General features: G+C 39.3%; 8 protein-coding genes across 20 annotated transcripts in view; 6 read left to right on the plus strand and 2 right to left on the minus strand.

Moving 5' to 3' along the window:
* Positions 1-2,590, plus strand: part of LOC103405928 (uncharacterized) — a 3,602-nt gene extending 1,012 nt beyond the window's left edge. For 2 of the 3 annotated variants that reach the window (XM_070816276.1, XM_070816277.1), the window contains 4 exons: positions 1-154; positions 1,234-1,360; positions 1,479-1,549; positions 1,842-2,590. The exon at positions 1-154 is cut by the window's left edge. In XM_070816276.1, the coding sequence (XP_070672377.1) occupies positions 1-154; positions 1,234-1,360; positions 1,479-1,549; positions 1,842-1,897 (408 nt within the window). In that variant the 3' untranslated portion in view covers positions 1,898-2,590. Of the gene's footprint in view, positions 155-1,233; positions 1,361-1,478 lie in introns of all 3 variants that reach the window. The other variant, XM_029096937.2, reaches the window with a different exon arrangement.
* Positions 2,591-14,256: 11,666 nt separating this feature from the next.
* Positions 14,257-17,106, plus strand: LOC103406036 (probable glycerol-3-phosphate acyltransferase 3). Its single transcript, XM_029097902.2, has 2 exons — positions 14,257-15,052; positions 15,927-17,106. The coding sequence occupies exons 1-2, from the start codon at positions 14,318-14,320 to the stop codon at positions 16,809-16,811; spliced, it is 1,620 nt and encodes a 539-aa protein (XP_028953735.2). The 5' UTR covers positions 14,257-14,317; the 3' UTR covers positions 16,812-17,106.
* Positions 17,107-29,635: 12,529 nt separating this feature from the next.
* On the plus strand, positions 29,636-34,119 carry LOC103405931 (probable pre-mRNA-splicing factor ATP-dependent RNA helicase DEAH2). Of its 5 annotated transcripts, none has more exons than XM_008344960.4 (7): positions 29,636-30,172; positions 31,099-31,301; positions 31,404-32,488; positions 32,898-33,023; positions 33,114-33,352; positions 33,459-33,577; positions 33,696-34,119. In XM_008344960.4, the coding sequence occupies exons 1-7, from the start codon at positions 29,876-29,878 to the stop codon at positions 33,817-33,819; spliced, it is 2,193 nt and encodes a 730-aa protein (XP_008343182.1). In that variant the 5' UTR covers positions 29,636-29,875; the 3' UTR covers positions 33,820-34,119. The 5 variants fall into 5 exon arrangements, 1 of the variants encoding a protein (XP_008343182.1); XR_003770980.2 differs by having other exon boundaries at positions 29,650-30,172; positions 32,792-33,023; XR_003770981.2 differs by having other exon boundaries at positions 29,650-30,172; positions 32,798-33,023.
* On the minus strand, positions 34,064-35,832 carry LOC103405932 (pentatricopeptide repeat-containing protein At2g13600-like). The gene has a single exon (XM_008344961.4). The coding sequence runs from the start codon at positions 35,712-35,714 to the stop codon at positions 34,185-34,187; it is 1,530 nt and encodes a 509-aa protein (XP_008343183.2). The 5' UTR covers positions 35,715-35,832; the 3' UTR covers positions 34,064-34,184.
* A 572-nt stretch (positions 35,833-36,404) lies between these two features.
* Positions 36,405-42,659, minus strand: LOC103405930 (DUF724 domain-containing protein 3-like). 7 transcript variants are annotated; one of them, XM_008344958.4, is made up of 10 exons: positions 41,894-42,622; positions 40,277-40,711; positions 39,783-39,891; positions 39,643-39,687; positions 39,285-39,565; positions 38,785-38,859; positions 38,579-38,675; positions 37,951-38,055; positions 37,373-37,531; positions 36,405-37,300 (listed from the first exon to the last, which is right to left on the minus strand). In XM_008344958.4, exons 1-10 carry the CDS (start codon positions 42,362-42,364, stop codon positions 36,612-36,614), a joined length of 2,466 nt encoding a protein of 821 aa, XP_008343180.2. In that variant the 5' UTR covers positions 42,365-42,622; the 3' UTR covers positions 36,405-36,611. The 7 variants fall into 7 exon arrangements, with proteins under 7 accessions (XP_008343180.2, XP_008343179.2, XP_008343181.2 ...); XM_008344957.4 differs by having other exon boundaries at positions 39,783-39,894; XM_008344959.4 differs by lacking the exon at positions 38,785-38,859 and having other exon boundaries at positions 39,783-39,894; positions 41,894-42,659.
* A 587-nt stretch (positions 42,660-43,246) lies between these two features.
* On the plus strand, positions 43,247-47,542 carry LOC103426232 (protein CHLOROPLAST J-LIKE DOMAIN 1, chloroplastic). Its single transcript, XM_029097748.2, has 10 exons — positions 43,247-43,547; positions 43,751-43,838; positions 43,912-44,016; positions 44,111-44,188; positions 44,936-44,991; positions 45,754-45,811; positions 46,032-46,157; positions 46,265-46,360; positions 46,538-46,609; positions 47,193-47,542. Exons 1-10 carry the CDS (start codon positions 43,252-43,254, stop codon positions 47,253-47,255), a joined length of 1,038 nt encoding a protein of 345 aa, XP_028953581.2. The 5' UTR covers positions 43,247-43,251; the 3' UTR covers positions 47,256-47,542.
* A 6,827-nt stretch (positions 47,543-54,369) lies between these two features.
* LOC103426230 (nifU-like protein 1, chloroplastic) lies at positions 54,370-56,219 on the plus strand. The gene is made up of 3 exons (XM_008364323.4): positions 54,370-54,824; positions 55,060-55,196; positions 55,844-56,219. Exons 1-3 carry the CDS (start codon positions 54,491-54,493, stop codon positions 56,030-56,032), a joined length of 660 nt encoding a protein of 219 aa, XP_008362545.3. The 5' UTR covers positions 54,370-54,490; the 3' UTR covers positions 56,033-56,219.
* An 11,148-nt stretch (positions 56,220-67,367) lies between these two features.
* LOC103405933 (gibberellin 2-beta-dioxygenase 2) overlaps positions 67,368-69,967 on the plus strand; it is a 4,411-nt gene continuing 1,811 nt past the window's right edge. Inside the window, exon 1 of the mRNA XM_008344962.4 lies at positions 67,368-67,870. Coding sequence (XP_008343184.2) covers positions 67,488-67,870 — 383 coding nt within the window. The 5' untranslated portion in view covers positions 67,368-67,487. The remainder of the gene's footprint in view (positions 67,871-69,967) is intronic.

A 69,967-nucleotide genomic window follows, 5' to 3' on the forward strand; every position in this document is an offset into this window, starting at 1 on the left:
AGGGAGATCATCGAGCTCGCCAAGAGGAAGCGAGCGAGAATTGAAAAGATGAAAATAGTAAAGAAGATAAAAGCATCCAAGTCATCCTCGTTACACAGTGGCATATCTGCTATGCTCATCACACTACTCTTCTTCTTTGTCATAATCTTTCAAGGTAAGATTTGCTTTTCAGCATTTAATTGGGCCCTTTTCCTTCCCGTCTTCTTTTTATATGTCATACTATAATGCTACATTTTGACGTCTCATTCGGTTGCTTATAAGACACATCTTATGATTTAACAGAAGTTCCAAAAGGTTGAATGCGGATTAAAAGAAAAATAAAATTGGTTTAAAACCATGCATTGATGCTTTGGTATTATGTGGTATTCTCTTTTAGTATTGAGGGTATCAAGTTTCCTATTTGTGAGTTTAAGCAGGGATCTGAAGCCGCTCTTTTTGTGGTTTCATTGACTTAATCTTTTGTGGGTTCCGGCTCTTTCCTTGATTTCATTGGTGATCTTCGTTTTCATGTCGTTTTTCTCATTCGTTTTGAATGTCCTATTGAACCGTAAATTTCCTAGTATACAATTGAACTTTAGTCTAGTCAGGGTATATTTACCAGTACAACAAGTAGTACTTTATTTGAAGATGGTAAGGAAAAAGTAATTGAAAGGATATTTCAAATATCATACTTATCTGCACTAGTCAGGATCTGAATTCATTGGAATTCTCATGTATGATGCGGTAGGGGTGACCCTTGCTAAGATTGCACTGTATAAATTCTCTTCCACCTCTCCTCGCTGTAAATTTTATATCTCTCTCTTTAGTCTTTGAGATTGTGATCCTTTTCTAAGTTTGTGTTATTTGCATTTCATAACAAAAGCTTTTCCTTTACTAGTGTATTAATGTCTCATGCACACATGGATTCATGGTCGTTACTATGTCCGTTGCTTATGTCCAGGTTCTTTAACTCATTACTTCATCCTCCAGCTCCTCCTATGGGGCTACTTGTTTTTCGAGTAAAGACATTGGGAGCATATACTCTGCCAGAACTGATAGTGAAGTAGATTATTTGCTGAATTTGTACAACTCTGTTCTTACCATCACTCAATTTACCAACGCATTAAGCGTCATGTCCCTAACTGTGTCCTCACTCCATTGAGTTGTTCACCAAAATCATTGTTTCTAAAAATCACTGTCCCTACTCAAGCATATCTGTAAAACATCTAAATGCTTGTTGAACTGTTTGTATAGGAATAAGCTCCAGAAGCATTCCAAATGTGAGTATACATGGGTCTCCTGAGCCAGCGGTCGCAACAACTCAAGGTTTTGTCCCACTTCAATACTACAAAAGCGGCATACGAAGTTCTACCGGTCAAAAGTTTGTATTCCATTTCCCTATGCTTCACGTTCTCCATGATCCATAACTAAAACATTAACAAACTTTAGTACTCTTTCTAATCCATCCTCCCCTCTCGCTTGTTTGTTTGTTAATACAGTTTTGGGGAGGACCCGATTTCCCGTTCAGGTGCGGCTGAGGAGATGAGGAAGTTGATGGACAATATGAAAGGTTGTTGACGATATTAGCACTTCCATTTTGCAGCCTTGGAACTAATACAGATTTGTTTTCTTCCTCCATTCTTTAATGTTGCAGCAGGGTTATCTTTTTTCATTTGTATATATGTACGTACAGCCATAAACTGCAGGAGTTTTTTTTATTCTTGTACAGTGATTTCATTTGGTGAAAAGAATGATTGTGTTGATGAGAAATGCAGTGTTTATTTGTTGGTGAAATAGTATGTCACAAGTTCACTACATGCAATCAAACTTGAAACTCAAGTCTTAATGGCACCTCGTTGCAGAAGTTGGCAAGTGCAGATCGTGTGGCAAAATTCTTGTAAGATGGTGTTTGGGATAAAATCTGAACTTTGGGCCAGAGAGAAAGTCGGCCTAAACCCAAGGCCCAGAGGAAAACTTAGGAGGCAGGAAAGAGGCTTTCGGCTGGGCACAAGTTACAAAGGCCACCTGCTTACCTGCTCAAAGACCACAGGGGGTAGGCTATTCAGTCACTACACAGCCCAATAAAGTACTTTATTGGTGGCATTCATGTAAAAAAGCTAGTGAGTCATCACCAAACCGCATTCGGGCACCGCTATTGCTACAGGAACCCAAGCTGAAGTCGTCTATAAAAGGAGGAAGAGAAGACAAAATTAAGGACACTCAAACAAACAAACAAAAGCCAAAACTCTGCTCAAGCCAGATTTGCCTTCAACGAAGCTGTAGTCAGCACAAGCCTTCATCCCATTCGGGATAAACCTTCCCAAACCCCTGTAATAACTCTGCTACCTTGTTCATGGTGGTATCGATTCATTTTGTATCCTCTTCTCCCCCGTCAACCCCTCTAAAAGCTTTCAGACCTCTGACAGAGCCACAAAGACAGATTTTGTAAGAAGTTCAGCCTTGGCCGATAAGGTTCAAACTTACCCGACTATCGTTGCTCTGTCTTTGTCTTTTCTTTCTTTTAAAAGCACAATAACATGTTATATATTCCCAGTTATATACAAGTTATTTCTAGCAAAGTCATAATGAAAATAAGTCTTCAGCACTTGAATCCGATCTGAATCGCGTCAGAGTTCAAATCAGATCTAAGTCTTAAGCCCGCGGGCATGTAATTTAAAGATCAGTTTAAAAGTCCTTGGCCTCAAGGCATAAAAAAGAACTCTATGTGGACTCAACCCATCCACGACAATCCTTGATAAGCGAGAAGTCCGAAGTTACTTGGGGCGCAAGTAATCAATCTATTTCTCCGTTTTGTTGCTATTATATCTTGATTCGTAGAAAAGGTTTAAGCATGGAGTGAATTCTGATAGAAAGCCTCAAGGCCTACACCTAAGGCCCCACAAAGGCATCTATTTAGCTTCATTTCATGTTGCGGTCTAGTTGGTCCGAGTATAAGGATTAACTCTGATGGGAAGCCTCAAGGCCTATACCTAAGGCCCTACAAAGGCACTCATTTGGGTTCGTCCTACCTCTTGGATTCAGATAATCAAAGGTATAATAGTGATAAGACTCTGGCAACCATAAAAGACCAAATATGATACATCCAAGCGCTGGTTTAGTTTGACAGGAAGCCTCAAGGCGTATACCTAAGGCCTCACAAAGGCACCTGTTATATCTAACTTGGTTTCTCGGGCGTATACATATTCAATCAAAGCTTAAACACCCATTCAACATCTGCCATACTGAAGATGGCAGTGGCACGCCTGAGCACGACAAAGTTAATCTTGATTGTGAGCCTTAAGGCCTACACCTAAGGCCCCACAAAGGCACCCTTTCAAATTAACTCTGCCCTTCTCTTTTCAGAACTGCCCGACGAGCCTTGCCCGAAGTGTGTCTTGCCCGACCAAGATCTGCCCGACAAAGGCTTGCCCGAGCGAGCCCGAGAAGAAAGCAGAAGTACGACAGATACCCTCAATCGACGCCATTCTCCCAGGGGAGCTGTGTGCTCGTCCGCCAGGAGATTCCTGCGACGAACATAGTTTTGGCACGCCCGGTGGGATAAGAAACAGCTACACTTCTAAGATCTTACATGTCCAAAAAGAGAAGCTATAAACTTGCCAAAAAAGGAGCCAAGAAGGATCTTTTCCAGATGACAGAACAATCAGAAAATCCTTTGTCCCCATCCGGACAGGTGGTCTCAGGTAGTTCGACTGCATCTGAGAAATCACAGGGGAAAGGGATTAATGAAGAACTGCAAGCTACAATGATCCAAGTGTTGAAAAGCATGGAAAGAATTTCCTTGGAGACTAAGGGAGAAGTAAGCAGACTCTGCATGCTTACAGGAAATCTACAAAGGAGGCTGGATTTGGAGTTCTCTACTCCAAAGGGTGCTCAAGGAAGTGGAATGAGTCCAGTTGTTATAAGAAGTGAGCCAATCATTCCTTTGTTTCCACTACTAGAAGAAGAAAAGGATAGGGGAAAGAAGAAGGTGATACCTGAAGGAAGTCAAGCAGTGATGGAGTCAGCTTCAGAAAAGGAGTTTCCCAGCTTCCCATTATTATCATTTAATAATAGGAGGCAGAGCGAACAAGAAAGAATGAAGTTTGGACTGCCAGCCACGGCTGGAGAAACTAGCGGGAAAGAAACAACCACTACTACATCAGATAAACCTCTACCTTATAGGCCACCCCCGATGGTCAACAAAGGTGGAGGATCTAACTGGAGAAAATCTGAAACCAGGAGGGAAGCAAACGCGGGCAATGACCGGAGTCCGAAGATTGAGTCAGCTATCCATGGCCAGAATGATAATTTAGCTACTCAGCAACTAAGAGAAGAATTGGCCGAGTTAAGAAGAACGGTGATTCAAAACGCCCAGCCTCGCGTTCGTCCAGTATTCAGGGTTACCTACCAGAAGCCATATCCTGAATATATCGATGAGTTAAATCCATTCCCTCTTAATTTCAAGATGCCCGCATTCCCGACTTTCACAGGGGAAGATAGCAGTGTGTCCTCCAGAGATCATATTTTCAAATTTTCTAATCACTGTGTGGCGTATGAGGACAATCCAAACTACAAATTGAGGTTGTTTGGAAATTCACTAGCAGGATTGGCATCTCAATGGTATTCTCTATTGCCCCCCAATTCCATTGCTAACTGGGGGCAAATGGAGATGGCTTTCCATGAACAGTTCTACAGGATAGAGCAAGAGCTCACCATTAATGATCTGGTAGAAGTGAAACAATATGACCATGAGTCCACCGAAGATTTTATGATGAGGTTCAGGAGGACAAGGATGAGATGTCAGTTCCCTGTCAACCAGGCACAGCTCATATCCATTGCTCAAAGGGCTTTAAAATTACCTTTGAGAAAAAGGTTCTATGATGCACAGTTTAATGAGCTACAAGAGTTGGTGATTGCTGCTACTAAGTATGAGAGGCTGTTACAGGAGGAACAGCAGGTAAAACATACTTCCAAAACTCCTCCGTTCTACAAAAATAAAGCTACTATTCACCATGTAGAGGTAGGGGAAGCCGGACCCGAATGCAAAGATGATCATGAGGAGAAGAGTATAGATGTGTGTGCTGCTGAGATGACTACACCCTTCAAGCCATTGACGATCAAAGGGTTAGTCCAACCAGTCAAGGACCAGAAGATCGTGATGAATGATGGTGGGTTCGTACCCATGAAACCCCCAAAGTATCAAAGTTACTCTTTCGATCTAACCAAGGCGCCAAAAATCTATGAAGAACTTGTGCGGGCAAGAGTCATTTTGCCCGACAGCACCAAAAAGATGCCCAAGCCCGAGGAACTCAGGGGGAAGAAGTATTGTAAGTTGCATTATACCTTCAACCACTCTATAGTCAATTGTGTCCAGTTTAGGGACTGGGTACAGGATCTTATAGTGAAGGGGAAGTTACTACTCGATTCACCTCAGGCTAGTATGATGGTGGATACTAACCCTTTCCCTGAGGCTCCTATTAGCATGATCGACCTCGTTTTCAAGAAGTCGGGGTTATCAACAGAGTAAAATGCCATTGAAAGGACCCGGGGGCAGGGGCTAAGATTGCCAACAATAAAGATGGAGGAGAAAAACAGGTAGGCAAGGGGGCATAGAGTTGCCTGAGGCCTGTCCAAATGGAGCAGAACAGGAGGAATGTTACATATCCATTCTAAAACAAAAAGAAATTACAAAGTAATTCTATTCCAAAAACTTTACATCTTCACACAAGGTGATTATTCTAGAATGGTATGTTCGCATGATGGTAAAAATCCTATTTGGTTCAGCCAAGACAGTATGGCTGTTTACAAGTTCAGACTTGGTTTGCTCTAACTCTGAAGTCGCTTTTTCCACCCTTTCGATCTGTTGCTCAAGGTTATCCAGAAGAGTTGTTTGCTCCGCCTTAAGGATCATCAGTTGTCTCTCCAACTTCTGAATTTCAGAAGAAACAACTTCAATCCGTTCTTTGGTCTGCATACTCTCTTCCATCAGCCGACTAACTTGGGTAGAGGAGCTCGATTCTCTCTCTATGAAGCATTTTGCCCGGTTAGCCAGCCGGTCTGCTCTCTGATGTTGCTCCCTGAGGGCCCTCAAGTTTTCAAAGAAAGAAAGGAAAGAATCATACTGAGGCTTGGATAAGCGATTGTTTTTAAAGAACTCAGTAATGACTCTCTCGAGGTCACAGAGAGCCTTGAGGCTAAATGATGCAATGAATTCTTTCTTTGCCCATGTTTGAAAGATTTGTTATTGCTCCGAAGACATTGATTTTGTTGAAGCCTGCTTTGAAGACTTCAACTGCGTCTCAAGTCGCCCGAGTGCTTCGAAGAGTTTGGGCAACTTGGCAGGATCAGAGGAGGAAGGAGAAGGGTCCGGCATAACAGTTTCTTCTGGTGAGATAATGCCTATGGAAGGGGCAATTTCTGTTTGTTCAATCGGTTCATCTCTAGACAGGGAGGTGTCAACATCTCCAGAGGAAGAAGGAGGTTGAAAGCACCTTGGGTTATTACGGGCCATTGGAGGAGGGGAAGTTTCTTTTGGGGAAGCTCGCTACAAAACTTCAGGATCAGGACAAGATGAACTATACACAAGTCAAAACAAAAGAGGCTTTGGAGAGAAGAAAGTTACCTGACTTAACCCCGGGGTTTCACCAGAGAATGCACTAACTCCTTGTTGAGATGAAGATTTTTCACCACCAGCGACAGATGGGAAAGTTGTGCCTGAACCTGTGCCTACATCCTGGTTGTATCCGAAGAAAGTAGTGATGATCAGCAAAAAGGTCACCAGAGGAAGAAACAAGAAGAAAATATTCCAGCACCTGAGGTTGATCTTGAGAGGAAGAAGGAGGTTCATCGACCGTCTGGCGAGTAAGCGCTTGCGAAATAGTTGTGTCTAAAGCTACAGGGATCTCAGGATCTATGGGTTCTTTATCCAAGGCCACTGACGGGGAAATGGGTTCATATCCCGAAGATGGCTGCAAAGAACATGGATAGGAGTTACTTGGGTAGCAATGTGCAAAGTTGAAATGAAAAGAAAGAGTAACTCACCAAAGTATCATCCTCATCCACAAAATGCAACATGATTCCTGTGGAATGATCAAATTGAGAAGAAGGGGTTGCATCTAGGGCAGGTTGCGGAGAAAGACTTTCTTTCCTTATAGCCTAAGCCAAATTATTCAAAATTCAGAAAGGTTTGAAAATAAGAAGGTATAAAGATAGAAGTCATACCTCTTTAAGCGTAGCAGCCCTTCGTGATTCCTTCTCAGAAGCAAGGGTTGACCTTTTAGAAGCTTGAGGTCCTGTTAAGTGATAAAGGGATAATCAGATAAGGGAGAAAGGTAGCCATTTTGATCCAGAAGAGGAGAGACTCACTAGAAGATTGTTCTGTCTCTTTACCCGTTTCAGAAACAGGAGCAGATGGGGCTGCTGGTTTAGGAGGCACGGTGACTCTTGCCCGCTTACTCTTTCGGGTAAGAATTGGTCGTGTGGTTGCCGAAGGAAGTGCCGGATCAGAGATTGTGGTTTTAGTTATGGCTACCCTCTTTCGTTTAGATGCTGTGGTCGTATCTTTGGCTATTTCTTTAATTGTTTCTTCGGCTCCTGAATCCCCAAGAGATTCTGAGACGTCTGTCCCTTCCCCGGCTTCCCGCCTTTCAGCTTCTGCTGCAGCACCTTGAAGAACTGCGGCATCAGCAGAATCATTCTCTGATTCGATGGCTTCGGATTCAGTATCAACTGAAGCTGCAGAAACAGGTAAGAGTGATGAAAGTAAACAACAAGGAAAGCAAAATCGGATGGGAAGAAGGTCACCTATTAGGAGTAATCGGTTTTTCTCTTGGATCATATCTTTCCAATTTGCAAGCTCGCCCGAGCTAGGATATGATTTAAGAGAAAGCTGGCTGAAAATACGATCGTGGTTCACTTTCAAATCTCATCCGTATTTTCTAGTCCACATTTCCTCCCACCAAGAGGAAAACAGCGAGGTACATTCGAAATTAAGAACAACGGAATGTCGGGCTGCTTGGCTCATCACGTCCAAACTACGGCGGGCAGCTCGAAATATTGCTTCAGAAGGAGTCTGTAACCAAAATGAAGTGCCACAATGGATGGAGTCGAAGAATGGGACAGGTATGGATTGCCTAAATCCTAACTGCCTGCTGCAGAAGTTAGGATGATACACCTCCAAGCCTCGATCATACCGATTTCCCCGGACCCCCCAGGCCAAGTCTCTTGGCTGAATACAGCTGATAAACTTTTCCTTGCAGAAGGGAGCAGCATCCTCACCAGGGGCATCTTGGAAGGCTTGGTCAGAAAACCAAGGATATCTCCTCAAGACCGATGCACCCCATTCCAAGTCTGACCGAGTCCTGCAGACTCGGAAAAAGTAGAAGCATGCAAAGGTGGAATGATCTACAGGAGGAGCTTCAGCCAGGATTCGGGCAGGAGCCACACCCTCTGGAAACTCTAGATTGATAGCCCGAAATTCTGGAAAATACCATTGTAGCCAAATCTGTATCATCCAGATGGGGCCGTTCAAATTGGTCTCAAAGGGCTCATCCCGGGTCCTGTCAAAAAGAAGGTGATAGAGATGGGAGAGAAGGAATGGACCTGTGGCAACGTCATCAAAATTGTGAAGAACCTCTACCAAGGGGATCCATTCTACCCGTACCCCCTTGGATTTGTTGGGGAAGACGTGCTTGTTAAGCCAGTAAAGAAGAAAGTACATATGCTCTTTATCTTTGTCGGCTTGAGGAGAGCCTACCCCGAAGTTCTTCTTGACAAAAGGGATGAATCCTTTAAAGGAGGTCCCATAACTTTTGAAAGTAACTGAGTTATAGCTGAGAGGAAGGAAGTAGGTGGAAGAACTTGAGCCCCCGGTGATAGAGGATGGAATCCAATCTTGAGTAACATCTATCACCCTGCCCAATGGCCTCAACCCGAAGACTTGGGCTATATCAAGAATGGTGGGAGACATGGGACCCATACGGAAATCGAAGGTGTTTGTGCCCGTATTCCAAAAGAGGAGGGCAGAAGCAAGCAATTCGGGCTTAGGGGTAATTGAAACCTTCGAAAGCATAATCAGTTCGTAGATGCCGTTACTCATCCATTTCTGCTTGAAGGAAGGTTCCAATTCGTCAATCCACTGGGCCCAGGCAAGATCATTCATCAAGGGAAAGCCTCGACGATGAAAAGACCACTTAGAAGAAGAAATGCCCGAGTCGGCCAAATAAGGATTTGGGGTAAACCAGTTTCCCCTAGGCATATTACTTTCTACTACTGAGGGAACCCGAGAAATCCAGGCAGGACCCAAAGATTGAACCCCATGCATCTCAAAGAAGAGTTCAGAATGCAGACCTGCTCGCGGACGATGCAGCCCGTTGAGCAGACGGCGTAGAGTAGCAATTCCTTCACCAGACTCGTAGGATGGTAGGGTTTGGCCGGATCCTTAGGCCATTTAATGAAGGCCGTGGGGAAGAAAAACAAGGAGAACGGTAAAGATGCAACCTCGTCGGACAACGAGAAAGAAATGATGGAAGAATTGGGGAAGTTTTGTTGTATCAGAGAAGGTTTTCTTTTTACGAAACACAGAGAACGGAGAAGTTCACTTACAAGGGTTCTAAGAGTTCTAAGGGTTTAAAACAGGGGTCTCTTTCAATTAATATTGGCGCTTGGGATCCCAACCTTAACATCAATTGAAGGGGGCACTGTTTGGGATAAAATCTGAACTTTGGGCCAGAGAGAAAGTCGGCCCAAACCTAAGGCCCAGAGGAAAACTTAGGAGGCAGGAAAGAGGCTTTCGGCTGGGCACAAGTTACAAAGGCCACCTGCTTACCTGCTCAAAGACCACAGGGGGTAGGCTATTCAGTCACTACACAGCCCAATAAAGTACTTTATTGGTGGCATTCATGTAAAAAAGCTAGTGAGTCATCACCAAACCGCATTCGGGCACCGCTATTGCTACAGGAACCCAAGCTGAAGTCGTCTATAAAAGGAGGAAGAGAAGACAAAATTAAGGACACTCAAACAAACAAACAAAAGCCAAAACTCTGCTCAAGCCAGATTTGCCTTCAACGAAGCTGTAGTCAGCACAAGCCTTCATCCCATTCGGGATAAACCTTCCCAAACCCCTGTAATAACTCTGCTACCTTGTTCATGGTGGTATCGATTCATTTTGTATCCTCTTCTCCCCCGTCAACCCCTCTAAAAGCTTTCAGACCTCTGACAGAGCCACAAAGACAGATTTTGTAAGAAGTTCAGCCTTGGCCGATAAGGTTCAAACTTACCCGACTATCGTTGCTCTGTCTTTGTCTTTTCTTTCTTTTAAAAGCACAATAACATGTTATATATTCCCAGTTATATACAAGTTATTTCTAGCAAAGTCATAATGAAAATAAGTCTTCAGCACTTGAATCCGATCTGAATCGCGTCAGAGTTCAAATCAGATCTAAGTCTTAAGCCCGCGGGCATGTAATTTAAAGATCAGTTTAAAAGTCCTTGGCCTCAAGGCATAAAAAAGAACTCTATGTGGACTCAACCCATCCACGACAATCCTTGATAAGCGAGAAGTCCGAAGTTACTTGGGGCGCAAGTAATCAATCTATTTCTCCGTTTTGTTGCTATTATATCTTGATTCGTAGAAAAGGTTTAAGCATGGAGTGAATTCTGATAGAAAGCCTCAAGGCCTACACCTAAGGCCCCACAAAGGCATCTATTTAGCTTCATTTCATGTTGCGGTCTAGTTGGTCCGAGTATAAGGATTAACTCTGATGGGAAGCCTCAAGGCCTATACCTAAGGCCCTACAAAGGCACTCATTTGGGTTCGTCCTACCTCTTGGATTCAGATAATCAAAGGTATAATAGTGATAAGACTCTGGCAACCATAAAAGACCAAATATGATACATCCAAGCGCTGGTTTAGTTTGACAGGAAGCCTCAAGGCGTATACCTAAGGCCTCACAAAGGCACCTGTTATATCTAACTTGGTTTCTCGGGCGTATACATATTCAATCAAAGCTTAAACACCCATTCAACATCTGCCATACTGAAGATGGCAGTGGCACGCCTGAGCACGACAAAGTTAATCTTGATTGTGAGCCTTAAGGCCTACACCTAAGGCCCCACAAAGGCACCCTTTCAAATTAACTCTGCCCTTCTCTTTTCAGAACTGCCCGACGAGCCTTGCCCGAAGTGTGTCTTGCCCGACCAAGATCTGCCCGACAAAGGCTTGCCCGAGCGAGCCCGAGAAGAAAGCAGAAGTACGACAGATACCCTCAACCGACGCCATTCTCCCAGGGGAGCTGTGTGCTCGTCCGCCAGGAGATTCCTGCGACGAACATATGGATTTTACTGGTCCTGGACAATTTTGTATAGGTCGGGGGTCGGCTCAGTAGGGGGAATGGGTATAAACGTGGAATTTACTTACCGCCTTGAACCCTCTCCTTAGTGATCTTGTTGTCAAGTATATCCACTAATATTATATAAAAAAAAGGCTTAAATGTTAAAATGGTCCATGTGTTTTAGTCATTGGGTCAATTTAGTCCATGTGTTTTCAATTTGACCAATTTGGTCCTTATGTTTATCTCCGTTGGTCAATTAAGAACATTTCCATCAAAATGTTGGTAAGATACTCATCACATTTCGTCCTCATTTTATATACATCTAACGGCCTAATTGAAATAGGTAGATTGAGGGTGCAAAATCGGGTCCAACTGGTATTTGTACTTTTTTTAGGGTTAAGTACAAATAACCATCAATGTTTAGAGATGATTCCAAATTGGTCATAATATTTTAAAGCAATCCAAATAACTAGCTAATGTTTTGCAAAATAGACCCTCGTTAGGTGACTGGCGTTAAGTGATGATGTCATTACCATTAATTGATGATGTCATTAATATTAAGGGATGGTATGGACAAATGCTGAATCAAATTCTCACTAACACATTATTGTAGACTTATGAATCCTCAAAAATTGAAGTTAAACGCTAATTCTGTCTAGTTAAAAGGGATTGGTTTGGGGATTTAGAACTTTTTTCTGTGACGTGAGAGTGAAATCTTGCTTCAATACTTATCAAGGTCATCACTTAACGTTGATAACTTAACAGATATCCAATTTTAAACGTTAAGTAGTTAGTTGAAATTTCATAAGCGTTAAGGCCTGTTAGTTTGTAGCGTTCCTTTGTTCTTAATTAGTTACACAAATTAAGCCAAAAATAAAATAAAAGGACAACAAGACCCTTTTGGTTGGTAGTCATGTTCTCTGTTTTTAATTATTAGTGGATATACCTCATTTAAAGAGGTTCTTAGAATGATCACTAATAATAATTCAGTTATTATAATTGTTCATAATGTATGCTTACAGGTTGCAAGCTGATTAGTCTACCATGCCTCAGTCGGTGACCCTATAACCAATACTTCAGCAAAGAAAAATAAATTGTATACGATATTACAATATATTGAAATACATGCATGTTACATAACACCAAGAAGATGTTCTATAGTCGAAACTACAACATCTTTTAATTACATTGTTGGGTAAATTCTATATTTTATGGTCATGATGATGATTGTTTGATAAATACTTCTAGGGAATTATTATTGGCACTCCAAAAATCTCAATTAGCACTCCAAACTTTCCATAATTAGAAAGAAAAATACACTTGTGAGGAGTGTATAATGAGATTTTGGAGTGCTAATAACAATTCCCTACTTCTAAATGTGGAAATTTTTTGAATTTTGTAAGAAATTTGTTGGATAAATTCTATATATTATGGTCGTGGTCATGATTTTGATTGATAGATACTCTAAATGTGGGAAATGTTTGAATTTTGGGAGAAATTGTATATTTTATGGCCATGATCATAATTTTGTATGACCGATATTTCTAAATGTGGAAAATGTTTGAATTTTGTGAGAAATTGTATATTTTATGGTCATGATCATGATTTCGTATGACAGATACTTCTAAATGTGGAAATGTTTGAATTTTGTGAGAAATTGTGGGATACATTCTATATTTTATGGTCATGATCATGATTTTGTTTGATGAATACTTCTAAATGTGGAAAAAGTTTGAATTTTGTGAGTATGCAGAATGACAATTTGATTAAATGAAAAAATCCATACACAATGACAGTTACTAAATTAAAAGATTAAGGTAAGACTATTTTTTTTAATTAAAAACGCGCAATAGAAATTGTTGATGCACAAAATCAGTGAGAACTTTGGTACAAACAGAAAGTGTCAAGTTTGTGACCTTCGCTAGATTGCTCCGGTCACTAGTGTGGATAAGTATATAAATGGATAGAGACAAGGAAGCAAACACAAGATGTACGTGGTTCACCTAGATTGGCTACATCCACGGAGTAGAGGAGTTCTCATTAATTGTGAAGAGTTTACACAAGTACATAGGTTCAAGCTCTCCTTTAGTGAGTACTAGTGAATGATTTAGTACAAATGACATTAGGGATTATTGTGGGAGAATGATCTCCTTTTATAGAAGAGAGTTTCTAGCTTTGTTCTGGTCTTGACACGTGTCATGCTGTGATTGGCCTTTGATGTTGACACGTGTCGCCATGTGATTGGCCTCTTGGTGTTGACACGTGTTGCGCTGTGATTGGCCTCCTGGTTGGAGAGAACTCTTCTGGATCCTTGACGGTATAACGTTGACTAGTGCTTGGTAGTTTCGGGATTTGTCAAGTATGGTACAAACAGAAATGTTGCTCTTTTGTGACCAAATATTACGGGTTCAAGTCGCGAAAACAATCTTTTTGTAAAGTAAGAATAAGATTGTATACAATCGACGTTCCTCCCCTCCCCCAGGGACCCTCGCAAAGCTGAAGATCTTGTTGGTTTGAGGTTGTCTTAAAAAAAAACGATATAACAATGCTAATTTACATTAAGAAAAGTGAGTTGATAAAAAAAAAACAAAGAAAAGTGAGAAGGTATAATTTATAAACCCAAATCGCAATAAGAGAGGTAAGAAATTAACATTAGTCGATATTAATTTCAACGTAAAGAAAGAAAAAAAAAACTAGAGATGATAGATCTTATAAATTATTTGAAATCTTTTGAATTAAAGAGCGAAATCAGAAAAATATTTTATTGCTATATTTTATTGTTTATTTGGACCATGCAAGTAAGTGTGCATGGACAAGATAGCCTTCTTGCCTCGATCTGGCACTCTGCAGCGCCGACCAGATGCTTATTTAATTGTATTTTTGACTTGAGCATTGTCGTAATAAAAGTGAAGCATGAGGGCATGAAATATATCTCCAAATATAAAAAAACAACATAAGTTGTAAGACTTGTAGCATTGGATTGGAGAATACATATTATTCTTCTAAAAATGCCCACGGCCTTTTTCTTGATGCCATTTTTCTTTTCATATCGCATTTTCTTTCGGAAACTCAGAGGTCTCCCCAGAAGTGTAAGCAGCAACAGCGATGCAACCGGCATATCACCAAGCCAGTCTAAAAATCACAACTCGTTCGGTTCTCTTTACTCTCAAAGATCGAACCTCACAAACCAAACTCGGATTGTCTTCGACGTCGAAGGAGCTCTACTGAAATCCTCTTGTTTGTTTAATTACTTCATGCTCGTGGCTTTTGAAGCTGGAAATTTCTTAAGGGCACTTGTTCTTTTCCTTTTATGCCCTATCATATTTTTCGTCGGTGACGAATTAGGGTTGAAAATAATGGTGATGGTCTGCTTCTTTGGGGTTAAGAAAGACAGCTTTAGAATTGGCACAGCTGTTTTGCCGAAGTTCTTCTTGGAAGATGTTGGGTTGGAAGCCTTTGAGGTGCTAAGAGGTGGGAATATTAAAGTTGGTGTTAGTAAGCTACCGCAAGTAATGATCGAATGCTTCTTAAAAGACTACTTGGAGTTTGATATGGTGATCGGGAAGGAGCTAAAGGCGTTTGGTGGATACTTTTTGGGTATCATGGAGGATGAGGAGAGCAATATTGTTTCGCCGCTTTTGGAAGAACAAGAACATGGTGGACATGATAACATGGGCTTTGATACAATTGGTATCTCTGCCTCCAACAAATTTAATGATCATCAACTATTCTCTTATTGCAAGGTACATCCCTTATTCAATTTTCGCTTGGGTTTAAGTAGTTAATTCAGTTTAATTGACAACCATGGGTACTTAATTAGTTTACTTTCCTTTAATTATATATAAAAATAAAGAATTGAAACTTCATAGGCCATAATGCAAAATTTGAAAAACTATAGTCTATATGAATGTCATTTAGCCAAATTATAATAAAAACGAACTTTGACAAAAAAAAAAAAAAAAAAAAACGAACTGATATTTGTTTTATCAGCTTTTAAGCTGTTAAGTGATATGATAAAACGGTATAACTATATTAGGTTATTAAAACTTAAAGAGATTTAGAGCAAACTCATATAAATCGTATAAACAATTTTCATATATATTAAAGAGATTTGGTTTAGTTTTATACATAATTCATATTTTGGTATAAGTTCATGGACATATCATTTTCGAACATAGGTCAATAAAATAATTTTGTTCAACTAAGATCAATAAATAAAAATTTATTCTCTAACTAAGGTTAATATGATCACCTACTAATATTTCTCTTCACTGACCTTTCCTTAAAAACACAAAATGTTGATTGATCCAACCATATTAGTGAATATATTCACCTCTATAAAACATTTGCAACTTAAGATATTGGAGTAGTGCAATAATGTAGACACAAAGTTATCTGTACTTAATACATGGTATAGAGGGTCATCAAGAATTAATGGTACCATTTGTGTGTGTCTAATTGGATTATTGAAAATTTTGAGAGAAATGGGTTTTAGTCCGGTTAGCCTTTTCTTTTTCTTCCTTGATTGTGATTTGGTTAATTTTATGTTCAATTAAATTTAAGTTATGCAATATTTTCCGTCTTGGCCTGAAAAATTGTTGCAATTTGCACGTACAGGAAGTTTATCTAGTGGGAGATTCAGATAAGAGGAGCTGGAAGAACCTGCCAAGGGACAGATACCCAAAGAAGCTCGTTTTCCATGATGGTCGATTGGCTCTCACACCAACCCCACTTGAAACCCTAGCAATATTGATGTGGTTACCACTAGGAATTGCCCTAGCAATCTTCAGAATCATCGTGGGGAAATCACTGCCTTACGATGTGTCGTTCCCTCTACTGGGTTTCAGTGGTCTACGACTGACTGTGGGAGGTCCAAAAGCCCAGAGTGAAAACCTTCCAAAGGACAAGCCTAGAGGTACGCTTTACGTTTGTAACCATAGAACCCTACTAGACCCTCTCTACCTTTGCTTCGCACTGAAGAAAAATCTACACGCTGTAACGTACAGCCTAAGCAAGATGTCTGAGATCCTCTCACCAATCAAGACCGTCCGATTAACAAGAAATCGCCATCGAGACGGAAAGATGATGGAGAAGTTGTTGAATCAAGGGGACGTCGTTGTTTGCCCCGAAGGAACGACATGTCGTGAACCCTACCTCCTTAGGTATAGTCCCTTGTTTACAGAAATTAGTGACGAAATAATTCCTGTTGCAATCAACACCCAGGTCGGCATGTTCCATGGCACAACTGCTGGCGGGCTCAAGTGCTTGGACCCACTTTTCTTCCTGATGAACCCCTCACCGATCTACACCGTTCAGTTGCTGGAGAAGGTATCCGGGCTGTCCACTTGTCGTGATGGGAATAGATCAAGCTTTGATGTGGCTAATTACGTGCAAGGTGAGATTGGCAAGGCATTGGGGTTTGAATGCACCAAGCTTACAAGGAGAGATAAATACTTAATTTTGGCCGGGAACGAAGGCATTGCTTCTGAATGTACAATTTAAATCCCGAGTATAGTAACGCCAGAGCGTCGTATTTTCCGATTACATTTATGTGAACCAGATTGAAGTGAAATCGACTTGTTACATCAAATTGTTATGACGAGTTGGTAATCTAACACAAAATAATTTCTGTGGTTCACAAATGTAATCTAAATATGCGTTTGCCTTAGTTGAATCTCTTACATTGCAATGTAAGGTTAAGTGTGTGAATAATAGCCGTTTATCAATTAGGGTTTCTTAATCAGAGTGGACAAACTGAACGTGTCATTTACTTTGTATCCATTTAAAGTCTTTGCTTTGGTTTCAAGCTAATGTAGTAGGGTTATTTTATGCACACCCCACAATTTTATGAAAGCACCCCACATTAAAAAACTTTCTCAAAAATTCCAGCGTTGTCCCTCATTCTTCTAAAGCCACCCCCCCACATCCCCACTCCAAAAAACAAAAAGCACAGTCGGCAGCCCCAATTTGACAACCAAGTAGATCTGATTACCTCCATAAACATCGGCCGCAAACTCCAATTTCTTTGTTTACAATCCAACACTTCGACTCACCAACCCGGATACTCCTTTACCTTTATCACCTTCGTCGTCAAAGTCGTCGTCCCGCATAGGCCACCCCATCGTGGCCCTCTTTGTCTCTCACTCTCAAAAGAAGAAAAAAAATGGCGAGACATTTCTTCTAGAGTATCAAATGCAAATGCAATAGAGAGAGAGAGAGAGAGAGAGAGAGAGTTGTGCTATCGTGATGAGAAATTACAATTGGTTGGGCTTTTTTGCCTTTGTTTGCATGAGGTGTGCCGCCAGCAAGGAATAGTTAGGTGGCTGGGGTTTTCTCTTTGTCTACTAACTTAAATTAAATAGGGGTAAAGGAGGAATTCCCTTTATCCATGGGGGGTGCCTTCATAAGATCGTAGGGTGTTAATAGAATTACCCATATAGTATTATTGATTAATGATACATTTTATTGTAGACTAGGGATTCCCTTTATCAAGTATATTATTTTCTCTTCTTTCTTATATGAAAAATGTTAGGGAGACCATGTTTTTAGGCCATATATTGTAGACTATAGTTTGTAGAACACATGATGTGGCGGTTGATTGTTTGATTCTTTCTCACCTCTCCAACTACGTCTCCATGAGGTAGGGTTTTTTTGGCCCATGCCCTAATTTGGTGAGGAGAAATTAATCCAATTCGAAGTTGTTGATGTTTATATCGATTGATCATAGAAGAAAAATTCTGATTCATTTCATTCCTATTAAGCTTCCTTCCTATTATAATCTAGTTCCTTGATTTTGGCTATGGCTAAATGGTTGGTGAATCCTTGCCTTGGAATAAATAAAATCAAATAGATTGATATTGGTACGATCCAACCTATTATAGTCGATGGTTGGATTCTTTCTTTAATATTAAAAAAAATCAAATCATTAACCACCACATCATATGATTTACAAAGACATAATTCAAGTAGACACTCTAGCATCACCATTCTTATATTATCTGTGTTTGGATCAAAACTTGAACTTTGGACTCAGGAAATGGGCTGGCCCAAAAGGATGCCTAAAGGAAGAATTGGCCTAAGCCCAGCCAAAGCCCAGAAAGCAGAAAAGGGCTTTTCTGACTTGGTGCAGCTCATGAAGACCACTTGCTCACCTACCCAAAGGCCAAGTGGTATAGACTAACCAGCTATACAGCCCATAAAGTACTTTATAATGGCAGAACAAGTAAAAAAGCTGATGAGTCACTGCCTCTCAAGTTGCATTCGGGCAAGGCTGCTGCTACAAGAGGCCAAACTGAGTTGTCTATAAAAGAAGAAAGAGAAGTCAGGATTAAGGACACTCAAACAAACAAACAAATGCAAGCACAAACTCTGCTCAAAGCCAGATTTGCCTTCAAAACGAAGCTGTAGTCAGCCCAAGCCTTCATCCCTCTCGGGACAAGCCTTCACTCAAACCCTTGTAATAGCTCTGCTACCCTGTTCAACCTTGCTGTAGTATCGATTTCTCTTTGTAAACTCCTCTCCTTACCTCTCCCTAAAAGCTCTCAGACCCTTGATAAGCCACAAAGACAGGAACCTGCAAGACGACCAGGCTTGCCCGACAAGGTTAAACCTTGTCGACCTTCTTTGTCTTTGTCTTTTCATTCATTAGCCTAGCAATATGTGGTATACTTCCAGTTGTATTCAAGTTATTTCTAGTGAGATGACTATTAAAAGAATCTCTTAGTACTTGGATCCGATTTGAATATATCTTCATTGTTCAAACCAGATCTAAGTTCTAAGCCCTCGGACATGTAAATTTGATCAGTTGAAAGTCCTTGACCTCAAGGCATAAAAAAGAACCTTATGTGGACTTAACCCATCCACGATAGTTCTTGATAAACAAGAAGTCCGAAGTTACTTGGGGCGCAAGTAATCGACCTACCCCTTAGTTTTATTTCTATTATATTATGATTATCATAGAACGCTTAAGCATGGAATGGATTCTGATAGGAAGCCTCAAGGCCTACACCTAAGGCCCCACAAAGGCACCTATTTGGATTCATTCCGTTCCGCGGTCTAGAACGTTTGAGTATAAGAACGAATTCTGATGGGAAGCCTCAAGGCCTACACCTAAGGCCCCACAAAGGCACCTATTTGGGTTCGTTCTATCTCTCAGATTCGGGTAATCAGAAGTATAATAGTTGTAAGGCTCCTGCAATCAATCGAATGAATATTATATGTTCGAGCACTGGTTTAGTTATTTATGGGAAGCCTCAAGGCCTACACCTAAGGCCCCACAAAGGCACCTGTTATAACTAACACGGTTTCTCGGGCATATATATATATACAACTAAAGCGCGACATCCATTTTACATCTGCCATGCTAAAGATGGCAGTGGCTCGCCTGAGTACTTAGAAGTTAATCTTGATTGTGAGCCTCAAGGCCTACACCTAAGGCCCCACAAAGGCACCTCTCAAAGTTAACGTTGTCCTTCTCTTCCAGCCTTGCCCGACAAGCCGTGCCTGACGAGTCTTGCCCGATAAGCCTTGCCCGACGAGGCTTGCCCGACAAAGCCCGACAGTGAAGCAGAAGCCCGATAGCAGCCCTCAACCGGCGCCAACCTCCCGGGGAGCTGTGCGCTCGTTGGCCAGGAAACGTCCCCGACGGAAATTCCTGACGCGAACAATCTGTAGATTGTAAGTTCCAACTGTTTCGCTGAAATTTGTAACTAAATATTGGTCATGACTTCTCAGCTCTCTCTTTTTTATACTCAGAAGTGTTAACATGTTTTAATTTTGTGTAGCCATCTTTTTATATACACACAAGCCTCTTCTCAACAAGATCTTGTTTTATTGTAGCAAAAACAAATAAATATAAGATCATCATAGTAATTATGTATTCACCATATATATATATATGAGGCCTGTAAAGGAAGTGATTTCCATTTTTTTTTAAATGAGGATTATTTGTGAGGCTTACACCACATCGAACTTCAATGATCCAAATTGTCTATTTTATAAGTTGCACCTCATATATCATCCTTACAAAAAGCCAAATCGAAAATATTAAGACATCTAATTGAGTTCAAAGAAATTAACGAATACTTTGTTCTATAAGAAATATTGAAATTTCATCGTAATAATTAAATAGGCAAATGGTTTCGGATTGAATTAAATTTTTGGAAGAATGATCTATGAATCAAGACTTACAAAATAGATGATTCAGATCGTTTGAAGTTCGATGTGGAGTGGATCTCCCACAATTAGTCCCCATTTTTATATATGTGGAAATGGCATATGAGAACCTTCCTATGCTCGTGTTTATATTCTTATAACTCTTCCTTTCATCATGTTTATTAGATTCAAATCATTGAAATGCAAGGGCTATCTATTCAAATGTGAAATTTTTATGAGACAAAAAGCATACAATTTACGTTTAGGGCTTTCTCTATTAGCCACTTCTGTGCCTCTACTGTTTGAGCACCTAATTAAGAGTATCTGTCCTTGGGGTGAAATTGTTTTCTCTTTTTTCTTTTATGTACTTTTTGTAATTGCTGCAGAGAAGAACCTTTGCTTATATTTTGTTAAGTGTCGTCTTCTTTCTGTATGTCTATTTTTCTTAAAAACTACCTACGCTAATATGTCCGTTTGAACTTTATTTTCTAAATGTTCTCTATCTTCTGACCCCCAAAAAAAATGCATACAATTTACGTGGTTATGGGTATATCATCAAGTGCTAGGTCGTGCAATGAGGGAAATATACAAAAACCGAAAGAAAAAAAAAAACGTATTTCTTGCCTTGACACTATTTTTTCAAATTACATTGCCTATAGAAAAGACAAATCATCTTTTACAAGATCATGTGATTGCTTCGTCTGTAAATGCAGGCCCTAATAAACAAATATTGATTAGACTGAAGAGAGCTGGAATCGTGCATGGGTCGAAATGAAATGCATGGCTGTTTGTAAATAGGTGGTTGTTCTTGCGTGTGGATAATCTAATATATATATCCAAATCACCAACCAAACTAAACAAAATTAATTTTGTTGGATCAACAAAATACTTCATTGAATGTGTTGCAAAGGCTTTTGGATCCTTCTCCTTCTGTTTTGGGTCCCTTGCTTCTTTCAAACAAAAATTAATTAAGTGTGTAGTCAAAGTGATCAAACTCCATCACCATGTGCTGTTTTTCTTTTTGGGAGGCTTGGGGCTGGGGATCCGACTGAAGGAATCCAAGCACTAATCACCATTTCCATGCCCAACTCGTACCTATGAAGTGGCATATGACTTGTCTCGTTTGCTGATAACATTGTGTGTACCTTGATATTGGTATGTTGTGTTTACTATCTTTGTGGTGGATCTACACCAATAGTGTTTGTGGGTGGTGCGTATACTTGAAATAGTCACTTAGAGAATTATTATGTTTGTATGTGTGAATTATCTTCATATCAATAAATTTGATCACCCAAAAAATATACAACGTGGCAATCTTTATAACTATTCTCGTTTATTAATACAAAATCACTATATTTCTTGCAAAAAAAATCACGTCTAATAATTGATATATTTCTTCTAATAAGGCAAATGATTGTAAATGTGAATGCACCTTTTTGTATACATATATATAAGGTGGAGTACGAGCTTCTCATTCCAAAAACGCGTGTTCCCCTTGTAGACCAGCCATTATACAAGATGTTTAAAAATGAAAAATCACAATTGACTAGAGACAGATGGAAATATATTTTCAAAAGAAAAACTAAAATTTTAAAGAACAGAGACAGATGGAATCATGGAAATCAGGTGGTGGTTGAATGGTATTTGTCTGGGTCCAATATGTTTGAGTAAAATCCAGGTCTCAATAATGTTTTGTGGTCTCAAAATCATTGTACTTACTTGAGGATAAAGTTAGGATTAAGGATTTAATTCGGGATTTACCCATTGCACAAGGAACATGATATTAAAGTTGTTATTCTTGCTAATAGGGTTTCTAATCCTGATTTGTTGAAGAGATATAGACATATTCGGTTGCCTATTAGGTCCAAATGATGGGCTAAGCTTATTAGGTTAACATGGAGTACATATTTATCAATGTTTTTATTCTAATTTTATTTATTATTTTAAGAGAATTTTGATTCTTTGCTTTATATTTCAATTGTGTGACATGTGAATCTATTTACAGCATAAAGTGGTGAAACAAAGGAATTTTGGAGTAATTCTAATTGGAATAGGTTCACGAGTCTTGCAAAATAATTGTGTCACAATTCCAGATTTCCGTCTTTCTAATCGTATACTTACATCTCAAGTGCCAGAATCAGTATTTATGAACTTACAAATATTAGCAACTAATTTGGTTAGTGTGTATTTTAAACTGATTTTCCTTTTTAATCTTAATTGTTTGGGTGCAAAATCATCAATGTATCTCTAGTTAGACTAGCAATCTCTTGTTGTTTAGGTACTCCTTAGAGCAATTCCATTCCTAAGACTTTACGCCAACACCCAACCCATTTATCCACTCAAGTGAACAGTAATAGACCCCAGTGAACTATAGGCCAAATCATCTCCACTCCTAAAAAAATGCGCTGGCACCCAGTCTAAAAATGCGTTGGCACAAACGATCTCCACCCCTACAAAATGAGCTGGCACCCAGCCTATTTAAAATATTATATATATTTTAAAAAAGAATAAATAAATAAATAGTTTTAATTTCGGATAGGATTTTTAACCAATCTTGTCACGCCATGTGTCATTATCCGAACGTACTATTTTGTGAATAGATTTCCGCTAAGATTTTCAACAAATCCCAACAAGCCACGTGTCACTTCTTGTTTACAATAATTTAGCCAACAAGTAAGGGATGAGTTGAGTTTTTTCCAACGACCTTGAAGACCTTGACTAGTTCTTGCGTCTTTTCCATGTACATCGCAAAATGCTTTCGTAATTTTACCCCACATTTCTCGCTTATCCATCTCATTACCCGTAATTGGGTCATGAGTAGTGTGAACCCAACATTCACACAACGTAACATCTTCAATGTGCTTCCACGAAGACATTTTTCTCTCTCTCAAAGTGTAGAAAATATTGAAATGTAGATAGTGTAGAAAGTGTAGAAAATATTGAAATATGGTGTAAGGTGAAAGATGAGGGTTAGGTATTTATAGAATTTTTTTTTTATTTTTCTGTATTTTAAATTTTTTTTTAAATTTTTAATAAATTTTAATGTAGTAAATTAATCTAGATCGTTGGATTTGGAAAATATTCAAATCCAACAGCCAATAAGCTGCCACGTGGCCAACAATCATAATTCTGACCGTTGGGCCCCTTTTTTTTGTTGGGGAAAAAACGTGGACCATTGATCTGTGATCGGACAGTCTAGTTTAAAAGTCAAATTCAATTTTTTTTAAGGTTGGAAATCCAACGGTCTAGAAAAACTAGCCGTTGTAAATCTAACGACACAGAGAGGGCCACGTTGTCGAGCCCGGGTGAATGGTGATTGCGTTTGCCAGCGGGCCCTGTCGCCTGCTTTCTTGTCTCCTACTCGTGCCAATGCGCAAGTGAACGCCACGTGCCAACCAAATAGGGCGGTCCCTTGGTTAGTAAAAAATAAGCTGGTTTGTTGCCTGACTTAGGCTGGGTGCTAGGCAAGTTTGTGGGCTGGAGTGGATTGACTGACCCCAGCCTATTTTGACTGGGTGCTAGCACACTTCCCCTCCGGTGGAAGTGCTCTTAGTTAGTGTGTGGGAAATTTTATTTAAACCCATTTAACCTATTTATACACCCAACTTACTCTTTGCACCCATTTGATTTTTAACTAAATTATTAATATCTCTTTAAACCCAAATTTAATACCTAATATACCCTCATAAACCCAATTCAATATGTAGATTTATTTTTACACCCATTTGAACAGATGTAAGATTGATTTTGAACAATTGAATTTTGAACTGATGTAAGATTGAAATCGAAGAAGAAGACTAAGAAGATGGAGAGAAAATGGGGGTTTGGGTGTGAGTTTTGGAGATTGATTTTGGGTTTAAGCTTGGTTTATGTGGCGATGTGCGGGTTTTATATGATGGTTTTGGGTGCATTGAAACCAATTCTGTCGCCGGAGATGGTGAGAAATGTTGGTGAAAAATCTTGGGTTGTGGATGATATGAATGGCAGCTGAGGTTCTTGCAGAAAGAGATGCATGGTCTTGTTCCTGGGAGCAGTAGCGGAGCCAAGGTTGACTTACCTAAAAATGAATTCCTTTTTACTTTACGCTCTGGATCGAGTTTTTTTTGTCGAACCCGTCGAATGCCATCTGATCGTCTAGGCATTCAGAGGAGCAAAATGCAGTTAGTTATCTGCACCATCAAAATTTCAGGTTGCATGTTAATGCAAGTTTTAAACCCCGTTGTTTTGATGCATCTAACAAATAAGGAAAAGTGTAACATTTCAGCAAGTTGCTAAAAATGCATAATATGCAGGTGTCCATTACTTATCAGTCAAAAACAAATTTCTGTACCAAATTTCTGTACCTAATTATATATACTATTGGCTAGCAACAAATTTTTGTACCTAATTTCTTAAAATAGATTAGACTAAAAACATGGGGATAATATGAATGGCAGGCTGAGGTTCTTGCAGAAAGAGATGCAGGGTCTTGTTCCTGGGAGCAATAGCGGAGCCAAGGTGAGGGCAATGAGATTCCTTGACCCCAATAACCTTGTGCCGACAACCCCAAACAAGAAGAAGAAGAAGGAGCTTGGTAAGTTGTGCGATGCGCGTAAGGTGTTTGAGGAAATGTCTGAACCATGTGTGGTTGCGTGGAATGCGATGATTGATGGGTTTGGGAAGAATGGGGATATGGGTTCTGCTGGTTTGCTATTTGAAAGCATGTTAGAAAGGGACGTGGTTTCATGGACAAGCGTTATAAGCGGGTTTGGGAGAAATAGGTGTGGTTGTTGTGCTGGAATCGAAATGGGGGTTTGAATCCTTGACTCGAAGTGCGAATTTGATCAAGGGAATGAGAGGGGTGGCATTGTGCTTGCTGATGTTTTTCGGGGTTTTTCGTAGGGGTTTTGGGGTTTTGCAGTTAGGTTTCGGCATTGGATTTGAAGGGGGATACTAATGGGTGGAAGAGCTGGGCGCTTGTGGTGGTGCAAATTGTGGTGACTGCAACTTTTCTCGTGCTGTTGATGCTCTACAATGCTGCTGCGAATACGGTGTTGTATATGTATTGCCGGGCTGTGAATGGTGAGCTTGCCATGGACATTGCAGAGGGGTTTGCTAGGGAGTATGCGAGCTTGCCCTTCGACAATGAAAAAGTCCTTCATGTTGTTTTGATTGCACATGCTTGACGAGGAGCTTGAGGTCAGTCAGTCACCTTTGTGATTGCTAGTTCATCAGCGTCGAACTTTATTTGTAAATAGACTTGTAAATACAAATGATGTTGCTTTATTTTCGTGTTTTGATGATTGTGGCCGCAATTAAGCTCTCATCAGATCAGATTAAAAGTTCGAAACCAAACTCTTGAGAAAAATTTCTATACATGGCATGCCATCATTGCCATGCCTGGCTCCTTGCCGGCCTCACAAATGAATTTAAAATTAAAATCACAGTTGATGACGATCAGAGCTTTCTTGTGTTAGCTGGGGCAGAGGAAGATGATTGAATTGTACGAATTTCACATTCACGTTTTAGTAAGTAGAATGAGATTTAATTTCAAACGGAGAATAGAGTTTACCAATAGTCTTTACAAGAAGAAAAACCATGTTTTAATCATCTTCAAGATCCACAACATCATTAGTGGCTCCATTCACTAGCCCTCGAAGTTGCTTGAATTGATCCACACGCCCCTAGTATTTTGAGTACAAGTTTTTCACCCTAATATCATTGTTCATTTGACTCTTTTTGTGCCACATGGTAGAAACTGGTGGCATAGGGTGACCTTCACACAAATGTACCTACAATACACAAAGTCATCAATCAATTTAGAGTTATCAAATATGATAAAATAAATACATATGTAAAAAGAAAAAACATATCTTATACCTGGATAAAATGATGATCTTCAGTTAGATAACCAATGGCAACCTCATGTAGGTTAGTATCACCTGATTGAGATGATGATTATAGAGTATGGAAGAAACGTAATGCATTGTGTCATGCTCAAGTGTATCAAAACCACGTTATAACATGTTGCAATTATATGCCCCATATCTGGCATGGTCAACCAACTATACTCTGGTGCAAAACCATCTTCAAAATAATCAAGTGCTCGCTCAATCTCCGCATACAAACTATACCTCATAAGTTGTAAATTGATCAGTACAATCCACCACACATTCTTGTCCAACCTCGTTGCCTCGATCAGAGGCATCATTGAATTCTTGTTGCTAAAAAATAAATGACAAAATTATGATTACAATAAAAAACCTTCATGTTATGATTAAAAACAAATGGACAAGTAGCTACATTGATGTAACTGGTGTTTGGGGTGTAGTCAGACTACACCAACGGAGAAGAAAAAAAAAACATAAAAACAGAAGAAGCAATCCTTGCAATATTTGCAAGTAAGACGATGCCATGATTTTGGGTTGACTGGGAAGAAAAAATAATAATATAAAAAAGAAGAAGCAACTGATGCCATCATTTTTTGTTGACAGAAGAAAAATATATAATATAAAAAAGAAGAAGCAACTGATGCCATCATTTTGGGTTGACAGAGAAGAAAAAAATATAATATAAAAAAGAAGAAGCAACCGATGCCATGATTTTGGCCTGATAGAGAAGAAAAAAAAAATATCTGCAAGTAAGACTTTTGGGTTGCAGAATTCGTATTTGGACTCTTAGTTTGCGCCAATAGTGATGCCATGATTTTGGGGTGTAGTCAAACTATACCAACAGAGAAGAAAAAAAAATATAAAAACACAGAAGCACCAAACGGAATAAGGTTCTTTGGAGTGCAGATGGACAGGGAAACCGATTGCATCAATTTATTGTTGCAGAAAGATAAACAAACCATCTAGGATTGATTGAAAAAAAATTATAACCAAAATACTCATCTTCTAAATTCTAAAAAATTGATATCGAACGAACAAAAAATTCATAAATTGAGTCATATCTTGATTGGAGGATTCAAAACTTTAAAATCATCATCCATCAATAGAAAAATTTATTTTTCTCTATGAGAGCTATTAGGGTTTTAGCCAAAATGAAAGTAAGATAAACAAATAATGATCGGTTCGTATTGCTGTTTGACGAAGCATATGTCAGACAAGAATGATCAGTTCGTATTGCTATTCGACGTAAGTAAAACCCTTTACAGAAAAAAAAAGGGACAAATTAACCAAAAAAATATAGAGAAAGATGCAATTCAATAAAAAAAGGTGAGCAGGATTTGGTACCTGGGTTCTTCTTCTTTCTCTTCTATCTACTACAAAATGTGCAAGCACTGGGGAAGAGAAGAGACACTTGCTTCACCTTCTTCGGTTTTCTAGGGTTTTAGCTAGTAGGGTTTAATTATAGTGTTTGGGTTTATTGATAAATTTAAGTTTTATTATTAATTTCATTTTGTACTTAATAGTAATTATGCAATAGGGTAAAATAGACAATTAACATTCAAAATTTTAAGTTGGGTGTAAAAAGAGGTTGCATGAGTTTAAATAAAATTTCCCTTACCGTGTGCATAAGGAAATCGAGTTTTGCACACCTTTTTTCTTCGCTGCACCCCCGGTTTATTTTATAGAGAAACCTCTCAGTTCCATCCAACTACATGATCACCTATAATCCAACGGCACTAGTTTGATTGCAGTCTTTGTCCATTAATATTTAGTTCATTAGTGAAGATAGAAGCCTGTTTAGTGAGATTAACTTTATTCATATGAAATATTTTAATGTGGGTGGCAGTCAGGACAATTAGGACCAGCAAAGAACAAACGAATTTTCACTGCACGGTTAAAAACGCATGTAATTCTACGGAGAGGTTGTCGACTTGCAAATGTGCAGAGCAGCTGCCTCCGCTGCAATCTTTGGCTGCGGCACAGGGTCTTGTAGGTCAGGACTGATAGGAAACATATGACACTGCATAATCTTCCATTAGTTGGTCCACGAGCACAAGGGCTATTGCAGCTTCCATCATTGGCAAAACTGCGCCGTTCCACCATGTAAAACATATGTAATCAGGGACGAAAGGTGAAAGTATGAAGTTATGAACACGAAGATGACGGATTTGATTAATGCAAATTTTTCTATTAAATACCATAGAAGACCAATGCACATTCCTCAAGGATCCGTCTCTTCTTTTTAGATGAAATATATCTTATAGCATAAAAGAAAGGAAAATGAATTCGAAATTCACTATGGTTTGGTCAGTTGTAATTTGCAACTGGAAGGACCGCTATGCAGAAAAAAAAGAATGTACATAGAGAATGATGCATGAGAGTTCACATATCATTCACAGATGCACCTCGCGGAACAACACAAGGATCATGACGACCACGGGCTGCTAGTTCTCTCTTTCTTTTGATCGTCACTGTATTCTGCTTCTTCTGCACCGATACAGCAAAATCACCACGACGGATCGGTGAAACGTTTGAAATGTCATACTACAAAACGAGGTACTATGTATGCAGAGCTGCGATACTAGTATATAGAGTATATATATGAAGAAGTGTCTCAGGGATTATTACTTTAACTACAATAACATTCTGAGTTTTAGTCTGCAGTTCACTTTTAAGGGAATGATACAGCTTGGAAATTCAAATGGCTTGCTACATGACATTTTAAATTGATATCCGTTATCGCACCTGATCAAGTGTTAAGAGTGTGATGATCAACCAACTCGTCGGGAAGCATAACCTTCTGAACCAGTGAAACATAATCAAGGACCTGAAAATGTGACAAACATTTAGAAATTGTAAAACAAAAATTTCAATCAGTAAAACCAAGTGTTGCTGATAATTTACAGACAAACTGTTTGCCCTAATGTCACTGAATCTATTGCTAAATCTAATGGAAATGTTAAATGTGCCATTTCCTATGCAAATGACATGTGACTAACATGGTGGAAACAGGTGTTGTGACTTTCAATAATAGATCCGAGTATGAATCAAAGATGATCTGATCCAAATCCGACCTGTTTACAAATCTAGGTGGGGGATGGGTGACTCAACCGCCACTCCTTTTCGTTTTTAGTTGAGGTAGTTTGATATATTGTTAACAGCGGTTTGGGTGTCTAAAGAAATCCAAATTTTGATTAGGCCTCACAGTATTACAAATGCAGTGATTGGGCCTCCGACTTAAGGCCGGCCCAAACTGAAATTGTAAGGTATCCATTTCCTGGCCTGCAACAAGGGAGGGAGGAAGGGACTCAATCGTAATTCTGAAATTTCACCACCTATAATATTGCGCAGCGCCAAAGCCCTAGCACCCCTATCTCTCTCTCCAAAATCCTCAATCTTCTTCCATCTTCTAGGGTTTACGAAATTTAGGGCTAAATCGTAAATCGGAAAGGAAAGCCTCTCTCTTCGGATCCTATCCGACCTTTTTAGGATCCAAGTGATAGGATTTTGGGGCGTTTTTGCCGCCGTTAGGGTTTTTGATTGATGGGTACGGAGAGGAAGAGGAAGGTCAGCTTGTTCGACGTGGTGGACGAGGCTTCCATCACATCGGCGAAGATGAACAAATCGAACGGCAGCGGAGGAGCTGCTGCCAACCAAAACGCTGTGAACAGTCTTATCAATCGGTGGACCGGGAAGCCGTACTCTCAGAGGTACTATGAGATCCTTGAAAAGAGGAAGACGTTGCCTGTTTGGCACCAGAAAGAGGAGTTCTTGCAAGCTTTCAAGGCCAGCCAGTCTCTCATTTTGGTTGGTGAAACGGGTAGCGGTAAAACCACTCAGGTTCGTTTCTTCAAACTTTGTTACTGTATTTTTCGTCTATTTTGTAGCATGAAATATGTAATGGAATTAGAAGCTGAATAAAAATTCGAACTTTGTAATGCATATTATCAAAAAAATAATGTTTTGTTGATTAGAAACTCCATAAACAATGGCCTTACATGTTTTGATTTTTTGCAAAATTGCAATAGGGTTATGCTTTTCCCTTCTTGTTAATTTGAAATATTGTTGCTTTTTGTGGTGTTGAGAGGGAGAATACAGTGGCATATTTAAAACCCCTGTAGTCCAAATTATTTGTGCATTGCTTTTTAAATCCAGTTGTCAAGCTATGCAACAATGGTTAAGCTTAAATAGCGGTCTTGTGTTTTACACCGTAATGATGCATATGGGAATTAATTCTGTATTGGGGGTCGATATTACCCGATGCACCTCTACAATTTTTCTGAACCACATTTGTCACCCTTGGCCGAGGGTACACTTTTACCATAATATCATTTATGGCAGTGCCATTAACTAATTAGAATGTAAAGGTATGTAATTATAGGCCCTGTATAAACGATTTGGTTGAACTTTATATTTCGTGCCGCTTTCTCAACACAACTAGGTGCCTACTGGAAATTTAAAGAAACTGGACACTTTATATTTTTTTTTCTGGTAACATTAGGACCAAAGCCAAAATTATGGTAGAACTAGATGGGGCCTAGCCATGCTTTTTCTGGTCTTCCTGGATACACCACAACAAAAAATCTGGGTGAATGTGGGATAGGGCTTTATAAATCATAGATTATGCTCTATAAACCTGTTAGAAAGTTGATTGTGAGATTATTTTATCTTCTCCTCTGTATCGTTCTTGCTGAAGGTCATGTAAAGAATGAGAATTGTTGAAATTGTCTGACAATGGCAATTGTCTATGTACTTCTCTTTTACAGATTCCTCAATTTGTTTTGGAAGCTGTCCATTCAGAATCTTCCGATAAACGCAAGAAGATGATGGTTGCGTGTACCCAACCACGTAGGGTGGCTGCAATGTCAGTATCCCGTCGTGTTGCTGAAGAGATGGATGTAACCATTGGAGAAGAAGTTGGTTATAGCATCCGTTTTGAAGACTGCAGCAGTGCCAGAACTGTGTTGAAGTAAGCTCAACACCTTTTCTGCTCTTTTCTATTGCTGTATCATTTCTGCTCAGACCCTAGGGAAAGACATGTTACTTACAGGTTATGCATTTTGTGTGGCAGGTATCTCACCGATGGAATGCTTTTAAGAGAAGCAATGACTGATCCACTTCTAGAAAGATACAGCGTGGTAATTCTTGATGAAGCTCACGAAAGAACTTTAGCCACAGATGTTCTATTTGGGCTTTTGAAGGAAGTGTTGAGAAACAGACCTGATTTGAAGGTGGTTGTGATGAGTGCTACACTTGAAGCTGAAAAGTTTCAGGGTTATTTCAGTGGTGCGCCACTCATGAAAGTTCCTGGAAGGCTTCATCCGGTGGAAATTTTTTACACTGAGGAACCTGAAAGGGATTATCTGGAAGCAGCAATTCGAACAGTTGTGCAGATTCATATGTATGAGACCCCAGGAGATATACTTGTTTTTCTAACAGGAGAGGAGGAGATAGAAGATGCATGCCGCAAAATAAACAAGGAAGTCGGAAATCTGGGTGACCAGGTTGGTCCTGTGAAAGTGGTGCCTCTGTATTCAACTCTACCTCCAGCTATGCAGCAGAAAATATTTGATCCTGCTCCTCCTCCCATAAAAGAAGGTGGAATTCCTGGAAGGAAGATCGTGGTGTCAACAAATATTGCAGAAACTTCTCTGACTATTGATGGAATTGTTTATGTTATTGATCCCGGATTTGCTAAACAAAAAGTCTATAACCCAAGAGTGCGTGTTGAATCCTTGTTGGTATCTCCAATTTCCAAGGCAAGTGCACATCAGAGGTCAGGTCGTGCTGGAAGAACTCAGCCAGGAAAATGTTTCAGACTTTATACTGAGAAAAGTTTCAATAATGATCTTCAACCGCAAACGTATCCAGAAATTTTGAGATCAAACCTTGCAAATACAGTTCTTACTTTGAAGAAACTAGGAATAGATGATCTGGTTCATTTTGATTTTATGGATCCCCCTGCTCCTGAGACATTGATGAGAGCACTAGAGGTCTTGAATTATTTGGGAGCATTGGATGATGAAGGTAACTTGACCAAGCTAGGGGAGATTATGAGTGAGTTCCCGTTGGATCCTCAGATGTCAAAGATGCTCGTAGTCAGCCCTGAGTTCAACTGCTCAAATGAAATTTTGTCAGTATCTGCCATGCTCTCAGGTACTTTATTTTCTATTTTGTCATTGCTTTCTCAGTTGTGTCTGTCTAGGCTCTTATCTACATCAAAGTAGATAAGGTTGGGCTGCATGATTCTTGATTGCATGCCTTTGAGTCTGTTATGTGTACAGACATTTTCTTTTGTGCACACACTATCTTAACTAAAATCTGCATGCTAATGCTTATGCATGTGGTTGAATTAGTACTGTGTCAAATTAGGTTGTCATCAGCAACTGTCTTGTCTGGGTTCCATGCCCCCGGTTGGCATGTACCTATGGATTTTTAAGTAATTGCTGATGCATATAGTTGCAGTTTCTCAGTATTATCTCATGAAGCAAATGGTGTCGTCTCGCCTCTATGCATCTGCTAACGTTCCATGGGCCTCCTCTGTGATAACCAATTTATTTCTTAGTACCCAATTGCTTTGTCCGGCCTAGGGAGGCTCAAAAAGCTGCTGACGAAGCAAAAGCTAGGTTCGGGCACATTGATGGAGATCATCTCACACTTCTGAATGTGTATCATGCATACAAGCAAAATAGTAAGTACATGTATCTGTTTGTTTCATTACTGATTTGAAGTTGATCATCCGGTGTCTTGGTATTAAAATTTATTTCTGAATGGTGTGTAGATGAGGATCCGTCATGGTGCTATGAGAACTTTGTGAATCAGAGGGCATTGAAGTCTGCAGACAACGTCAGGCAGCAGCTAGTGCGCATTATGGCCCGGTTTAACCTCAAGCTATGCAGTACTGAATTCAATAGTCGTGACTACTACATCAACATAAGGAAGGCCATGCTAGCTGGATATTTCATGCAGGTGGCTCATCTGGAACGTACTGGACACTATCTGACAGTGAAAGATAACCAAGTACGTAAATTTACTCTTTACTTTCCATATAGGCCATATGATATTTCCCTTTTTACCCTTATCAGTGTTTGTGCCCGCCTCTTATATGTATGATCTTTGTTCGCAGGTGGTGCATTTGCATCCGTCGAATTGCTTGGACCACAAGCCAGAATGGGTGATCTACAACGAGTATGTTTTGACAAGCAGGAATTTTATCCGTACAGTGACGGATGTTCGTGGGGAGTGGTTAGTCTCTCTCTCCCCCTCTAGTTTCTTTCAATATTTTCCAAATACCCGAATTTAAACTGTGTCCCTATTCTCTCGAGTATATCTGTTTCTAATCTTCCATATTACATGCCTACAGGCTGGTCGATATAGCACCCCACTACTATGACTTGGCGAATTTTCCCCAGTGTGAGGCCAAGCGTGTTCTTGAGAAGCTATACAGGAAGCGGGAGGACAAGGATGAGAACAAAAACCGAAAATGAAGCTCTTGGCCCTGAATCTTCGGAAAGTGCGGAATTATTCCGAGAAACAAAGGAGCAAGCGTTGAGAGCTGGTTGAAATGATCAGATTTCAGCAATTTGCTTCTTTGAGCATCCCAGTTGTCACTGTAATTGGGGAAAGGCCTTGCATTGTCTCGGTACCATTTTTCTTGAATTTAGTTTTCGTAGTCTATCTATAGTTTTGTATCGTACTCACGATTGTCATTTGATCATGGATGTGACGGTATTACACAAGGTTATATTTTGATTTTAATCAATGAAGGTCTATTTTCCAAGCGTAAATGTTGTGGTAGGGTAAATCGGACCTCGTAATCTCAAATGTGTTTTGGTCAGTTTCATGAATCTGTTCATCTCATTCCTTGTGGAGATTCGACCCAGCTACCGGCGTTCTGCTTTCGAATGCCTTTCTCTTGCATCGTCTTCCTAAACTCTTGGACGCTGTTCCATGCTCCTCTTTCGCCGTGAATCTTTGAAAGCGTCGAATATCCTGCGGGATGGGCATGTCCCAGTTTGTCAATTTCTGTAGCAGCCAACTCGCCAAGTTCGAGACTTGAATGCAAGCCACATGCACCAAGCAATGCGACCCAAACCACCACATCCGGCTGAAATGGCATCCCTTGTATCAACTTCTCGGCTTCCTCTAGCTCACCTGCTCTCCCATATAGGTCAACCATGCAAGCATAGTGCTCGACCTTTGGTTCAACTCCGAACTTTGCTTTCATGGAGTTAAATAGGATTTTGCCTTTTTCAACCATCCCGCCATGCCCACAAGCCGATAACAGGTTTACAAACGTTACTTCGTCAGGCCTACAACCGCACTCGGTCATGCTCTGAAACTCCTCCAATGCTCTTGTAGCGAGTCCGTGCCTGGCATAACCTCCTATTATCGAATTCCATGTCACCAGGTTTTTCCTTGGCATTGATCTGAAAATGCATAGTGCCGCGCCAATGTCTCCACATTTTGCGTACATGTCAACAAGTGAGGTTGACATGATGACGTCCTCTGGCACACCGAACTTTAAGATGCTCGAGTGAACTTGCTGTCCCAAGACAAGTGAAGAACAACCAGCACATGCATCCAACACGCTTGAAAAGGTAAAATGGTTTGGCCGAGTCCCCGATTTCAACATTAAGAGGAAAAGATCCAAAGCATCCACAAATTTATGGCTTCTCACGTACCCACTGATCATAACAGTCCATGAAACCACATTCTTTTCACTCATCTTGTCGAAAACAGAGCGAGCTTTGTTAACCCTCTTATTGCTGATATAACCATTCACCAGACTAGTCCACGAAACAACGTTCCTTTCCAACATCCCATCAAAAACTGTCTGAGCCTCATGGATGCACCCCAATTCCATGTAACTCGAAACCAAAGCGTTCCAAGACGAGACATCCTTCACTGAAATCTCATCAAACACTCCGCTCAAAGCTACCCGATTGCCCGCATTTGCGTACCCTTTCATCAGCGCTGACCCAACAAACACACTCGAGTTGAGCGCCAAGCGGACTACAACGGCATGAACCTGCGAGACCAAAACATTAAACGCTGTGCCCAAAAACGCGTTGAGTACTATCGAGACAGTGTACTCGTTTGGTCTGAATCCATCTCTTGTCATTTGCAAGAAACATCGATTAACTCCGTGTGGGTTTTTGGCCTTCTGCAAACCCGACAACATGGTGTTCCACGAAACGACGTCTCTCACGGGCATTTGATCGAACAGGTCCTGTGCACTTGGCGTTTGGTCATTTCTCACGCACTCTGCAATCTTTCTGTTACATGACAGAATGTTATAGGATGCAGGGAGACTGGCTGCCGGAAGCGTACAAAGCTGGCGGTAGTTTGTTAGGAGCGAGGTTTTGTCTAACCTGCGCATCACGCGTAGTAAGCTAATATGCTCGGATCAAATTCTCCAACTTTCGGAAAAACATGCGCTGAAATTAGTTCATCACGTACCATGTTGAAGTGAAATAATCCAATGGATAAGATTGAAGTGAGAATTTAATCCAAAGATTGTAGAAAGGTGAAATCTTATATCGATTACAATTAATTGACCATGACATAAGCTATAATATTTTACGATAATATAATGACAAATTAATTCAAGTTTTACAAATTTTATTTTACGATAAAATAAAATAAAAGTTAAATTAATTGACCATGACATAAGCTGTAACATATGCCAGTAATGAAATCTTCAACATGCATTACATGGGCCGATATGCATGCGTTTTACTAATGTTAACCCCTAAGTGAGATTTTAAATTTCTCGTAGAAGAAGATTTTAAGTCCGGCGTATAAAGAGTGAGTGGTGTAAGAGGGGATGAAGTCATTACATTGGGCAGTGGTGGGTCTCAAGTTTTAGGGTGGTGGGTCTCAAGTTTTAGGGTGGTGGATCATGGGGCGGTTTTTGTGTCTAAAGTCTGCCCGAACACGTAATCCGGTATCAGGCCTTTGAATTTCTCCTCATATAGGCGATAAAGGAACACTTGAATTGAACTAAAGAGGAGAGCAATAAGACTCTTGCTCCCCAGGACTCCCAAAGTACGTTAAGGAGAAATGAGAATCGAAAAGCAGAATAAAACCCGCGTTTTTATTCGCCCGGAGAATCCAGGCAACATGTAAAATATAAATGATCGATACAATCCACAATGCAACTCAACATCCCTAATACAAATAGAGCAATTGTCCGAATCGATACCTAAGCATTACATGCCTAATCTGAGAAGCAAAGTTTAACCACTCCCGTTGTGCGTTGTGAGCTGTGCGCGGCCTAATTCATGGGAGCCAAAGCTAGCTTTTCAAAATCACTCCGAGCGCTCTGAATGCCTTCATTCATGGCATCAAAAGACATTCGCAATCTAGCAATCACATGTTCTTTGGCCTCCACTTCTGACTTGATTGATGCATGTTTGTCCTGCAACTCAATTATTTTCTTCGCAATATAGTCAGCCTCTTCGACAAGTTTGTTCTTCTCACGAGAATGCTCCATGATCTTCTGTTCAGCATCCCTTGACTCGACCTGAAACCGCCCTTGCTTGTCCTTAACAGACAGCAGATCATTCACCCGCCTGCGTAGAATTGTAACATTGAATCCATAATTTTCCAAGTCAACAAGACTCTCCAAAATGCTATCAAAAACACTTTGATGGTCGTCGAACTGCAGCCTGGATATTTTATCCGTCAGACTGGAAAAGGTTATCATGTTTCCAATTGCTGAACCCTCGCGGTATTCCTCTTTGCATTCAACCAGAGGTCGGAAATGAGGATTTTGGGGGAAAAGCCTGAATACTTCCAATGTTTCAATTGTCTTCCACACAGGGGAGCTCTTAACAAAAGGCAACCCTTGCTCCTCATATGGCCCGCTGCCACTGATTGCATCAACTGCAGGAGATTCGCTAGCTACCTCAACTGGTTCTTGTCTATCATTATGCTGGTTGACATTTGCATCAGGGGATGGTCCTAGAAAGAAGAACACATATAGTCAAACTAATTACTATAACAGAAAAATAACTAATATATGAAGCAGCTTACTTGATTCACCAACATACGCAGAAAGCTGCATCCCCCCAAACCACATGGATAGAGGTTTATCATCATCATCTGGATTATCAGATGCTATTGGTGCAGCTTCTTTTATTTTGCACCTTCCAGGAAAATCGGCTGTTTTTCTTTTAGAGGCATCTTTTGCAGCTAAACAAATTCCAGAAAGTGTTCCGGTTAAAAGGGAGGGGGAAACAAGGTCAATAGAATAAATAGAACTACTTTGGCTTTAATTCTCACTGAGAAAGTTGTTACACAGAAAATAGAAAAATGTTTAGCTAGACCACCTTGTTGAACAATTAAATTGTGTGCACAATTCTTTTCCAAGTCTCAAACTTCCGGTAATTATTTCAAATTCTGGTTTGCTTCATGTCATTCCTTAATGCTTTACAAGTTGCTTAACTAAAAATTATACAACATTCTCAGTTATCCCTGGTAGGGAAGAGTAACTGTGCTGCTTATATAGTTATATGTTGTTTTTTTATTAACTTTATTGTTCCCATCAATGAAAATGTTAAAATTTCCTCACTGATAGGCTTAAAACGAAATCAAGTTGTACAATCTCAAACCTGTAGAATCCATCCCCCTCAGCACATGCAAAGCTGCTTCCTCAGGCGTCTGATCATTCTTATCATTTTTGTCAGCAACATTTCCTGACATATTCTGCCCCTTAACTGCAGTTCAAAAGGTTCATTGGTCAAAGTAACAACTTTTTTCTTTGCTGGCCAAATTTGTTCCATCTCATTTCAACTTGAGCAATGTTATCTATATATACATCCCCACTTGTAGCATGGCAGTATAAGGAGGATAACTCTGGTTAAACTCATATTTGAGTAGGTCATTATATCGCAACTTGGTACTTATATCATTTGAGAAAATAAAAATAACTGTTCAATATTTCCCTAGTGATTGTCCATCCATCCACTTCCAATAACTTGATAGGATGTTAGACAAGCATCTGCATGACTCCGATACAACTTGAGGCTCACATAGGATCGCATTTGCACCCGAATCATTCTCTCCAATTGCAAAATGTAGGATTAAATTAACCAGAAGAACCACATTGACACAAATAAGATAAATGGTTGATAATGTTCAATTAAAACCAAAGGGACACAACTGAAATACATTGAAAAGCAATGGACTTGACCGAATCTAAAATATCAGACAATGAATTTAGTTTTAAGGACTTTTTACCTCCGTCTGAAGCTCGTGACCTTACAACCGCTAACTTTCGAGGCCTGCCTCTCTTTCTTTTATGACTACTTCCTCCAGCTTGTTGCTGCTTAAACTCCTGCTCAAGTACAGGCAAACATCCATAGGCAATACCATTGAGTGGAAAAGCAAAAAGAAGTACACAAGAGATAACTTTTCACTGAGGACCTCTCACTCCATGATTATACCATGTCTGGAAAAGTAACCAGGCTACGGAGCAGGTTAGCCAAAATTGAATCACTGCCAAGTTCAGCTGACATAACCTGGGTGTTAATAGCTTATTTTAGAAAATAACCAATGTTGCCATGTTGATAGCTTAAAAATCCCTAATGACTTAGGTTCCTCATTTGACAAACTTGAATGAGATATTAGATAAATAATTAAATAGAAACTTCATTCGTATGAAACAAGTTTTTTTTACTTTACTTCATTTATACCCTTTTCTCTTTAGTAATTGGTGAATTGAGTCATCAAATCAAGTTTTGTCAAGCTAAGGACGACTCAACAATCACTTTGCCTACAAGAAGTTACACGGCTAATCACATCAAATGAGTTCCATTTTTTTTTAAAAGGAAACAGTGAAGTTCTAGCTTTCTGGGAGAACCCACCAAGCAGTTTGATTAAAACTACTCATTACTCCTAAACCTTCTGCTGACTAATATGTATCAATTTTTTGTATATTGCCTACCATGCTCTTTTCATTTGCAGGATCATTTGCACTCTTCTTCTGATCCTTCACCTGCAACTCTTGATCAGGTAGCTGAGCTGGTTTTGCAGGATCATTTGCACTCTTTTTCTGATCTTTCACTTGCAACTCTTGATCAGGTAGCTGAGCCGGTTTTTCAGCCAGTGTAACTTCCTTGCCCTTAGTTGTTGACCAGATAGTTTGAGGCACTTCAGTTTCTTTAATATTACCTTCATTCTGAACATTTTGTCCAGCCAAAGAAACACTTGCAGACGCTTCCTTATCTGAATATCATCAATAACCAAATTACTCTCAAATAGGAAACTAAATCAGTGCAGGGTCTATTGATGAACATATATACCCTTTTCTTTCTCTCTCTTTTGGCTAGGCAGGGCACAGACATACCCTGAAAATCATGAAGAACCAGATTTCTTTCATAAGAAGCCTAATCAGTGCATGGTCTACTGACCGACATATGTACCTTTGTTTTTTCTCTTTTACCTGCTTCTGGGATCAATCGACTTCCAGTTTGAGATTTTGTGCGCCTTCCTTTACTTGCTACGGGATGAATCCACTGGCTATTCACTTCACCATCATTCTCTTGCTTAGTCTTCTACACATAAAAAATATGTTGATCTTAATTCCTAAACAGTGGTTCATGGGAAATCAAAACCAAAATGGTGACCTTCATCATTGCCCATCAGGGAAGGGGATGTAGGACAACATTCCATTAAATGTGGTTTCCTCAGAATCTTTTTTTGTTCCTATCTATTTCATGTTTACATAGCATTGCTACTAGTCGCTGTAAACAATCATTTAGGCACAAAAAAAAATGTGTGTGCATGTGCGCATCCTCTATGTGTGTTAACGACTTCATGGAACCCACAAACATTATGCCAATTTCATGGAACCCACAAACATTATGTCACGAATGGCAAGTTGCATCACATGAATGATACAACCAAATAAAGGTTAAGAAAAGACATTCAACTCACAACATTATTTTTCCCGAGCAGGCTCTCTGTTTTAATAAACTGATGGCGTACAACAGGTTTCCGTGTGCGTCTTGTTCCCCTAACTCCTGTGCTCAGTTGAGGTAATTCCTGGGGTATTTCTTTATTGTCAGGCGTTTTCCTCAATTGACGTGCTGTAATGGATAATATGGGCTCAGCTGCTTTGTCGTCTTTCAACTTTTTAACCGGACGCGAGTCTGTAGCACTACCATTACGGGTTAACATCTTTTTGTCCTTGACGCTTCGTGGATAACTTGGCTGCTCCATTAAATTCTTCCCTGAGTTGGTTGATTCAGGATTCTCCTCTGCAGCACTCAAATTTTCTAGTTTAGTAGCCACTTCAAGATTGTTAGAATCTTTTTGAGCAGGCAACAAATGCTCTAATTCTTGTGGAGTATCTGAAGCAGCCAATACTTCCTGGAACGAAATTAAATTGATTAGTTACCAACAAATAAATATATTCCCTGGGAGCACTGGCTAAACTTCAACTAAATCAAGAACTAAGTATTTTGCATTGGCATACTTCATGACCATTAACCAAGACACAAGTGATTACTGTACATTAGGTTTGTATGCTATAGGAGGCATCATTCCATATGTTAAAAAGTAAAAAAAGGCTCTTTTTCCATTGTATGCAGAGTGATATTGAACCTTTCCTTAATGGAGATATCGATAACCCGCTGGTCTCTTCTCCTCTTTTCCAGGAGAGATATTGAACCTTTCTGTAATGGAAACATTAAATAGAAAGGGCATTATACGTTCGATGCACCAACCATTTGCCATCTTATCTCTAAGAAACTAGATCCATATTTTTAATCCTATGCTTAAAATTGCGGTGCACATCCTCATCCTCTCAGCTAGGGCATTGGATGGAAATAACACCAGCCCGCCTAGAAAAATAACATACGAGGGAGGGTGAACAAGCTGAAAATTTACAGTATCTTCCTGAACCCTAGCATCTGAATCATCATACTTCACCAGAAGGGTATTATCCTCATTTTCTTTAACAACAATTGCAGGGAACCAAGCATCAACTAAATTTTCCAGAAAATTAACCCATAACACATATTTGCAATTCTTAGCCACCAACGATAAATTCACGAACACACAAGCCTATGCAACCCACAAACAACTGCATTTACTCGTTAACTGAGTTAAGAAACCAATAAAAAAGAACTCACTAGAAACAAGAAGCTTTTCGTTAAGAAACCAATAAAGTGAACAGTATCAGGAGTTTTTCGTTAAAGTTCCCTAAAAAGAACTCACTAGAAACAAGAAAGGGGGAAGATCAATGCAGTTACTTCCCATTCAGATAACTGCATTGCATAGACCCATAAGTTTCGAACACATAAGTGTCGAACGCATAGATCAAATTCCATGACAAATTGGTCTCGTGAACGAAAATTTTGGACTTGAGAGCAACGTGCACCCTTTACATGCATGAGCACAACAATGTTGCCATCCAAGAACTGTTCAGCACACACTCACAGATATCGAAAAAACCATAATAATGCACCAAAGTATGAAAACAGCAGATGATTAGGAGACAAATTAACGGCATCAAGAGGGGAAATAAGGAAAGAAAGAATTAGCAATTACCTGCTTATTGGGCCGAACCCATTCGCCATTAACCCAATCTTGATGCAATCTGAGACGGTCTTTCTGAAATTCGATCAAATCCGGAGGGTTGTCGAAGACGACGCTGTACTTGGAATTGTTCTCGACAACCTTCCCTACGACCCCAGTCCACCACCCATCTCTGTAATCCGCATCCACCACATCTCCCTCCTCAAAATTCCGGTCAGCGAGCTGCGGCGGCGTGGGCCTCAGGTGCTCCGAATCGACGTACTCCTTGAGCTGCTTAGACCCGTCTTCCGTGACCAAGTTCTTGTACTCGACCAACGCCCTTTTCCTCTTCTTTGAGGCGGAGTTTGTGGGGCTTGTGACAATGGTGGCTCTGAACAAGGCGCCTTTGAACCCTTCCTCGTCGGTCCTCACTTCTACTTCTGAGCCCACGCCGAACAATTGGAGCTGCTGCTGCTCTTCTTCTCTCCCCTCCGAGCCCGCCATTGTCGTTGAGTGGCAGACCCTAAACTAGGTTTCGTTTTCTAGGTGCTGTGGGTAAGAGCCGTAGGGTAATATACCTACTTTCTTTCCCAATCTTGAACGGTCAATCCTGGCACGGTGAGAGATAAACACTGTTACCAAGATTTACAGCAGCTCTGTTTAATAAACTGCTTTTGCTTTTGAGTGACCCTTTAGATAAACACACTGATTACGAGGGGAGAGACTGCACAAATCCAGGTTAACATTTTCTCTCATCAAGATTTTCTTTCCCTTAAAAGAAGTTGCTAAATATAGTCTCGGTGTGTGAGTGAGCGATTTCTAATTGTTAGATGAATGTACGATGAACAGTAAGTTTCGTATATACTTATTCGTGTATGTATGAGTGGAGATTTTGAAATTTTTTGATTTGGGAATCTAATTCGAGTTTCAATTGTAATGTGCATGTACGCCGCGTGGTAAATTTCATATACACTTATCTGACAGAGTCACCGTTTACGCGTGAACGAAATCTCATAAATCTGACTTAAGTTTCAACACATGCATAATGCGTGGTAACTATGATATTCATTCTGGTTTAAAGTTGCGAGTGGGCGAAGTCTTCAAAGTTTATCTTTTAGCGGACTAATTATGGTACCAAATTATACACCAGTGCACCCCAACTTCATATTTCTCAACACTCATTTTCTTTGGCTTGCGCATGTTGATTGGCTTTATAATTTAGTCCGCTAATTGTTCTACATCATTTAGGTTCCAAAGTTTTGCCCTTTTGAAGCCTTTATTTACATCAAATTGAAGAATCTAATCCAAGATTGCCGTGCATATTGTTGAGAATTACTCAGTTGCACACTTGCTCATGAAGTGCTCTGCCAAGTTTTTATACGACTCACAACATGAGCATACCCGTAATTTCACGTGGCATGAAGTACAAATCTGTTCACCATTATGGAGCCCAATCCGGCCCAACTGCATCCAGAAGAGTAGCCCATGGGGTTTTCCAGCTTTGCTTCTCTCTCTGCTTCTTCTGCTCGAAAAACCCTGAACCCAAAAACTCAAACCAAAACTCATTTTCCACACTGCAAATGGCTCTGGCGATTTCCCATGCTTTTCTCTGCCCCAAATTGCAATTTTCCCAAAGGAATTTCCGCCCTAACGTCCCAGAGTTGAGGCTGCCACCCTCTTTTGTCAGGTAATTCAATCACGCTGTTTGGTTGGTGAGAAAATTGAGAAAAGGTATTTTTATTTTTTTGGTTCTGTAGAAAGTTTCGTTTTCTGATTCGAATGCTGGGTCTCTGTTTGTTTTTTTGTTTTGTTTTGCAAATATTGTTATAATTGTTCGTGTTTTGAATGTATAGATATAGCAACAGGGTGTTAAACTTATCATGTTTGTAGAACAATTCCACAGAATGGAAGGGTAATTTGTGCTGCTGCGTCTGCGGCTGGAAGTTCTAATCCGGATAGTGATTTGAATCCATATGAGGTAATTTTATTTTGTGAATTGTATGGACCCTTGAAATTGATGTTGCAAGTGACTGACTAATATTATCTCACAGGTTCTCGGTGTGAGCCCAATTGAGGGATTTGACATGATCAAGGCAGCATATACGAAAAAACATAAGGAGGCCGTAAGGAGCGGTGATGATGCAACTGCTGCTAGAGTACTTTTCAAAACTCTCTATGTCCTTTTTCTAAATGTTCGGTTGCAACTGTCTTATGAACGGTGTTCTTATAACTATGTAATCATTTATGTAGCTGGAGAAAGCATATGACAAAGTTATGATGGCCCAGCTAACTAATAGGAAGAAAGGTGTAACCTTTGGTTCCTTCAAGGTACATGCAGCCATATTTTAAATTTCAAGTTCTGGGGTGGACATTATTCATCAAAAGAGAGAGAAATTGGAAGTTGAAAAATGATGTTTTGTGGATTCTTTATGGGTTAAGTTATTGTTTTGACCTTGTATTCTATAGTATTACGGCTTTAAACAGTCACTATTGGTGGATTAACTCCAACATGTGCAACAATTCGAAGAACATGTGGTTCTTAATGGAAATGTATTTGCTTTACTCTGGACTTGTTTTCCTTCCAAGATAACACTTTTAATGGTAGCAGCATATAGGAATAATGAGGAACTTGGATCCTGAAGAGATGCTAAATGCCAAGCACAAATATTCTCTTACAGATAATTAAAGTAGTGGAATGGGAAGAAACACAGGCGACTTTACATTTTACAGAAACATGGAAGATATACATTGTTATCTGATTTGGGTTAGATAGGATTGATTAATTAGTGGTGAAGCAGAATATTGAAGTTAAATTAACCACTATCATTATCATCATTGTAAGTTTTGCTTGGTAAGATTTGAAGCTCAGAAGAATAGTTGTTATAGTACAACAGTAAAAAATCTGGTCTACAAATTTTCATTGAAAACTGTTATGTGTAAATAGCCCTTAAGTTGTTTCTACGTACTTCTAGATTTTATCTTTTTGATAATTTAAATTTCAGGTTGATTAATTATCATCGTGTCTTTTCTGTTCCTTGTACTGATTGTTCCTCTTATATTACTCTTGAATTTCAGGTTTCAAAAGACATCAAATATGCTGATAAGCAACCAATTGTACCATGGGGGCCTAGGTTTGTCTACGCATCATGTGACTACTGTACTGATAAGTAGCATTGGGTTTAGGGTTGTACCATGGGGGCCTAGGTTTGTCTACGCATCATGTGACTACTGTACTGATAAGTAGCATTGGAAAATGTTGCTAAGAAGATGCATATCAGTGGCTGCTGATTTTGATACTTTTTAAAGCATGTAATCTATTTATATGAAGAAATAAGTAGGATGGATTACCTTAATAGTTAGTTCCGGAAATCCTATTGCTTACCCATGGCTGCTTCGATAGTGGCTGGTACTTTTGCAATGCGGATTTACTCTTTGCTTCATTTAATATATTAAAGGTAAAAGGTTGTACCCAGTGCACAAGGCTCCCGCTTTACGCAGGGTCTGGGAGAGGTGAATGTCGGTTAGCCTTACCCCCATTTTATGGAGAGGCTGCTCCCAAGTCTCGAACCCGAGACCTACCGCTCATGGGCGAAGGCACTTGCCATCGCACCAAGTGCGACCTCTTGCTTCATTTAATATATTGCATGCTTAAAAACATGAACTTCTTATGAGCCCTCAATATGGAAAATGATATAAATATTCAGAAAATTTTCCTTTTTATTCTGCTTTAAAATTTTTGGAAACGGGATGGTGCATGACATTTATCAATTAAAATCTGAAACCAGCTCTTGTTTCTTTCCTCCACGTTTGATGTGTTGACTATTTTCAGAGTATATATGTAGTCTAGTGGTGGCACGTTATGCTCTAATCTTTGGACTTCTATTTGCTTACAGGTTCACCAAGTCTTCTGTACAAGATATGCGCATCAACCTGGCAATATCTGCTGTATTTGTAAGTATTTAGGGAATGGTTGATATATATGATTCTTATCCTTTATTGTTTATTAAAATATTGCTTGGTGCATGGTGTTGGCTATGGAACAACTCTTGAAGTGCATGGCAATTAGCTAGCACAACTTATATATTTCAATAACTTAACCCTTCCGGCTTCTATTTTGTGTTTTGCTTTATTCTGTGAATTTTTCTTATCCTCACCTTCCCATCTTTTGCAGGTAGCTTGGCTTCTTATCAAGCGGAATGCTGAATATAAACCCCTGCAATTTTTAACTTTTGCATTTGTTTATCGGATTTTTGAGAAGTTGAAATCCTTTGAACCGCCTGTATCTCCAACATATACAGTGAGTCATATTTCTGAATAGATTGCATGTCCTCGTGCTACTTTTTGAAACTATATGTAGAAACTTATGATAAGCTGCTTTTCAACCTAATAATTCTATTGATGCAGGAAGATGGTGAGGATGCAGGGAGGGGATTGCGAATGGGAAAACGGCTGCTCCGTTCACTTGCACTAGTGTTTGGCTGTATCGCAATTGCTTCTGTGGTATATTATGCTGCTTGAATTCTTGGTGCACTAGTGTTTGTCAGGGAGGGGGTATACGTGGGATTTCAGTTCTGTTCTGATTGTTTATTTTGCTTCTGATTTCAATATCGGATTATCTTAAAAATTTAGTTCTTCTCCTTTGTGTTCATTTCACCAAAGTCTGTTAATTTCTTGCAGGGATACACTACCGCACTGAATTTGATCGAGTATATGGGTAGCTACATTCCTGCCGCTCTTTACAATAACCAGGTATTGGCTAGTAATATCTTGGATACTTTGTTCTACACTAAAAGAAGGTAATTCTAGCCATTGCAATTTTGGTCAAGACTTGGAGAGATTCAGATTTTGCTTCCTTTCCATCAATCCGCCCAAAATCCAAAGTCAACTTCTAGTAAGCTATCAGATTTTCAAAACTTTGAAGATCCTTTCAGAGTGAGATTTTGAATTAAATTTGGGGTAAAATTTTCCTTTTATACTTGTTTTGTTGAAACATTTTTCACAAGCATGCGGGATTAGAGGTGACAAGGTCACAGGGTAAATTGCGAAACTAGGATGAACCACAGAGGATTATCCGTACTTTATTTTGATCAGCGACCTTCCTAAAGATTTTTTTGATAGTCTATTGATGACTATTTGAGTACTTTATATATAAAAGCTAGTTTATTACGTCTATAAAGTAGTTTTGAGCTTCATTTCAGCAATTAAGCACTTCTGTAGACAAATGGTGTGAAATGTTGGCGAGTAAAAAATTTAACTCAATGGTCTATGTTCTACCTGACAGGTTGTATAATATTTAGTATTTACTGTTGTGAAAATATCTCTGTGCATGCAGGAGTTGATAATCACTTCAGCAACCGCATTCATGCTCTACATTATGGCATCGTATTATAGGTGATGAAATATGTTTGTGAATCTGGGCAAGATCGACATGGCAGCAAGCTATCTCATGAGATGCTCTTCTCTTTTGTACCTTGGAATTTTGACAGGAAAGCAACTCGAAGTTCAGTTTTATCTCGTGTATATACTTTCTAATTGGTATTCATTGGTTTTGAGTTGTTTAGTGACTGATGTAGCAGTAATACAAAACAATTGCTGCTCCTCAGCCTTAACTTCTTCGTTCTGGCTTTACGTTACCTCTCAAATATGAAATGTTTGAAGATTAATAGAAATTACATTATGTAATGTAGAAAGGCTCTTTATTTGTTGTGTTCAGAGTGGTTTCTCCAAAAATACTGCAAACCAAAAAGCCACCTCACTCCCCCTCCCTCTCTCTTCTTCTCCCATTCATCTTGCCTTTTCTTTTCCGTAGGGGGAAATATTTTGAAAACGAAGAAGATGCCAAATGAGTGGCGAATGAGCACTTTGGTGCCTATCTACAAGAATAAGGGCGACGTACAAAATTGCATGAACTATAGGGGTATTAAGCTAATGAGTCATACAATGAAGCTCTGGGAGAGAGTCATTGAGCATAGATTGAGGCAAGAGACACGGGTTTCGGACAACCAATTCGGGTTCATGCCAGGGCGCTCAACCATGGAGGCAATCTATCTCTTACGAAGATTGATGGAAAGATATAGAGATGGGAAAAAGGATTTACACATGGTCTTTATAGATTTGGAAAAAGCGTATGATAGGGTCCCAAGAGACATTCTTTGGAGGATTTTAGAGAAGAAAGGAGTACGAGTAGCATATATCCAAGCTATAAAGGATATGTATGAAGGAGCAAAGACTGCCGTAAGAACTCATGAAGGACAAACCGAAAGCTTTCCCATAACTGTAGGATTACATCAAGGCTCATCCTTAAGTCCTTACCTTTTTGCGTTGGTAATGGATGAGTTAACACGACATATTCAAGATGATATTCCTTGGTGTATGCTTTTCGCAGACGATATAGTGTTGATAGATAAAACTCAGGAAGGGGTAAATGCAAAGCTTAACCTTTGGAGAGAAGTGTTGGAATCTAAAGGTCTTCGCCTAAGCCGATCAAAGACAGAATATATGGAGTGCAAGTTCAGTGCAAATGGAGGCCAAAACGAGTTAGGGGTGAGGATCGGAGATCAAGAAATACCAAAGAGCGACCGTTTTCGTTACCTAGGATCTATCTTGCAAAAGAACGGAGAATTAGATGGAGATCTCAACCATAGAATACAAGCTGGATGGATGAAGTGGAAGAGTGCATCCGGCGTGTTGTGTGACCGCCGTATGCCACTGAAGCTCAAGGGAAAATTTTATAGGACGACAATAAGGCCGGCGATGCTGTATGGCACAGAATGTTGGGCGGTGAAACATCAACACGTACACAAAATGGGTGTAGCGGAGATGAGGATGCTTCGTTGGATGTGTGGGCACACGAGAAAGGATAAGATTAGGAATGAGGATATCCGGGGTAAAGTAGGAGTAGCCGAAATTGAAGGAAAGATGAGAGAAAATCGGTTACGGTGGTTTGGACATGTGCAAAGAAGGCCTACTGACGTTCCGATTAGAAGATGCGACTATGGGACAGAGGTTCAGGGCCGAAGGGGTAGAGGAAGACCTAGGAAAACTTTGGAAGAGACTCTAAGAAAAGACTTAGAGTACTTGGATCTAACGAAGGACATGACACAGGATCGAGCACAATGGCGTTCTAAGATTCATATAGCCGATCCCACTCAGTGACTTGGATTTTCCAAGTCTCCAACCGAGAAGTTTTCCTCACTCGGGAAATTAAGGGAACACTACCCCAACCTACATGCTCCACTCAGAAAGCTTCAACATACAAGCTTTAACAAAAGAAAATTCAAAGAACTTAGCGAAGAAGGCTTTGGTGTATTTAACACAATACGTTGAAATGAAGGAAAGCTTATTTATTGATATCCCCGATAAGCTACAAATATGTACATATTCATGAGTCAAAATAAGCACACAAGAGGGAGCCTTCACAAAGGTTGCTTAGGAGAAGTCTCAGCAGTCGGTAGAGCCCCAGAAAGAGAAGGCACCGGAGGGGGATCATTTGGAGCCTCAGTACTGGACAGAACCCTAGAAGGAGGAGGCATCAGAGGTTGATCATTTGGAGCTTCATTACGCGGTACAGCCCTAGAAGACGAAGGCAATAAATGCCTTTGGAACAAACCCACAAATCTCTGATGATCAAGTAAAACCTGACCATCAGTTTCCTTCATCTGGTCAAGCTTCCTCTTCATGTTTGTAGCATAGTCATGTGCGAGCCGGTGCAACTGTTTATTCTCATGCTTGAGCCCTCTAATCTCCTGTTTGAGACTCATCACTTCAGCCGCCAATGATTCAACTTGGCGGGTTCGAGCAAATAGGCGTTGGGCCATATTAGACACAGAACCTGCACACTGAACACTGAGAGCCAGCGAATCCTTAACAGCTAACTCATCAGACCGTTTGGAAAGTAGTCTGTTATCTTTGGGAGTGAGAAGGTTCCTGGCCACCACCGCAGCGGTCATATCATTCTTCATCACGGAATCCCCAACGGTAAGAGGACCAGTAGGGGAGACGAAGGATGGGCGCCATATGTTGTCTGGAGAAGGCGGGGCTGCCTCTTCAACAAGGTTCAAGTCAAAACGACGGTCGGAGGGGCCAGACATTTTCAAAGGTGTTGAAGAGAGAAGAGGTCGGACAAATCAAGATCTTAGAAGTGCAAGAATGAAGCTTCTACTGGTGGAGATTCAAGTGTGCTTTGGAACTTAATGCCAGCCCCTATAAAAATCTGCACTCGACGAAGCTTCAGAAATCGAAGAGGCGCCTGCTCAGAAATCGAAGAGGCGTTTGCTTTCTCAAAAGCTGGGCTGCTTAGAGATCACGAGGGTTGATCTCAGAAATCGAAGAGGCGTTTGCTTTCTCAAAAGTTGGGCTGCTCAAAGACCACAAAGGCCGATCTCAAAAATCGAAGAGGCGCTCGCTTTCTCAAAAGCTGGGCTCCCCAGAGACCACGAGGGCCGATCTCAGAAATCGAAGAGGCACCTACTTTTCCAGCCTTTTCCAGCCTTGTCAGCACCTGTCACACGCACACTCAGTTTTGCGGAAATTATGGGCATTCTGTCAAAGACTTCTGGGGAAGTAGAAAACACATGAATCTTACTGTTCAATCACCCACTTCCCACACGCAACAATAGCTCATGGGTACCACAGATAACTTTGCCAAAGTTCTCTGCCAAAGTTGAGCACGTGAAGCTTGCAGCTCCCACTACATCGCTCTGACCAAGAAGGGTAAAAGAATAGCAAAGAAACAGCACTAACAAAGTTTAGACCCATAAATTTTGAAGGTCTAACTACCATATTATTACCCACAAGGGTAAAGGAACAGTACCACTGCTGGATAATTGGAAAGTCCCTGTGTGTCAACCTCTGTGCTTCGTGGCAAGGTAGACTAGCAAACATGCCCAACCTTTACTCACATTCGAGAAAACACTCCCAATAAGATTGCTTGCTCCAAAATCGAAGAGGCACCGTCCTCCGAATCTCGAGAGCCAGACTCCCAACATGACTACTTTCTTAAAAATCGAAGAGAGGGTAAAGGAACAGTACCATTGCTGGATAATTGGAAAGTCCCTGTGTGTCAACCTCTGTGCTTCGTGACAAGGTAGACTAGCAAACATGCCCAACCTTTACTCACATTCGAGAAAACACTCCCAACAAGATTGCTTACTCCAAAATCGAAGAGGCACCGCCCTCCGAATCTCGAGAGCCAGACTCCCAACATGATTACTTTCTAAAAAATCGAAGAGACACTGCTCCCCGAATCTCGAGAGCCAGACCCCCAGCATGATTGCTTTCTCAAAAATCGATGAGGCATCGTTCTCTGAATCAATCGAAGAGGCGCTCGCTTTCTCAAGAGCTGGGCTGCTCAGAGACCACGAGGGCCGATCTCAGAAATCGAAGAGGCACCTACTTTTCTAGCCTTGTCAGCACCTGTCACACGCACACTCAGCTTTGCAGAAATTATGGGCATTCTGTCGAAGACTTCTGGTGAAGTAGAAAGCACATGAATCTTACTGTTCAATCACCCACTTCCCACACGCAACAATAACTCATGGGTACCACAAATAACTTTGCCAAAGTTCTCTGCCAAAGTTGAGCACGTGAAGCTTGCAGCTCCCACTACATCGCTCTGACCAAGAAAGGTAAAAGAATAGCAAAGAAACAGCACTAACAAAAGTTTAGACACATAAATTTTGAAGGTCTAGCTACCATATTATTACCCACAACTGTAAAGGAACAGTACCACTGCTGGATAATTGGAAAGTCCCTGTGTGTCAACCTCTGTGCTTCGTGGCAAGGTAGACTAGCAAACATGCCCAACCTTTACTCACATTCGAGAAAACACTCCCAATAAGATTGCTTGCTCCAAAATCGAAGAGGCACCGTCCTCCGAATCTCGAAAGCCAGACTCCCAACATGACTACTTTCTCAAAATCGAAGAGAGGGTAAAGGAACAGTACCATTGCTGGATAATTGGAAAGTCCCTGTGTGTCAACCTTTGTGCTTCGTGGCAAGGTAGACTAGCAAACATGCCCAACCTTTACTCACATTCGAGACAACACTCCCAACAAGATTGCTTGCTCCAAAATCGAAGAGGCACCGCCCTCCGAATCTCGAGAGCCAGACTCCCAACATGATTACTTCCTCAAAAATCGAAGAGACACTGCTCTCCGAATCTCGAGAGTCATACCCCCAGCATGATTGCTTTCTCAAAAATCGAAGAGGCATCGTTCTCCGAATCTCGAGAGCCAGATACCACAGACCACTTTTTCAAAGTGCTCTGACAGAGTTAAAACATGTGAAACTGGCAGCTCCCACTACCGTGCTATGACCAAGCAGGGTAAAGGAATAGCATTACTATTTGTTGTTAGGGAGACTCCTATATATGTCGACCTCCATCCCCAACGGACAGGCAGACCTGCAAAAATGCTCAACCCTTCATCATATCTGAGAGGGCACTCCCAACGAAGCCTTTCGAAATATTCAGCTTTCTTTCCCCCCGATAATACCTCTGCAAACAAGCTATACTAGAGCAAGAATATCTCATATCATCAGGGTTAAAAGCAAGAGTATCCCATATCATGCTTTTTCCCTGTCTTTTCTTTTGGCCTTGTTTTTACCTGCAAGACAAGGAGAAAAAGAGCAATCAGTCAGCACTTGGAATCAAGCTTCCAGCCAGGAACTGACTGCCTGGAACCTCTTACCTGATTACTTACCTGGCATTGCTCTCGAGTACTCATCTTCAACATCTTATGTTTCCAGGGAAGATTCCGCATCTGCTTGAGGAACAGATAGGGCAAGTGCGAAGGATACAAGGAAGCATGTGGAGACAAGCGTAACAGCACACGTGCCGATACATTCATTACTCTGTCAAAAGCAAAAGTATCCCATATCAGCAGGGTGGAACGTACTCTAGATTTGATGGACTTGTTTTGACCCTCAAATTCTTCAGTCGGCCTTATACTCTGGAGGAAACCAGAAAACCCTCCAGCTCAGTTCAAGAATAAGCCTGTGGAAAGTTACTTCTTCAAAAGCAAAAGTATCTCATATCATCTCTTCTCATTTTTCTTCTCTTTATCTTTCATGCTGCTGCAAGATGGGGAGAAGGTGAACAATCAGTCGGAGCTCTGATTGCTTACCTTGTCTGTCACCTCTTTCAGCAGACCCCCTAGCTCGGCGACTTGGGGGACTCCTACTACATGGTTTGTATTGCGCTTGACCAAGCCTGAAACTACAAGTAAGCTTCAAGTGAAATTGATACATTACTTTGTGCATCTCCACCAGTTAAAGATACCACCCCTGGATGGAGGAAGAGTACTTCCAGAGAAGATGCCACATCTACCTATGAGACAGATAAGGCAAGTCAAGATGACACCACACTCCGATACTTAGAAGTTTCGTGATTACGAGATCATTCTCCCACAATATTTCCTAATGTCATTTGTACTAAATCATTCACTTGTACTCACTAAATGAGAGCTTGAACCTATGTACTTGTGTAAACCCTTCACAATTAATGAGAACTCTTCTATTCCGTGGACGTAGCCAATCTGGGTGAACCACGTACATCTTGTGTTTGCTTTCCTATCTCTATCCATTTATATACTTATCCACACTAATGACCGGAGCAATCTAGCGAAGATCACAAAAAGCGATCGTTTTCGCTACCTAGGATCTATCTTGCAAGAGAACGGAGAATTAGATGGAGATCTCAACCATAGAATACGAGCTGGATGGAAAGAGTGCATCCGGCGTGTTGTGTGACCGTCGTAGGCCACTGAAGCTCAAGGGAAAATTTTATAGGACGACAATAAGGCTAGCGATGTTGTATGGCACAGAATGTTGGGTGGTGAAGCATCAACACGTACACAAAATGGGTGTAGCGGAGATGAGGATGCTTCGTGGGATGTGTGGGCACACGAGAAAGGATAAGATTGGGAATGAGGATATCCGAGGTAAAGTAGGAGTAGCCGAAATTGTAGGAAATATGAGAGAAAATCAGCTCCGGTGATTTTGAACATGTGCAAAGAAGGCCGACTGACGCTCCGGTTCGAAGATGTGACTATGGGACAGAGGTTCAGGGCCGAAGGGGTAGAGGAAGACCTAGGACAACTTTGGAAGAGACTCTAAGAAAAGACTTAGAGTACTTGGATCTAACGGAGGACATGACACAAAACCGAGCGCAATGGCGTTCTAGGATTCATATAGCCGACCCCACTTAGTGGGAAAAGACTTTGTTGTTGTTGTTGTTATGTTAGAAATCTAATGTTTTATAGCAAGCAAAAGTTTTGTAACTCAAATTTGAAGAATTGTGTTGACTCTTGATGCTGATGAATCACATAATAATGGTTACAGGAGACTAAAATGTTTTGTGAATCTTTTCAGCTCCCGAAATAATAGACTATTGTGATGAAACTAATAATGGATTTTATATTAAAAAGAAAAAAAGTTTGAAGAATGGGGGGATTCAAGTAGCATAGTTTTGATACCCCAATCGCCCCTATGGACTAAATTTCTAGCATATGCTAATTTAATTCATTTTTAACTAGATATTTGTTAAACTCTCTCAAAAACCCCTAAAGTCAAAAACCGAACCCAACCCCCATCTTCCAAAACAGACTTGCACGGCCTTGCTTTATTCAAACAATGGCGTCTCTCGCAGCCACCGGCTTCCACAAAGCCCCAACGCTTTCTTCCAAAATCCCACCCAATTCTCACCGATGCCCACCATTTACGTGTTTGAAACGGCACTGTTTCACCGCTAAAACGCCCATCTTTCTGAAAACCGCCATTAGAGCTTCGAACCCAAGCGCCGCCGCCGAGTCCTCTTCTCCGGGACTCTACTCCGCCAAGCAGTACGAACTCACGGTTCCCAACGTCGACTTGGTTCTCGAGGACGTCCGCCCTTATCTCATCTCCGATGGCGGTAACGTCGACGTTGTCTCCGTTGAGGACGGCGTCGTTTCGCTCAAGCTTCAAGGTGGATTTGATTCAAGTCTGTATTTTTTCACCATGAATTTTTTTGGGAAATTGAAACCATTGTATAAACAAGTCACTAGGTAATTGAAAATTCATTAAATTTGGTTCAATCAAGTTCGCTAGAGCGGTGTGCTACCACTAGTTTGAATTCTCGTTTATGTAGTTTAGATGAATTCAGTGTAATTATCGTATCGTTGTACACTAAAGTGAATTTGATAAAATTAATGAATGAACAGGGGCATGTGGGAGCTGTCCGAGCTCAACGACCACCATGAAGATGGGAATCGAAAGGGTGCTCAAGGAAAAGTTTGGAGACGCACTCAAGGATATTCAACAAGTCTTTGATGAAGAAAATAAAGAGATCACCGTTGAGGTCAGTGTTTCCTGACTCGATTTTAATGGATTGCATACTCTTAATTTGTCAGGGTGTATGTTTGAAAGTGCTTCCTTAGGAAGGACTTCTGCTAGAAGCACGTCTAAAGTCCTTTTCCGGAAGTGTTTAGTGAAGTAGTGGGTTTTAGAGACATTGAGAGCGAGAGACTCTGTGAGATTAGAGCTAGCTATGGGGATGAAGGGAAGCAATTATGGGTCAATCTGTTGGCCCTAATGATCTTGTCCATTACTCACTTATCGATGCCACACCTTTCGAAAATTGTCCTTCATGATCCCTCAAAACACAACTCATGTTCGGGAAGATGTCCGAAAAACTGCATCAATGACAAGGTGATGTTAGAAAGGCTTGCCCTTCGAAATTCAAGATTATGCATGAAGGTCCAAAATCACTCAATAAGTGTTCACTTGCCTGCATTAAGGCCATACCAAATCTATTATGCATCTGCTTTTATTGCCGAAAAGAACGTGAAGCGCCAATTGGACTCCTCCTGCTACAAGATGAGCAGCTCCAGAATAAAAATCAATAATTAGATGTTCATATTTCAATTTTGCCATTATCTGAAAGAGGTTTTAGAACTGCCAAGCAGGCCCATGGTGTTTGATGGTTTGTTAAAATTGCAAATGCAGGTAGTGAATCGTCACCTGGACATATTGAGACCAGCCATAAAGAACTTTGGTGGGAGTGTGGAAGTGTTATCGGTTGAAGGTGGGGATTGCCATGTAAATTATGTAGGGCCTGAGTCCATCGGATCAGGAATCAAAGCAGCGATTAAGGAGAAGTTCCCAGATATCGTCAATGTTGTATTCACTGGATAGCTTTGACTCCCATGGAGATGTCTTCCGACGTATAATTGTATTCAAAATGGTTAGCCGCTGGCTTCATCAACTTCCAATTTGTGTATCTTGTTGAATAAATGATTTATTATCGTTACTTGTACAATGAATTTTGTGTAATTAGGCGTTGGTACGTGATGAATTCCAGCTTTGTTCTCTGTTGTAAACACTTCTGAGGGGGAATTCGATTAACTTCTGCATATTCAGTAGAAAAATGAAAGAAAACATTTGCAGAATATCCCACAGTTATGTCACGAACGAAGAATAATTGAAAGCAAACTATGAGTATGACAATGTATGTTGTAGTGGACTATTCGGATTCAAAATGGTGCATAGAAGTCTAAAAGGAAAAGGTTTTGAATTGTTCTAGACGTTATAGGACTGAAACACGGTTTCCATCCTAGTTTATGCACCCATTGTTGGATAAGGATTTCTTGTCAGTGTTCCACTTGGATTCTAATAGAAGAGACGAGTGGATTGAATGTGTATATATAGTAGGTCTTTGCTATCGCAAAACGACCGTTTTGAGTTTGGAATAAGACCTATTATTAGTGCAATGCAAGCATTAAGGTTTTGTAAGAGAGGAGAAGGTTCACTATAGAATATTGGTGGCTTCATCATCTTAGGTCTCTACGAGGAAAGATGCACTATTTTGACGCCTTTTATATAACTTGTTTTCGATTGCTTTTACAAGTCAGTTTGGTTCTTGTGTTTATTAAATTTTAGTTTTGATACTTGTATGATTTGTGGTTCATGAGCTTAATCTGCTAACTTATGTTTTCGATAAATTAAGTCTTACACAACAAACCCTAGTTTGCAGAAACTCAAGTTCATTAAGGGCGTGTTTGTTTGGCTTCATTAGCCTTCACTGAACCAGATTAGACTAAGGCTGGGCATGGGCTAGGCCCGGCCCAATTTTGATGGGACTAGATCAGACCCAGGTTTAAAAGAAATGGGCCGGGCTGGGGCGGGTACAACAAATTTTAATACATGAACTGGATCTAATCCAGCCCGTTTTAAATGGGCCGGGTCCACGAGGCCTTTTTTTTTTGGGAAAAAAAAAACTAAAATTTTACAGCTGCACAGGTGTTTGCAGGAATCGCAACCTTCTCCTAATTCTCTTTGAGGTGAATACATGTTTCATAACCTGCCAATTTGCATGAAACGCTCAACTGATCTAATTTGTATGAAACATTCAAATCCAGTTTACATATTCTAATTAAAAATACCCAACAGAATATTCAAATTCAATTTTAAACAAAAGATTTGAAATTGGAACAGAATAAAAGTCAAGATTCAAACAACAACAACAACAACAAAGCCTTTTCCCACTAAGTGGGGTCAGCTATGTGAATCCTAGAACGCCATTGTGCTCGATTTTGTGTCATGTCCTCCGTTAGATCTAAGTACTCTAAGTCTTTTCTTAGGGTCTCTTCCAAAGTTTTCCTAGGTCTTCATCTACCCATTCGGCCCTGAACCTTTGTCCCGTAGTCACATCTTCGAACTGGAGCGTCAGTATGCCTTCTTTGCACATGTCCAACCCACTCATTCCTAATCTTATCCTTTCTCGTGAGACCACACCTCCAACGAAGCATCCTCATCTCCGCTGCACCCATTTGGTGTACGTGTTGATGCTTTACCGCCCAACATTCTGTGCCATACAGCATTGCTGACCTTATTGCCGTCCTATAAAATTTTCCCTTGAGCTTCAGTGGCATACGACGGTCACACAACACGCCGGATGCATTTTTCCACTTCATTCATCCCACTTGTATTCCATATATTCTGTCTTTGATCGGCTTAGGCGAAGACCTTTAGATTCCAACACTTCTCTCCAAAGGTTAAGCTTCGCATTTACCCCTTCCTGAGTTTCATCTATCAACCCTATTTCGTCCGCGTAAAGCATACACCGAGGAATAACATCTTGAATATGTCTTGTTAACTCATCCATTACCAATGCAAAAAGGTAAGGACTTAAGGATTGTTGCTGCACAAAATCAGTGAGGACTTTGGTACAACAGAAAGTATTAAGTTTGTAACATTCGCTAGATTGCTCCGATCATTAGTGTGGATAAGTATGTAAAATGATAGAGATAGGAGAGCAAACGCAAGATGTACGTGGTTCACCCAGATTGGCTACGTCCACGAAGTAGAGGAGTTCTCATTAATTGTGAAGGGTTTACACAAGTACATAGGTTCAAGCTCTCCTTTAATGGGTACAAGTGAATGATTTAGTACAAATGACATTAGGAAATATTTTGGGAGAATGATCTCCTTTTATAGAAGAGAGTTTCTAGCCTTGTTCTGACATTGACACGTGTCGTGTTGTGATTGGCTTCTGATGTTAACACGTGTCGCTCTGTGATTGGCCTCCTGGTTGGAGAGGAAGCTCCTCGGTTGGGGACTTGCAAGATCCAAGATGTTGAGTAATTACGAAACTTTTAAGTACCGAAGTGTGGTATCGTCTTCACTTGCCACATTAATGAAACCATAATTTAATTTTCAATCCTAAATCCCTAAAACATAATACCTTGAAACTGAAAAAGACCATCAGCAGAGCTTGGCTTCCATGCAAATTTGACTTAGATAGAGGAGATGACTGATTCGTCGTTTCGAGGTGTTCGACTTCATTGTTCGTCCCCTTGAGTTCGACAGAGAGAGACTGACTTCGTCGTCCGTCCCTTAAAGTTCGACAAAGAGAGAGGGACTGAGAATCAAGAGGGATAAGAGTCCGTCTGAACTCTAGGAGAGAGATCGAGAGGGATGACTGAGGATAAGAGTTTCATATACGGTTCGGGTCGGGGGCCCGTGTCTTAGAAAATTGGATTTGTCCCACCCCTCTGTTTGCTTGGACTTGCCCCGCCTCGCCCTGTTTTGTATATAAAATAATATGGACCCAACCCAAACAGCTAGTACCCGCTCTTACCTGCGGGCCCAGAGCCCGGTTGCCCAGTCCTAAACTAGACAAAAAGTTAGTCTAATCCCATGTTTGTTACATGCAAGTACTAACTTTAATGAGATTAAAAGGGACTTGTTCTGACTAACTACATCACTAGCCGGTCTTAGCGATAGTCCTCAAAGAGCAGCGAATTACTAAGACCGTTTGCTTCTCTTCGCATCTGCTTCGCTTCGCCTCTCACTTGTCTCATATGCTTTGCATTGCCTCACGTTAGACTCGTTTCATCAACTTCGCACCGTCCTCGTAGCCGTCCAACAAATAGACGATGGACGATGGACTTCCATCGCTGCCAATGGTTTCCATTGATATCCTCTGCAACCACATCTTCTTGTTCAAAAAGGTAGACAAAAAGATTTGGATTTCGTCTTGATTTGGATTTCGATATCGTTTTGATTTGGGCTTGGTTTTTTTAAGTAATTTCATTCATATATCGATTCTAAGAAACCTCTTTCAAGATTTTTTCCCAAATTACCGTTCCTAGCAAAATCGACTTGAAATTCCAATTTTAGAGATCGTTTGCAAATGGCTACTCGGAGTCTCCAAGTGCTGTTAAAAAAGCGAGACTTTTGGATCTCTTACAAAAAACTGCCATTAATTCTCAATGATTAATTGGGATTTTAAGCTCTTTTGATCAGTTTTAGTTTTTTGAGTTTCCTGTTTCTTTACCAATGGTGTTTTATTTTTCTGGGTTTTCCATATTGTGAAATGATTGTTCATCTAAGAGCTACTGGTGATGCTCCTATATGCAAGCCACAAATTCAAGGTGTGCCTTTTGTGGTTGCAGACTTACAATAGTGTTTATGGATGTTGGAATTGTATTACACTTTATTTTATCATGGTTTATGTGAAGATTGGTATATGAGCATTCATGGGTTTCGATGATCATATGCTCATAAGTTGCATAATGTTTAAAAGGTTATCTTTTTTGTTTGGCTTTATAGTCAAAATTGTTCCAGAGATTTGCATAACACATACTTTGGTATCTGAGATTGAAAATCAGTAGAAATGGTCCCTGAGATTGTCCACCATCCATTATTTTGGTCATTTCGTTAAAAACTCCGTTAAGTGTCTCAGAGCTTTTGGTCGAAAGTTTGGGCAATTTTCAAAACTTCGTAACTCAATCGTTTCTTAACCAAGTTCGACCCATAATATATCAAAATGAAGATAGAAAAGTATAAAATAAGATTATACCTATTCGGAAGCCCAATGGTTGCTGGAGATGGCCGGAAAATAGCTTAAAAGGTGACTGGTCCGTAGGAAAACTGGAAAACTCGCATGGGTAAACTTTAAATGTTCATAACTTCTTCAATACTCAACGAAATCGAGTGATTCAAAAATAAAAATCATACTTCTCGACGAGACGAAAAGAATGGTACCTTTGTTTATGGCTAAATCTCTGTGGTTTGATCATAAAATGGCTCGAAAGTGGCTGTCATGGTCTTGAGCTACCCACTTTCGAGCCGTTTTCCATCCAAAGGATGGCGAATTAGCCATTGAGAAATACCATTCTCTTCATCTCATCAATAAGTATGATTTTTGTTTTTGAATCACTCAATTTCGTTGAGCATTGAAGAAGTTATGAACGTTTAAAGTTTATGGAGAGTTTTCCAGTTTTCCCGTCTAGTCACCTTTCAAACTATTTTCCGGCCATCTCCGGCAACCATTGTGCTTCTAAATAGGTATAATATTGTTCTACACATTCTTATCTTTATTTTGATATATTATGGGTTGAATTTGGTTAAGAAAGAATTGAGTTATGAAGCTTTGAAAATTGCCCAAACTTCCGGCCAAGAGCTCCGGGACACTTAACGAAGTTTTTAACAGAATGACTAAAATAATGGATGGTGGACAATCTCAGGGAACATTTCTATTGATTTTCAATCTCAGGGACCAAAATAATGTATTATGCAAATCTTAGAGACTATTTTAGCTATAAAGCCTTTTTGTTTTTTATCTTAATTTGTTGATTATTTTCTTAAAGCTGCAAAGTAGAGAGGTTGTCTCATTATCCAGCTTGTCAAATTGGACTTAGAGTTGCAGTGCTTGTTGGCTCCTAATGCTTGCCAAACATTTAGAATCCCAGATTTTTTAAGGACCTTTGGTTGTACCTCTATTCAAGGCTCTTGTAAAAGGCAAGCTGAAAATTGTCTGTATCCAAATGAATGTTTTAGTTTCTTTTCTTATATCTTATGTAAATTTGTTTTTCAGTTCTGTTTGTAATAAATGTTTTAGGGTGTTCGTGTCGATTTCAGTTTCTTGCGTCTCTTCTGTAGCCTCCTTGATTGATTTAGCAATGTGGAATGATGCCATGATTAGTGAGATTTCAAAGTAGTTAGCCTTGAAAATCTTGTGTTCAATCTTGGCGTTGCATTTGTTTCTTAATTTCATGTTCTCCTATTAACAAGAATATTGGGTCTAAAATATTTTAGTCCGAGACCTAGTCTGGCACGACACTAAACACTTCATTATTTTTATCCTAGTTAGTCCAAACCAACATAGTCCAATTTAGTCTCTAATGTTAGTCCAGTTTGTGATAGTCTGGTGCAACAAACGCACCATAAAAGTACTAAAAGATCTTAACTTGCAAGAGAAGACATCACGAATGTCTATATGAATTGATATTCTCTTCTCTTGTATTCAAAATAATACACTTGTAGTAGGACTTGTGTATTTTGAACAACAATACTAACAACAAGAGAGACCACACTGCTTATTTCGACGTGATAGTAATTGCACCCCATAGTAGGGTTGTTAAAGTTTGTAACCAACACTATTTAAATTGAACATTACTTGGCAACTCAAAGATGAGTAGAAACTTATACTCAAAACTCTTAGTATTTGAATTACAAAGCTTTGAGCTTATGATCAAAACCGTTCATATTACCAATCACATTGTAAAGATCATCTTTACAAAAAATGAATTAAACTAATGTTGTTTAGTAAAACTAAATATAAACAATACCTGATAAAAACTGGCTGCATGATGTATGATAAACAAATGCGATTAAAGGATCTCCGAAATTCTCACAAAGAGAATCCGGAGAAGATCCTTATTGAATATAAACCACAATTCTATTGGCTTGTTATCCGACAATCAAAACTAATGGTTTGGTCAACTCACATATATAAAATCTCACAGATTAATGGTATGGCATAGGAGAATGGGTATGGTTGAAACTTGGGTAGGGTTTGAAACCAACAGGATCCTCTCTGGATCTTTTGGTGAGGATCTTGAGAATTCGTAAATCGTGTCCGTTCATCGTACATTGTGCGGTCAGTTTTTGTCAAATACTGTTTATGTTTATTTTTAAATAAAATAATTTAAAATAATTTCTGACTACACGATGTACGATGAACGAACACGATTCACAGATTCTCAAAATCCTTACAAAGAGAATCCGGTGAGGATTGCGAGGAAGATGCTGCCAGATGCCAATGCCCGAGCGTAGGTTTCTTCTATTTAGAATTTCTTTAATGATTTTATGTCAAATAAAAATAAGTAATAGAGATAGTTCTCAGTAAGTCATAAGGCAGGCCTCCAAATACAAGGAGACACAAAGGTGACAGGATCTGCGGCCCTCTGTGTGTATTTGGGTCGATCCAAAATTCTGGAGACCATGCATATAGAATTGGGAGGTTTATCAATCCCTCCATTTGCTGCATATCATATCTAGCAGTTCTACAAGGACACATGCAAGCTGAGTTAATACCGACTAAAAACTTTTGTGCTCTAATTTTAAAAGGCATATATTTATGGACTTTTTTTTTTTTAACAAGTGATAATATCTACATTAAGGGAAATGGGTGAGCTTAGCCTCACAATAGGTTAGCAATAATGTCATTCATACTCGCATTTGGCGAGAATCAAACCTAAAACATCTCACTTACAAGTGAAGAGGAATACCACTAGATTGTAGTATAAGTGGCTATAGACTTTTCTTTTTCTCTTGTTTTGCACAAACTAATGTACCCTATGAACAAAATGGTAGGTATTTTTATATATGTTCTATATATGAAATTAAGAGGGCACAAAATGTTTTTTTTCTTAATAAAATTGAAAAGGGCACAAATTAATTGTGTTGTTAGACCATTATTGTTGTGGTGTAGGTGCACTGAATGAAATGCTGATGTACGTAACATATTCTTCAATTATCTCTTCTTCTTTGTTTTTTAAAGGACAAGAACGATTAAAACCAAAAAATATAGATAAAGAAGTATAAACAAAATATAAGAAAAGAATCTTGGTTCTTTTCTTTTGGATGATTTCCAACTTTTATTTATCTATCATTCCTTGTCATTTGTATTATGTATTATTGCTGTTGGTGTTGTTGCTATTGTTTACTATATAGTATACTCCCAAGCTATATCAAAGCTCACCCACTAATTGACAGTTATATACCATTGCATGTAGTGGAGTAGTTTATATCCAAACTTGGAGGATGCTGTCTACTTGATCATTTTTAACAAAATAAAATTTATTCAATCCAAACGGGATGGACACAGGTATTCGCTTAGCAGTTTTTCTAAAACAATACTGTTTTCTAGTTAAGCAGTTCTCATTATCCTTGTGCAAGCAAGGTGTTGAGCACAATTCAATGAATTAAAATTTTCCATTCATAATGACTAATTATTACGTTAAAAATGAGGATAATTTTTACCGGAACCCATATATATTTTCTTGGCAAAGAAAAGAACCCCCAACATCATCATATTAAACATAATTAAGCATTTCTTAATCCTGTGTTTCATCTGAAGGGTAATCACATGCGAAAAACCTAGTGAGACACATGCATGAGGACATTAATTAGCAGTGTTGATGACAAAATAGGTGTTCTTAAAAAATAAAAATATAAAACAAAGAAGAAGAGTATATCATCTTGAAGAAATCATCAAACCCAGAGACATGAGAACATATACGCTAGATTGCTCTAAATTTTATGCCTAGGAATTTGCTAAAGATTTTTCATATGAAATTTGTGATGTTAATGAGATATATAATTATAATTAAAAAAGCAATCTTTGCATATATACTTCAGCAGGAGACTGGGTTGGACTTGGACATCAATTATTTATGCCCTAGTCATCCATGGTGATACGTGCAAGAAATATTCCTTCAGTCGATCGATCAAGCCGTAAGTGACAAGGACTCGAAGATGGCATACATGAGTGCCAGATGGCAAGCGTGGAAAACTGCAGAACCCACCATGGTTTTGTCAGCATCTCATATGGACTTTTCCTTTAGGGTTTCACTCGTATGGAATTTTGTTTAATGCTGTCTGGTATACATGTCTCGAGCTAGCCGGCCTTCAACCTCAAATTAAGGGTCGTGCTTCAAGGAAATTAAGACACCGACAAACCATTTCTATATGATTGTTTTTATTTTTTAATGAACTCATTATTCTTTTCCTGCTAATAAAGTACTACTGCTACACTTGCGGGTTTTCACAGTACTGTTTCTAGTTCTCTCTTTGGTTAGACTTGGGTATTATTAATAAGTGAAGCTAATCCAGGTTAAGTTAAAAGTATAAATATCACTTTCAAACAAACAGGACTGATGAGATCATAATAATATTCTCTGATTAGCAAAATAAATAATAAACTACATGCATGAACTTCACATAAACACACACACACGCATGAGAAAATTGAGAAATGAAGAACTACAGTATATACGTGGAAAAATGTATATGAAATGGTACGTAAAATGAAAAATCAAAAAGTAAAAACTATTTTAAGTTGTTTTGATTTTCAAAATTTTGCTTCATATAATTCTCTATTCTTTCCCTCCTACCCTTGGGCTTTCTTCATCACTTAAATGTTAGCAAACACACTCTTATATACATCTTAAAAATGTCATGGTAATAAATACACGACTCATTTCATAACTATTTCATTTTTAATTTTCATTACTGTGATAGAAATGAAAAAGAAAGTATATAGAAGAAATAAGGAACGAAAAAGGATAAATTAAAGGAAGGCAGTAAGATAGAGGAAGAAATTATCTGAAAACAAAAACATAAAAAAGCGAAAACAACTTGGACTTGTTTTCACGCTTTTTCTGTATCTATACTACAATAATTGGTGAACTGTCGTTGTATTTTTACGCGTGCTCACGTGGAAGCATGCATTTAGAAATCGCTTAGTTAATAACCATGAGAGAGTCAGCGTGCACAAATGGTCCAACGATTCAAACCACTTTGGATAAATGAAGACTTCAATAACTATTTTCCATTTTTGCGTGTGTGCACGTGCAGATACTTTGACTCTGTGACAATGTATATTACAATCACATCGATTTACAATTGATTTGTATTGCTAAAGGAATATTATATCAGAGCTCTCATGACAATAGATTTGTTGTTTTGTTGCTTTAGAACATTTAACTCTACATCTAAGATTATGAGTCGATTTTTCCCTTTCTATATTCCGTCGAGAAATAACTACTACTAATTAGTACATAATTTGTGATATATTTTAAGATTAAGTATAAACTTAAAATGTGAATAAAACTAATACAAACATCGAAAATAACATAATATTGTCCGATCTATGGGAATATGAGAAAGCGCTTTTAGTGCCAAAACGAGTAATACTAATAAATGGTTGCATTGTGCTTCTTACATTTTCATTACTATATAGCAATTTGATGTGTTTAAAAAAAAAAATTCATTGTTTTTCATCGTTAATAAATATAATAAACACATATTTGTTTTAATAATTTCAAGCCCTTCTTCATCTGTACCCCATAGAGACATTGAATAGAATAAACGGTTAGTTCCTGATATAACTTAAAACAAATGGAATTTAACCTAAAATTAAATCATTACGGAGAACGAGATGCATCACTTATCGAACATAGTCCGACCACCAAACTTGGAGGAGCATACAACATAATGCATGCTTGGTATCTTAGACATCGTGGTTTCACACAAAGAATAGGCAGAAAAGCTCTAAAAAATTAAGATTGATTCTAACTATTCACTCTTATTTAATTTTTTGAAATTTTCAAAGTCTCATGGAATTAAAAAATGGGCAAGAAGACAAGAGGTGCACGTGTGGGGAGTGAAAACGTGAATAAGTCAACAACATCAAAAGAAACATATATACGCGTAACTATCCCTTAATTTAAGCTCCCAACTCCTTTAGAAAAGTGTTTCTTGCAAAACTCCAATTAGAGGGGACAAACAGCCGCTACCAGCCTGGCTCCAACCCCTCCTTCCTTATTGTACACAGAAGTCTCAACCTTCACTTCTCTGGAGAGTTTTTTTTTTTTTTTTTTGGGTGTGCCAAACATGACACATACAACAAGTGTCATAATACAAGTGTTTGGATATTTGAAAATAAAAAATTCAACAATTTGTATTATGACATTTGGTGTACTATAACGTGTTTCCGGCACGTTGAAATTTTTCTCCCCATTCCTAAAGAAATCATAAAAAACAAATTAGAAAGTCATTCAATCTTTTCAATTACATAGTACATTTTATACATACTTATACAGAAGACTAAATTTATACAGGAGTTTAATGAACCATATTATGGATTGATCAGCTAGTGCACCCTGCCTCCATATGTAGTGTGATGTACTAATTTAGTCTAAATCTCTCTAGTACACTAGTAGAAATGCCCCTGATCATCTATGACTATTTTTTCCTCAAAGACCACTAATTTAGTCTAAATCATACGTTCTAGGATAATTATTTGGTATTGGATACCAATTTGAGTGGTTGATATTTAACTAACAATTTGATCCATCCTTAATGTAGCGGGTACCGTAGATTGTACTATATATATACCTGGCAATCACTTCCCTTACATTATTCAACTTAATATAAGAAAGGACGGTATTATAAAATTTAAAATGAAAGCAATCCACAACACATAGAAAACTAGAAACAATGGTGAGCCGAATTATACGTAAAGTCTTATTGTTGAACTTCTATTATAGTCTTACTCACTTCTCGTTCAAATTAAATAGAAAGAAATCTCAAGGTGTAAAAAGAATTATCAAGGTTTTCTCATCAAAGTTGTAATCCTAGTTTCTTTCCACTCTCAGAGCAATTAGAAAAAAATCAAATCCTGATAGCGCCCCTCTACTCCCAATCCTAACCGGATTAAATTACAAATAACAATGTTCAAACAAAACATCTAGTTATTTTGGACTCGAGGTGCCATGCCATATGTACAAATTTCCCACGTTTTAGAGTTCATGCTAATTGGTTTGAATTATTAACCATCAACTCAAACCCCCACCCCACCCCACCCCCCCCCCCCCTCCTACACCTAGCATAAAATAATAATAATTGACTCTCTCTCTCTCTCTCTCCCCCCCCCCTCTTATATATAGTAGCACCAGCTCAACCTTGATCGCACCTCCAAAGTACAAAGTTCAAACTCAAGTTCCCCTTCTTATCCTAGATCTTACTCCTTTTTTTTTCTCAGATTAATATTCTTTCAATCTCACAAAGAGAAAGAAGAATGGTGGTACCATCTCCTTCACCAATAAGAAGCAAGAAAACGATGGCAATAGGAATTCCCACAATCGATCTATCAAATTACAATAGGTCAAAGCTATCAGCACAAATTGTTGAAGCCTGTGAAGAATATGGTTTCTTTAAGGTGGTCAACCATGGTATCCCAAAAGCGGTCATTGAGACAATGGAAACACAAGGGTCTGATTTTTTTGCCAAGCCAACAATCGAGAAGCAACGAGCTGGCCCTGCTTGTCCTTTTGGCTATGGCTGCAAAAATATTGGTCGCAAAGGCGACACCGGAGAGCTTGAGTACCTTATTCTTCAAACCAATCCTCAGTCCATTTCTGACAGATCCAATGATATTTCCGACGACCCTACGAAATTCAGGTAATATATTGCGTTCATGATTTTCTAGTTATATAGTATGCATGTAACATATTTCGTAGACAATATATATGTCCGAGAACTAATCATATAATCAAGGAAAAAGAAAACAATGACAAGCGTAGAGAACTGGGTTTTTGGTTTCTGTTTCTTCATAGAAGTTTCAGTGTTCATGGTAATAAGTTTATCGCGTGTTTGAATTGATTTCTTTGATTTGAATTTTTCATGTCATTGCAATAAGATGTTGTCAAATGTATATAAACTTGTCCTAGAAAGATTGCTTTACAGATGAAAGGTGGAAAATACATATTATTTTTTTTGGGTAAAAATAAGGTGGAAAAGATAGTTTAGTATTAATCCTTGGTATCCTAGAAAACGACATCTTTCCTTGTTGGAAAAAGAAAGGATTGAAATCGCAAACGATGTATTCTATAAGTATCTAATACATTTTTAATACAATGCTTACCTTGTTAGTTGTTAGAATAATAATTTATTTGTTATTATATCAAATTTTAGTCAATTAGTGCGAAAGTTTTTGTTTCATTACGGACAAGCCCAAGTCATAAAGAATTAATAGACTTTCGAATTGGTTGGGGGGAGCTCTTTGATGATAACAAGTCCCAATATATAATGTTTGTATTCCTACATTGTGAATAGATGACATCAATAATTCACATCTAGATTGTTGCAAATACAATGGATTAAGTTTTTGACTAACTATACACTCATCGATTCCAACAATTAATAAACCTTTGTCGTACCACGATGGTTCCTAAAAAATATATACAAAATTGAGTATGTTCATCTAATAGCTTTAAGATTTAAAAATTAAAGAATATCCAAGTTCAATTACAGTAAGATAATTGATTGAGGCTAATAGTACATGATGAGTTTTTTAGGATGGGAAAAGCAATTGGGTCGATGGCGTCTAAGTTTTCTTAATTCAAATCTAAAAGTAGCAAAGAGGCAGATAGAGGAGCATTAGCTCTATAACTGCCAGCCACTCTTTGCAACATGTAGGGCATTAGCAATGGCATTGACATTATGCTCTTTCGTCATTTTTGAGGTTAAACCCTTTCGGGACCGACTTGAGTAGTTGGAAAATTTAACCTCAAACTACATGAGCTTAAATTTCTCATCATTTTATTCTTATTTCTGCAAAATTTTACATCAGTAGTACTTCTCCATTCATACATTTTTGGAAGTGGGGTCACCAAATAGTACCAAATGTTTGCTGATCTATGAATCAGGCATGTGATGTACTAAGTAACTTTGACATGACTGCTTGGATCGACCTTATATATATTCTTGCATGATCTGAGTTTGATTTATTTATTTATTTATTTTTTGGAAAAATGAGTTTGATTTATTGGTATTGGTCAAATGAGTAAAATGAAACCACATTAAACCAGGCATCGAGTTTCGTTGAGTACAAAGAGAACGAAACTTTATGTACTTTGGTAGGCTTGCATTGGGCCACATGTTCGATTGTGGGACTTCCTCCTCTCGCGGCAGCAAGGGCCAGATCATTATTTGTTTGAAAAAGTGAACCAATTAACACGCTAATCATGATGATATATAGTAAACGGGATCCTCTTCGGATCCTTCTGATGATGATTTTAAAGATCTATGAATTGTGTCTGTTCATCATATATTGTACGATTAGTTTTTGTCAAGTATTGTTTTTGTTTAATTTTAGATAAAAATATTTAAAATAATTTATAACTGCACGATGTACGATGAACAAACACGATTTACAGATTTTCAAAATCCTCACAAAGAGGATCCGGATTCGATATATAGCTAAGTTGTGTAAGTCAACAAATTAAAAATAGATAAAAGAGATTAGTTAACATTCTTTTTATGAGGAGATGTTGGGACAAACTTGTTTTAACTTACTTATTTCTATTTGTGACACATCATTTAGTTTGTAAATTTTATTTAGAATTTTGGTTGCAATTAATAACTAGTAAATGGAGAGATTTAATGAAAAGTTGAGTTGCATATATAAGCATCCTTTTTTCATATACTCAATTTTGAAATGCATTTAGATGATTTTAACCAAATACTTGCTTTAATTTTGGGTTATACTATATTGTG

Source organism: Malus domestica, chromosome 17 (genome assembly GCF_042453785.1).
Source record: "Malus domestica chromosome 17, GDT2T_hap1".
Lineage (NCBI taxonomy): Eukaryota > Viridiplantae > Streptophyta > Magnoliopsida > Rosales > Rosaceae > Malus > Malus domestica.

Bases quoted from the DNA above. Each gene is read 5' to 3' on its own strand.
- LOC103405931 (XM_008344960.4), top strand. From the start codon at position 29,876: ATGGGTACGGAGAGGAAGAGGAAGGTCAGCTTGTTCGACGTGGTGGAC. The intron at 30,173-31,098 runs GTTCGTTTCTTC...TCTCTTTTACAG, and splicing joins GTAGCGGTAAAACCACTCAG to ATTCCTCAATTTGTTTTGGA. The intron at 31,302-31,403 runs GTAAGCTCAACA...TTTGTGTGGCAG, and splicing joins AGTGCCAGAACTGTGTTGAA to GTATCTCACCGATGGAATGC.
- LOC103405932 (XM_008344961.4), bottom strand. From the start codon at position 35,714: ATGCGCAGGTTAGACAAAACCTCGCTCCTAACAAACTACCGCCAGCTT.
- LOC103406036 (XM_029097902.2), top strand. From the start codon at position 14,318: ATGCCCACGGCCTTTTTCTTGATGCCATTTTTCTTTTCATATCGCATT. The intron at 15,053-15,926 runs GTACATCCCTTA...TTGCACGTACAG, and splicing joins AACTATTCTCTTATTGCAAG to GAAGTTTATCTAGTGGGAGA.
- LOC103405930 (XM_008344957.4), bottom strand. From the start codon at position 42,364: ATGGCGGGCTCGGAGGGGAGAGAAGAAGAGCAGCAGCAGCTCCAATTG. The intron at 40,712-41,893 runs GTAATTGCTAAT...ATTTCGTTCCAG, and splicing joins GGGTTCGGCCCAATAAGCAG to GAAGTATTGGCTGCTTCAGA. The intron at 38,056-38,578 runs GTAAAAAGTCCT...TTTGAACTGCAG, and splicing joins GTCACGAGCTTCAGACGGAG to TTAAGGGGCAGAATATGTCA.
- LOC103426230 (XM_008364323.4), top strand. From the start codon at position 54,491: ATGGCGTCTCTCGCAGCCACCGGCTTCCACAAAGCCCCAACGCTTTCT. The intron at 54,825-55,059 runs GTGGATTTGATT...ATGAATGAACAG, and splicing joins CGTTTCGCTCAAGCTTCAAG to GGGCATGTGGGAGCTGTCCG. The intron at 55,197-55,843 runs GTCAGTGTTTCC...TTGCAAATGCAG, and splicing joins ATAAAGAGATCACCGTTGAG to GTAGTGAATCGTCACCTGGA.
- LOC103426232 (XM_029097748.2), top strand. From the start codon at position 43,252: ATGAGCATACCCGTAATTTCACGTGGCATGAAGTACAAATCTGTTCAC. The intron at 44,189-44,935 runs GTACATGCAGCC...CTTGAATTTCAG, and splicing joins TAACCTTTGGTTCCTTCAAG to GTTTCAAAAGACATCAAATA. The intron at 44,992-45,753 runs GTTTGTCTACGC...ATTTGCTTACAG, and splicing joins ATTGTACCATGGGGGCCTAG to GTTCACCAAGTCTTCTGTAC.